Consider the following 72,089-nt stretch of genomic DNA (forward strand, 5'->3'; position numbering starts at 1 on the left):
GCAAACCAGTGAGCTAAAGCCTTATAGCGCAGGGATAACACCAGTGGAAATATACTGTATCCGATTTTAGCAAAACAGTGAGCTAAAGCCTTATAGCACATGTATTGTTGATTTCTTTGGAAAGTTGTAATATTTGAGCACTTAATGTGCAATTTGTGATATGTTGTAATATTTGAGCACTTGACGTGCAATTTATATGTTGTAATATTTGAACACTTGATGTGCAATTTATGATATGTTGTAATATTTGAGCACTTGATGAGCCATTTGTGATATGTGAGCACTTGTTGTGCAGTTGTTGAAATCATATTTACTTTGGGACTACTGAGCGGTATTCCGAGAGATCCCCCTGCATATTTACTTTGGGATTACGGAACGGTATTCCGGGAGATCCCCCTGCCCTGCATATTTACTTTGGGACTACGAAACGGTATTCTGGGAGATCCCCCTGCCCAACATATTTACTTTGGGACTACGGAACGGTATTCCGGGAGATCCCCCTGTCCTGCATATTTACTTTGGGACTACGGAATACTATTCCGGGAGATTCCCCTGTCTTGCATATTTACTTTTGGGACTACGAGGCGGTATCTTGGGAGATCTCCCCTATCTCGCATATTTACTTTTGGGACTACGAGGCGGTACCTCGGGAGTGCCCTTTTGTTGATATTTTTCTATGGATACACTTGCCTTTGGTTATTTTATTTTTTCGTGATATGTAAATTTTTGTCTTCTTCGGTGATGTACTATTTGACTTTATTATTATATGTTTTGTACTCCTTGTTGTATTGTGTCTGCTTTGTATTTTTAATACGAGACTCTGAAGATTTATATTTCTCGTTTTTACTGATTTTTGCTGACTGGATTATTTTAAATAAAAGAAATTTTCTATTATGTTTTAAATTAATAAGTATTACATCCAAATCGGTAGTTTATCTGATACTTTAATTTAAGTGCAAAAATGTCATTTTCTTCACTCAAACTATTTCTAAATAAATTGACCGTGCAGATTCTTTTATATATTGATATTTTTGACACGTGAGTTGTCCGTACAGTTGTGATAGAAACATGGGCACGAGGTGCCGTGGAAATATGAAAGTGGGTTGAGACCTATATTTTTATGAATATGAAATGAGGTGTCACAAGGTGACTTTTATCTGAAGGAATTATATTCCAAAATTTTATTTGAAAGAATTTATTATTTTTGAAAGATGTATAGTGAAATAATTATATTTGAAGGACTTGATTAATTGGTTATACTTGTATTCATTATTTGTTGAGCAATATTTATGATGTTCTTGATGCCCCGATGTGTATATCACTGGTTGATTAGTTTTGTCATCATTGTTATTTATTTCCTATTATTTTTGTATGCCATATTGCACAGGTTATTAGACTATTGAGTGTCTTGACTGTACTTCGTCACTACTCCATTGAGGTTAGTCTTGATACTTACTGGGTACCGACTGTGGTGTACTCATACTACAGTTCTGTATATTTTTGTGCAGAGCCAGGTATTGGAGCTATCGGACTTGGACAGAGTAAAGTGTGATCGCAAGGATTTAAGGTAGAGCTGCTTGGTCGTCACCGTTCCTTAAAGTCTTTCTATTTTATTGTACTGTTAATTATTAATCAAACAATATTGAGTATTCGATCCTTGAGATCATTTCATGTATTCAGTTAGAGTTCGTGACTCAGTATTACCAATCTTGGGAAGGTGTTATAATTATTTCCGTTGTCGGTTTCGATAAAAAATAAAATGGCTCGAAAATGTAATTATAATCAACTTACCTAGTCTTAGAGACTAAGTGCCATCACGACGCCTGTGGTGGGATTTTTGGGTCGTGACAATGAACCTCCTGATCCTCTCCCTATCTGTGGGAACCAACCAGATAGCATGATGGGCCAACTCTGAAATCCTCATCTCATACTATGTCACGGACATATCACCTCGACGAAGCTGCTCGAACTACCTGCGTAGCTCCTCTTTGCGGGACTATGGCACGAACTTCTCCAGGAATAGACCGGAGAACTGTTGCCATGTAAGGGGTGTTGCGCTGATCGGCCTATGCCTCTCGTAAGCCTCCCACCAACTGAAGGCAGCCCCAGAGAACTGAAAAGTAGTGAACGAGATCCCACTGGCCTCTAGAATACCTGTGGTATGGAGTATCCTATGGCACTATCCAAGAAACCATGTGCATCCTCTCCCTCGGCACCACTTAAAGATGGAGGCTGAAGTTTCCCAAACCTCTCCAATAGGCGCTGCTCATCATCAGGCATGACAGGAACCACATAGTCCTGAGCAGATGCAACCGGCTGGGCTGGTGGTACCCCCGGTGTTTGGAATCCATGTACCATCTGCTTTAGTGTGCGGGCGGCGGGAGTTTGAGCACCTCCCCCGGCCTGAGAAGTGGCTGTTGCGGCCGGAACAGAGACCACCTGAGCAAGACTGGTACACGCGGTCAGGATCTGAGCTAAGGCCTCCTAAAGGCCTGAAATCACAATAGGCACAGGTGGTGCCTGAGGTTGTCCCACAGGCTCGTCCACAACTGGATCCTGCTCCTGAATTGAGGCAACTGGTGGATCTATAGGTGCTGCCCTAGCTGCGGTGCGAGTTGCACCTCTGCCCCTACTACGGCCTCTACCACAGCCTCAGCCTTTTGCGACCCTGACTAGTGGTACTGGTGACTATCCATACTGCCCCGTAGTACGTGTCCTTACGATCTGTGAGAGAATTAGAACAACAAAAATTTAGTTACCAGAATCAAAAAATTCACACGACAAGAATTCAAGAATGTGAAGTTTCTTAAGGATTCGGCAGCCTCTCGAAGATAAGTACATACGTCTCCGTACCGATCCACAAGACTCTACTAAACCTGCTCATAACTCGTGAGACCTATGTAACCTAGGCTCTGATACCAACTTGTCACGACCCAAAACCTAACCTGTCGTGATGGCGCCTATTGTGATACTAGGCAAGCCAACATTTCCGAAACACTTTCAACATTTAACATAAATGACTTAAGACATTTTAAATCAACGGAGTTTTTTTTTCCTTCATAAAAACGGGGTAAAACCCAATAGCATAAGTGCGGAAAAAATTAGCCTGACATCGGGGTGTCACTGAGTACATGAGCATCTATACCAGGAGCAGTCTAATACAACATCTAAGGAATAAGAACTGAAATGCGATAAAGATAATGAAGGAGAGCCAAGACCTGCGAATGCCGTGCAGCTACCTCGATAGTCTCTAGTATCAGCTGCTCAATTATCAACACCCGATATGACAGGGAACACCTAGATCTGCACATGAAGTGCAGGGTATAGTGTGAGTACAACCAACTCAGTAAGTAACAAAAATAAATAAGGAACTGAGAAGGTAGTGATGAGCTATACAAATACAGTTCATTTTCAATAGTCCAGCAAAGAATAGACATGCTTTCAAATCCGGTAGTTTAAGTCAACTCAGTTTTATACAGTTCAAGTTCAGGTGATCCGGATATAACATCCTTCAGAAATTTTACAACAATGATAAATAGCAACTAAGTGCATCAACAAATGAAAATCAAGTACAGCCTCTCAGGGCAACAGTCAATAGATAGATGCGCTCACTGGGGGTGTGCAGGCTACGGAAGGGCTCCTTTCAGCCCAAGCGATATATCGATGCAGCTTGCAGCCCAACCCAATCATATAAATAGCCATAAGGCTCGTTGCGGCGTGCAACCCGATCCACAGTCCATAAATAGCCATAAGGCTCATTGCGACGTATAACCCGATCCATATACTCTCACATAGCTTACAGCTCGGCACTCAGGCCCTATCTCAGCCACTAACCTCTCCAGCCCTCTCGGGCTTTCAGAAATCATACAAATCAGCCAAAAGAGATAATATCAAGTATCAACAAGAAAACAATAAGAAATGGAGATATGACGTGCAAGTCAAACTGTGACTGAGTACAAGACAGCAAATAACGGCTAATTCAAAAACAACACTACCGCTGAGGGTCCCAACAGTGATATCATATGGCTTAAACATGGTTTCTAACATGAATGACAGTCAAATTTCTAGAAGATAGAGAGAACATGTATTAACAATAAGCTATTTAACTTAACAGTCTCGCAGGACGGACCAAGTCACAATTCTCCCACGGTGCACGCCCACACGCCTGTCACCTAGCATGTGCGTCACCTCCAAAATAATCACATCATACCAAAAATTCAGGGTTCCATACCCTTAGGACCAGATTTAAAACTGTTACTTACCTCAAGCCAAAGCGGCACAAAATCCTACTCCGAAATGCCTTTGCCCATCGAATCAGTCCCCAAACATCCTGAATCTAGTCGCAAGAAGTACGATACAATTAATATAGGCTAAAAGAATCAATTCCACAAGAAAATATGAAATTGTAAGCCAAAATCCAAAATAGGCTCAACCCGCCCCCGGACCCACGCCTCGAATTCCGACAAAAGTCATAAAATACGGATACCCATTCACTCACGAGTCTAACCATATAAGAATTACCTCAAATCACCTTCCAAAACTCGAAATTATAGCCTATGAAATTTCTACCATTTTCCCCCAATTTTCCAACTCAAATCCCTAATTAGAAGATGAAAATAGCAATAGATTCATGAAATATAGTCCAATCCGAGTTAGAACCACTTACCCCCAACAATCTCCTTGAAGAAATCTTAAAATATCGCCTCACACCGAGCTCTCCAACTCCTAAAATCAAAATGGGAAATCAATCCTCGAAATCTTGTTTTTCTGCCCAGTAAACTCGCTTCTGCGAGCGTTCAACCACACATGCGGTACCGCACCTTCGTAAATCCATCGCAGGTGTGAAAATGACTTAAATAGATGGGACCGCATCTGCGAGCTTTGGGCCGCACCTGCGAGCCTGCTCCTGCGGTTTGACTTCCGTATCTACGACCCTTGCCCAGGCTGCCCATACCGCTTCTGCGACCATCACTCCGCATATGCGGATGCGTAGATGTGTCTCCCTTCTCGCACATGCGCTGACAGACCTTCTTGATCAAAAGCGTGCATGCGCCCTTCACATCGAACGTGTGATCCCGCACCTGCAGTCTCCTTATCGCAGGTGCGAAACACCAGAAACCAGCAAAGCTTCAGCAATTGCATAAGTCCAATATTTCATCCGCTAAGCACCCGAATACACCCGGCCACCGGGACCTCAACCAAATATACCAACCAGTCCTAAAACACCATACGAACTTAGTCGAGCCCTAAAAACACGTCAGACAATGCTAAAAACACGAATCACCAACTTCAAATTTCTATAACCGATGCCGAAACCTACCAAATCACATCCGATTGACCCCAAATTTTGCACACAAGTTATATTCAACATTACAAACCTACTCCAACTTCCGTAATCGGAATCCGATCCCGATATCAAAAAGTCAACTTTCGGTCAAAATCTCCAAAAATTTGACTTTCGCCATTTCAAGCCTAAATTATCTACAGACCTCAAATTCACAGTCCGGATACGCTCCTAAGTTCAAAATCACCCAGCGGAGCTAATGGGACCAACAAAACCCCATTCCGGAGTCGTCTTCTCACAGTTCTGACTACGGTCAAAATCCTAAGATTTAAGCTTCTGTTTTAGGGACTAAGTATTCCAAAACACTCCGAAACCAAAAACAAAACTTTCCGGCAAGTCATATAAGTAGAAACAGACACGAGGAAAGCAGAAAATAGGGGATTGGGGCTAATACACTCAAAACGACCGGTCAGATCGTTACACCACCACACCTTCAGCAATAAGGTCGTGAAAAATAAGTTGAAGCTCTTGAACTTGGGTTCCAACTGTTTTGCTATCTATCATTTTATAGTCAAGAAACTTGGCAACCATAAAATATTTCAAGCACACATCTTCAGTCTTGTACTTCTTCTCAAGTGCATCCCACAATTCTTTCGAAATATTCATAGCATTGTATACATTGTACAAATCATCCTCCAAAGCACTTAGGATGTAGCCTTTGCAAAGAAAATCTGCTTGTTTCCATGCCTCAACAATCATAAACTTTCCATTGTCTGGCATGTCGGCGACATGCACTAGAGGGTCTTCACTGTTGAATTTCTACATACCAAGCGTGGTAAGCCAAAAGAACACCATTTGCTACCATCCTTTGAAGTTGGCTCCAGAAAATTTCCCTATTTTTTCGGCCGGTGGCACAACAGTTCGGCTTGACGAGGCTATCGTCATTGCACAACAGTCGCAGAAGGATTTTCATTTTCAATTGCCATTGCTCACTGTCAACAACAAAACAGTTTAATTAATGGTAGAAAATAAAATAGTAAACAGTACTGTAATTAATAATAAATATTACGTAAAACAAAAAACCGAAGTTTTTATATACTGTTTCACAAGAAAACGATGAAGTTTTTATGTTCTTCAAATCGTTTCTAAATTTTAACACTCTGATAAAGTTTTTATATTTTCAAATCAGAAATAGAAAAATTCAGGAGTAGAATACTACAAAGGTTTTAATCTCCAAAATAGAATACAGATTACAATATAAAGTAATTTCCTTAAGATTGTTAGCAATCTATATTACTATAATATAATATTACTAAATAGTAAATTTCTGTAACATAAAACAGAAACAAGAAAAACAGAAATAAGGCAGAAATTGGAGATTGTCAGAAACCAGAATTAGTAAATATATTTCGGAATAAAATTGAGCCCACTGAATGCACAGTGTGTCCTTAAAAAAATATTTTTCGAAGTACCCGAGGTGTTGGAATATTATCCTCCCAGGATATAATGATTTAACTCACCAGAGTATCGGTACCAAAAACGTCGGTGAACAGCGAACTACTTAATGGCTATAAATCACACTGGAATTTTAATTGTGCAGAAGAAGGAGAAGAAGTTCAGAAAATTTCGAAAGGAAATATTCTGGGATCAAGGCATATTTATAGTCATTTTCTGAAAAGTTTGCAACCTTTCAGAAACAGCCATGGCTGTTGGAACAAGTGGGAACGTTCAAAATATTCCGAAAAAGGAATTTAAAAATAATCCGGGAAAGAAACGGACTGGGTCGCATCGCGCGCGGGTCTTGGGTTGTTCCGGTTGACTTTTCGATAATTAATTAAATAATTAAAAGAAATTTTGTCCATAAAGATTAATCCATCGATCTGAAGTCGAGCCAAGCGAGCGAGTAACGACGGCGCGAGACTTACCTTCTTTCAAACCCATTTAACACCAAGGGAAGTGCTTTCTCAGTATAAGCACATTCTCTTTTATTTTCACCACCAATGAGGGACACTTGCTCTTTCCAAAGCATAAGAGAGCTTACTTTCCCTTCACATTTCTTCCCTCCATTTTCCATTCACCAACCTTCAATCCCAACATTTTCATATATAAATTTTTCTCAGTGTCAAAAATTATGGGTTCAATTGAACCGTCGCTGGAACACTACGCTCGTCCTTCGAACAAAAGATGCAGGTATATAAGTGTATTGAATAGAATGCAAGACCATACAATTTTTTTTGCATTGACAAAGTCATTTTAACCGGGGGCACATATAGAGTATGGTCACCGGGTTCATCTGAACCTACTACTTTCGTCATGGAACATAATTTTATATGTAAAAATTTATAAAAATTACAACAAATGGTAAATCTAAACCCGTAATTTTAAAAATACAACGAGTTCAATACTAAAAACCTTAAAGTTGAACCCACATAATCTAAATCCTGAATTCGCCTATGATAATTCAACTTACATTCTATGATTCTAAACAGAACTTAAGCAATACTGTCATTAAAAATTTATAATATATATCTCCTTTCCTTTTCATGCACGTGGCACTAAAGACTGTCAATTTAATTGGTTGGTGGATGAAAATTCACTAATTAAGAGTGTATTTGGTAGGAAGGAAGTTATTTTTTGTGAAAAATATTTTTCATGGATTGGTATTTAGTTGATGAGTAAAAAATATTTTTCGAAAAAAATATATATTAAAAATTAATAGTAATAATATTTGCATATCAGAGGGTGTTTGGTGAAATTTTTGATTATTAAAGCTTAATAATAATATCAAAAAATAATATGAAGTAAAAAGTCAAGATTGTTCCACTAAAAACCCCATTTTAATCTGATACCAACACAAACAAAAAGAAAGTCATGAAAATATTTTCTTGAAAAATGATTTCAGTTGTGTCAAACACACCCTAATATATACAACAATAATGGTAATTTGCTTTTTTTTTTTCTAGCTTTCTTTAAACCCCCCAAAAAAAAATAAACGGAAAAGGGTCAAAATTATCCTCGAACTATCAAAAATAGCTCAAATATACCTTCCGTTTGTTTTTGGCATCAAATTTGTCCTCACCATCTAAAAATTGGACCATTATTGCCTTAAAAACTAACGGCTGCCACATCAGCGTTTGAACATATTTAAATATTACGGAAAAATAGTCAAAATTGTCCTCGAACTATCAAAAATAGCTCAATTATATCCTCCGTTGGTGTTTGGTACCAAATATGTCCCTGACGTCTAAAAGTTGGACCATTACTGCCCTAAAAACTAACGGCCGTCACATGAGCTCATGTGAACAACAAAAGTCTATCTCCAATAGACGGTCCTCCATCTTGACAAAAGTCTCCACGGATAAAATTTCTTTCTCCATTTTCATTTGTTGACTCATCTAAGTGTTGATCCTTCCAAATAATTAAAGCCACACCAATCTTATTATGAGAAATTTAGTTGGGTTATTCTTAAAATTCACAAATCTGTAAAAAAATTCAATATACTATACAAAAAATAAAATACCAACTTTTATCACGTAAAATAAAAAATCTTATCAAAAAAATGGTGGAGAACAACAAAAGTTTCATATTGCGTACTCCCATGGCTAGCTATCCAAGCTCATAGCTCAAAAATGTCACAAATTAGTTATAAAAATATATCCTTTTAAAAACAACTCTTATAAAAAAACTCGAAAACCATTAGAATGAGACCATCCTCTAAAATACTATACCCTTCCACTTCCGGCCTTCATCAACAGAAAAAAAAAAAAAAAAAGATCGACGGCAAATAAGACCTAGACCCAAAACCTCATAAAAGATACACTTTTAGACACCACCTAATCATTTCCCTACTCACTGGCCTAGCTAGCAGGCCACCTGAAGTGCTTCACTGCGCCTTCACGGGAAATGCAGCAACCCCTCGCAGAAAATGGGTTCTTGTGGGTGGAGAAGGTTTTTTTTTGGTCATGTTGTACTGGCATGTCAACATGATTATAATATTTAAATAGGTCCAAAAGTTGATGTGGTAGCCGTTAGATTTTACGGCAAGGACATATTTGGTACCAAACACAAACGGAGGATATAATTGAGCTATTTTCGATAGTTTGAGGGTAATTTTGACCCTTTTTCCGTAATATTTAAGTATGTCCAAAAGTTAATGTGACAGCCGTTAATTTTGAGGGCAATAATGGTCTAATTTGTAGATGGCGAGGATAAATTTGGTACAAAAAATAAACGGAGGGTATATTTGAGTTTTTTTCGGACAGTTCGATAACAATTTTTACCCTTTTCCGAAAAAAAGAAATGTTAGAAGAAAGTAAGACCAAATAGTATGACGTCGTATCATCTCGTGTGCCGCTTTCTAATTCGATAAACTATTCAGTATTCGGTCCCATATATACAATTTCCTCTTGCCTTTCTTATAAAATCACCAATAAGCTCAAACTCAATCAAGTAGGAACATCAATTCAGTAGGAATAAAAAATGGCGTCTTTTCCACATTACCTTTCCATCTCTCTTCTTCTTCTTCATTCCATTCTCTTCTCCGTTGTCAAATGTGATGGTAACTTCTACGCCGTTTTATTTTTGCTAAATTCTTGATTTTGGTTCAAAGTTACTAACTTTATTATCATTTGTCCTTCATTTTATCTTAATTTGTTGTTATTTTCTGATTTGATTGCTAAAACGTTTCTTTTTTTTCTTGTGTATTTGAAGTGTTGAGCTTGTTCAGTTTTAGCTCTATTGTTTCATTTGGGTTAAAGATCTGGATTTTTATTGCTGTTTGATACTTAACTTGATTTTGATATTCTTTATCTTGCTTGCTAGTAGCAGTAGAGTTGTTGTGTCCTGATTGTGCATTTGAGTTTCATGTATTCCAATTTATTGATGGAAACTTCAAATATTTTGAGCTTTTCTTGAGCAAGAGTTAGAATTAAGTTATTGAAGTGTGTATATATATATTATCATTTAGGGTTAGATCTGCTTACCAAATTTGATGGATGAGACAGATCTCTGCTTTTATGCTGTCATTCTTTAAAATGGTTCTGGAAATTAGTTATTCTTTTCAGATCACTGGCTTTTTAGTGTACTACCAGATTGTTTTAGCTTAAATTTTTCGCCCTACATTAAGAGGGGCTTTAGGGATTAGTTCTCTGGCCTTGTTTAATTATCAATTTTGTTCTTGGTAAGTAATTTAGAATCATGATATTTTTACCTAGGTAAATGATCCTGATAAAAATAAGTTTATAACTGACTGAGCTCTCCCCTTTAGCATATCAGAATTGGAATGTGAAAGAACAGGTGGGAGTGGCTGATTTTTCCTGGTCTTATGGATTAGTGCTGGTAATATTGGGACTAACGGAAAAGTTTTCTGACTTGAATCCAAAGCTAATCTTACTTTAGGTTGATGGATTTTCATCTTCAGTGCAAGTGATTTTATTCTCGATGAGGATACTTCATTATTTTGGAAGTTGTAGAACTTAGGCTAGCAAAGTGAGCTTAATTCTATTGAGGGAACGATCCTTTGGGTTCAACTGAAATAGCTTAAACTCTTTATAAGTGATGAGATCTGATCTGTAGGATCTCGAACTTTAGCTATTGACAGGCCTTATATATGAGCCAATTTTTTTATTGGAATGGTTTTTAAGCCAGTTCTTCTTATCATCTTTATCAACCATATGCTTAGATCATTGTAGATCATTTATACCAATCTTTTGCCATTTTCCACTAAAGGAGGATCACTGGATCAGAGATATTTGAAAAATTCATTCGACAAATATGCGCTTTTACTAAACAGTATCTCAAGCAAGTCAACTCTGAACCTCTCTCGGGCTGAGGAGACCGGAGTGTGCTAATGTTCTTTGAGAAATGGATTGAAGAATTGAAATGTAGAAAGGAACTTCTAGCTGAAATTTCTTTTCAGTTTGGAATTCCTTCTTCTTTTTTTTTGGGTAAGGGAAAAAACTAGATGACATGCTCCACACTTTGTAACATTTCATGAATATAAGTTTCAATTTTTGATTTACGTCCCACACCATATTGTAAGTGAATTTTATTAAATTTATCCTTTCAAGCTTATGATTTATACCCGATTGGGAGTCTACTTAGTCTTTTATATGGTTATCATCTGCACTTGGGTGTTTCATGTTTGTTACTTTGATGCAGACGAGGAAGACAACCTTCTTCGAGGTATAAACAGCTACAGGGCATCCCTAAATTTGACAGCTCTACGCGAGAATGACAAAGCAAAATGCCTTGCTGATGAAATGGCTGACCAGTTTAAAGACCAACCATGTACAAACACAACAGGTGCCAATACTGTACCTGGCACCGAACCTCAGTTCTCTGACTATCCTAAACTCCTTTCTAAATGCGACTTGAACGCCACAACCACAAGGGACGGAATGATAATGCCAGCTTGCGTTCCCAACCTTGTCTCTGACCTCGTTCTTTCCAACTACACGAAGTCTCAGTACTCTAATTATCTCAATGATACCAAGTTTAGTGGTGTTGGAATTGGTTCCGATGATAACTGGATAGTTGTGGTTTTGACCACAAACAACCCAGAGGGAAGCTTTACGCCCGATACTAGTTCAGCAAACCTAGCCTTTGGCCTTGGTCTAATATCTCATGCAGTGTTTATACTTGTGGCATTTTTCCTCTTACTGTGAAAATGTTGAACCCTTAACACACTTTGTTTTTTTCCCTTTTTTCACATCTGAGTGTAGTTTCTTCCTGGGGCTGTTACTAGTACCTGATTTTGTTGTTTGTAAGTGATTTCTTAATTGTGATATTCTAATTGAAAGAGAGAGATTATCAGCTATTATTCATTTATTCCTATGAGAATGTACCTTAAAAGACTCCAAAAGGTGTGCCACAAACACATTCCCTTGTCTCAGTTATTTTCTTGTATTGTACTTTGAAATGTTGCAGCTTTCATTCTCCAGATATAATTTCATCGCAGGCATCAAATTTTTTTGGTTTAAAGCTTTCCTAATCCTTGTGAAAGATTTAAATCAAGCAGTCAGGGCATCTGTTTTGGGTACATAGGGCCATAGGTTCGCCACCCAAGATATTGGTTTTAAGCTCCTGCGGGTGACTTTTTTGTCTTGATTGATCAACGCTAGTGAACATAGACGGAATTGCTATTGAGTCTTCGGACTTATCTCAGATCTTTACCTTTCACATTTGAATTTCTCCTAATTTGAATTCCTCTCCTATGTTCTCAAAAACTTCGTAAAGCGTACTCTTAGCAGAATCTAAATAGCTAGCAGTTAGAAAAAATGACACTTACATTCATGGAATTTAACGCTCGTTTTTTCTGGTTTCTGTTGTGGTTACCGATCTATTGTCTCTGAGCCGAGGGTCTCCTGGAAATAGTCTTTCTATCCCTCCGGGGTAGGGTAAGGTCTGTGTACATTCTACCTTTTCTAGACCCTATTAGTGAGATTCTATCGGGTGGTTGTTGTTTGTTGTTGTTGCTTATAGTGCCTATGAAAATTCTCGAAGTACGTTGACTTTGAAAGTTACAACTCACATTGCCAATGTTTTACCTAGTTGCTTTCGGACTTGTTCTTTCCAAGGGAGATATTGGCTCTAGTAAATGTAGTAACGCGAAGTGAGACCTAACTTAGCTAGTGAAGATGAAAATATTGGTTAATGGTTAACTGATAAAGCAACCGTATTCGCAATAATTTTCAAGGAAACACTACTTTGATTATAAGTGGGCGTTTGGACATAAGAATTGTAAAATTCTAAAATAGGGGGGAAAGTTTTTCAAGTGAAAATGGTATATGAAATTTAGAGTTGTGTTTGAACATGAATATAATTTTGGGTTGTTTTTGAAGTTTTGTGGGTGATTTGAGTGAAAATTTTGAAAAATAACTTTTAGGAGTTTTTCAAATTTTTGAAGATTTTCAAAATATATCTTCAAGTGAAAATTGAAAATTTTATGAATAAACGTTGATTTCGAAAAAAAGTAAAAATATTTTTTAAAAAAAGGAAAAATTTCTTATTTCCAAACTGGCTCTAAGTACTATGTATTAAATGGAAGAAATGGGTTACAAAATTGTATAATTTGAACATAAGATTAAGCAGGTGGTATTGAACATAAGATCTTGTTCGTGTTGAGTACTTCAGTAAAGAAACCGTACTAAGAAAACCTACTATCTGGAGTTTTATTCATTTTGTATGTACATGTACTCGTCTACTTCTTCCACAGCATCTAATGAACAAAATAATCGAACTATGACAATGTACAAGATCAACTACTCGAACGCTGGAATTGTTAAGAAAAAAATAGAACAAAATTGAAAGGCTGACAGTTGTCCTTTAAGATATATATATATCTATCTATCTATATAATAAAAGAGGGTATGAGTTGGCATCTCTTTGGCCAGCATTTGTACTTATCTTTTTTGTCAATTTTTTGCCTTTTCTCAAGTCTTAAATGATAAGTTATCCCATTATTCCCATCCCAGAAATTCAACCATCTCTTTGTTTTTCATTCCGAAACGTCACCTTCTTTTTTAAGCCTCTTAATCACGGCTCTTTACCTTCCTCTTTTTCCATTCACATGTAAATTTCTTCTTTCTTATGTTTTACAACGCCTTTATCTCCTAATCTTCCTCCCACTCGCTAGACCTAGAATTCTTCTTCTTTTTTCTTGGAGAAGAAGAAGAACACGAAATCAATTAAGGGATAAGTCTAACTGCGGTCATTCAGAAAGGTCTATTACAGATGGAAACGGTAATCTACAAACTCATAAAAATGAGTAAGAAAAATATTTACTCTTTTTTTCTTCCAATTACAACTTATGTTATTCAATATAAAAGATTGTGTTTTCGAATGTTAAAGTGATGATATAAATGGGGGTTCTGCAATAGAAGTAGTCCATGTGATGTGTTTAATGTAAGGATTCGTTACTTCTTAATTTCTGTACTAAAGGGTGTAACTAATTTAGTGTGCATATTTGTAGACAATGATACTGTTTACTCGAAAAATCGGATAAAGTTAAATTTGAGTATGGTTCTAAAGATATATGATATAATTTGATACAAACTGTATAGAGAAATAATAATATCTATATTCTTGACTATGAGAATGAGAATAGTGAGCAAGAAGAATGAATAAAATAAAGTAAAACGAGCACAAGGGGATATCTTTCAATATGAGAAGTGATCTTTGTTACAGTGTGTCCGCTTTATGCTTACAAGGATTCCTCCTTTTATAGTAGATGGATCCTACTTTATTCATAATAATAAAAATATATAGTGGAGAACCCATGATGAATTGTCTCTTACTCGATTCCCGCCAAAATTCTCTCCCTTAGTGCGGTTGTAACGGCTCTTGTCTGCGAGCTCGATACTGGCTCGAACTCGTTATTGGGTCGAGCCTTCGGATTTGGCTTGAGTTCGACCTTCGGGGTGGATGTAACGCATTTCCGACCACCCTCACGTTGCCTTACGGATCGATTTGGTCATGGGATCGATAATAGTATCGAGCCGACTCCTCGATCAGTCTTTGGAACTCGAGGCTCGTTTGTACCGTCTTCGGAACTCATCCCAAAATCCCACTCCGGTTGCTTACCATTAGAACTCGATCGAACGTAGGAAGACCAAATCTATTTCGACCATATACAGATAGTTCCCTCGTTTCTCAGGAAGGATGTGGTGAGAATCGATATGATTTTCGACGGTTCGATCGGGTTATGAGCTGACGTTTTCACGGGGCTCAATCATGACGTATGTGATAGATGTCCCATCGATTTAGTCTTTCAAGGTATTTAATGCATGTCAGACGGTGGTCGTCCACTGTTGATACTGAACCGCCACGATGTAAGCCTATAAATAACCCCTCCATCTAACATTTACCACTTTTACGTCTTCACTCTTCCAAGTTTTCTTACCCTCTCTCTATATTTCGCCGCTTGCAGAGCAATCTACACCAGCGTTTGGCATCATCAAATTTTCATCTTTCTTTGTCTTTCTTTCTCTCATATCAATGGCCAAAATTTCGAAAACTGTACCTCAGAAGGAGAAAGCTTCTTCTTCACGGCCGTACGACGACAAGGCACCGGTGGAGCTACCTACCTATGAGTATGTTCCCGGCCCGTGTACTCTAAAGATCGATTTTAAGGTTGAGAATCCTTCATCTGTTCTGGGTCGATGTGAGCATGTGTCGATGTACATGTGCTCGATAACGGAGGGTCATCTCGAGGATGTGAGGAAAGACTGCAACTGGGGTTCCGAGGTTATGTTGCAAATTCCCTCTCCCGAAGAGAGCGTCATCACTCATGTGGAGAGGTTTTTAAGTGTTTACACTTAGTCCTTCATGTTGGGTCCCATCGATCCGGTGATCATTGATTTTTGCAAAAGATATCAGGTCACCCTTGGTCAAATTCATCCTTCTCTATGGCGTATAGTAACCTTACTTCGCTTATTCTCCAACAAGGCCGGGGGGCTAGATTTTTCCCTGAATCACCTCATACGATTGTATCGTCCTCAAATCTTTCGATGACTAATCAAGCTTCATCGTCGGCCATCGAAGGCTTTAATGTTGAGCATCGACGAAGACAAGGATCGGGGTTGGATGGGCCGTTATATCCGGGTGAGGACCCGTGACCTCATTCCGGAAGAGAAGATGTCGTTCCCCAAGGAATGGAATTTCGATAGTAAGTGGTTTTCATAAGACGTTGCTTTTCGTATCTTTTTTCGGTTTTATCTGATGTCTTTCTCCGATATACAGCTGCCCCTTGGATGCCACAAGCGGTACCCGACCTCGAGGATTGGGTTCGGAAGTTAGCCTCGACTTTCTCTTATGCCAAACACGCTTGGCGTGATTTGGAAAAAGGTAGATGGGAGGCCAAGAATCATGGTAAGGGTCACTTCTCGTTTCTTCGAAATATGTTTTTTATGCTCCATTCGTTACCGATTTCCTTTCATGCAGGTGTAACCAAGGATGCCGTTTTGAGGCCTTCGAGTGGTGAGGAAGGAACTAAGTCCCTGGCCCCGGAACCGGGGAGAGATAAGAAGCGAAAAGCTGTCTCTCGGTCAGAGGACCCCAAGCCCAAAACTCGAAGGGTGAGGAGGAAAGCAATCTCTCTTTCGATGGACTCAGTCCAACGACTGAGAGAAGAAGAAGAAGAAGAAGAAGAAGAAGAAGAAGAAGAAGAAGAAGAAGAAAAAGATGATGCCTCGGCTTTGGCGATCCGATCTGCGAAAGCTATCGAGGTCGCCAGACCTTCTGAGCCGATGGCGGTTGTACCGGTTGGGGTCAGTTCCGGTACCCCGAGTCTCGATCAGAGTGTCCCGAGCGATTTGCTTGGGACTATGATAGTAGGTCATTTCCCTTCTCTTCCAACCTTTTTCTGAGGAGCCGTTAAAGGAAGCTCGAGAATTGAAGACCCCCGATATGGGCGGAGGCTCTAGTGTATAGGGCCCTTTTCGGGATTGTTTTACTGGAGTCGATAATGCCTCCGACATTGGTGACGCTTCTCTTCTCCTAGAAGAGGCCCAACGTTTCATTTCTCGGGTAATGATTTTACTGTACTTGGTTTCTTCGTTCTTTTCCAAACTTTGACTTGTGTTTTTTCCCTACTGTGCAGGCCATTAGCAGGTTTTGAGTCTACCTCAGCCAGTGTGAGGTCGAGCTTCAGAAGGTCTCGTGGGAGAGAGATGCCCTGCGGCTTCTTTGCAGCCAAAAGGACGAGGCTATAAAGGACCTCCAAGCATATTTGGCTAAGGCTCGTGAAGAAGAGGCCGAACTAGATAAGCAGGTGAGCCTCGTTCTGTTAGACTATGGGTTTGACCCAACTGTGAAAGTTAACCCTTCGTTATCTCAGCTGTAGCAAAAGGTTGAAAAGATCGGGTTACTTCGGGAAAAAGTCGATCAAATCAAGGCTGAATGTAACCGGTGGAAGGAGACTATCGACCGCCTGGCTGCGGAAAAAGAAACCATCTTGGCCAAATTGTTATTGGCCGATGTTCAGCTTCGAAGCGTCAAGCAAAAGGGTTCGGCTCTGTCTAAGAGGATCGAAGAGCTTGAAACACGGCTTGCTGAGGCCAAGGTGGAGGTTGAGTCATCGAAAGTAATGGCGGATAACTCCATTGTCGTGTATCGGGGTGATGTCGAGGCTGCTCAGATGGAGGCACGAGAGGCGGCGGATACTGCTGACACTCGAGCATATTGGGTTGTCGAACTTGCTAAGTGTCGGTCTCAGAGGGAGACCCTCGAGGAGATACACGCTCGAGGTTTCGACCTTGCTGAAGAGATAAAAAAGGCTAAAGAGCTCGAAGCTGAAGCTGAAGCCTTGGCTTCTGATAGCGATGATGATGATGATAATGGTAGCAATAGCGGGTCCGAAGATGGGGGGAGCCCGGTGGAGAAGAGACCGCTCTCGATGATAATCCAGAAGCTTAGCCCTTAGCTTCTTCTATGTTGCATTTATTTATGTAAACCACCCTTGTATATATATCTATACAAATATCTTTTTCTTTTACTGCCTTGCTTTGTAAAGATTTTATTTATGCCTTGCAGATGTTTTTATGAGTATTTAGGTGATTTCATCGAATTCGATCTTCGTAGCCTTTAATTTGAGTAAGTGACTGTTTCGAACTCGAACTCAGAATAACTTAGCATGTAGGCCTTTTATGACCGAGTGATGATTACTCGAGCTCGAAGTAAGATAGCCTTTAGGCTTTAGTTTGATTGAGTGATTGTTTCGAACTCAAACTGAGAATATCTTAGCCCGTAGGCCTTTTATGACCGAGTGAGTGATTACTCGAACTCGAAGTAAGATAGCCCTTAGGCTTTAATTTGAGTGAGTGATTGTTTCGAACTCGAAGTAAGATAACCCTTAGGCTTTAATTTGAGTGAGTGATTGTTTCGAACTCGAACTCAGAATATCTCAGCCCGTAGGCTTTTTATGACCGAGTGAGTGATTTCTCGAACTCGAAGTAAGATAACCCTTAGGCTTTAATTTGAGTGAGTGATTGTTTCGAACTCAAACTCAGAATATCTCAGCCCGTAGGCTTTTTATGACCGAGTGAGTGATTGCTCGAACTCGAAGTAAGATAGCCCTTAAGCTTTAATTTGAGTGAGTGATTGTTTCGAACTTGAACTCAGAATATGTCAGCCCGTAGGCTTTTTATGACCGAGTGAGTGACTGCTCGAACTCGAAGTAAGATAGCCCTTAAGATTTTATTTAAGTGAGTGATTGTTTCAAATTCGAAATCAGAATATCTCAGCCCGTAGGCTTTTTATGACCGAGTGAGTGATTGCTCGAACTCGAAGTAAGGTAGCCCTTAGGCTTTAATTTGAGTGAGTGATTGTTTCGAACTCGAACTCAGAATATCTCAGCTCGTAGGATTTTTATGACCGAGGGGTGATTGCTCGAACTCGATCAAACGTGCGGAGGCTGAAATCTATTTCGACCGTATACAGATAGGATAATCCCGTTTGAATCATGAAGCAGAAAAATCTTTTCAAAGTGTGAGATATCTGAAAAAGAAGTTCTCCTTTATAAGTCATTACACATATGTTTGTATCTTGTGCCAGAGTTCGAGCGAAACTACGTGGGCATGGTTCATTTTGATCATTTGGCCCTTACACTTTTCTCTATTGAGCCCCTGTTTGTCATGAATTTGATATGGAACAACATTCTTGTGCCAAACTTTGATTTATTCTCTTGGTAGCCCCCAGTATTCGAGGTTGATTATGAAGGAGCCTCGGATACTATTGATTTGTCCCCGGGTAGCACATAGTTATTGTCTCGTTAAAAACCTCGTCGGAAAAACCCATTCGGGATAAAAGTCGAAATTGAAGGAAAAAGAGTACAATGCGTGCTTTGAAACCAGAGGTCTTGATGTTTTTCGTCGAATTCCTGCAATGAGTTAGTGTCGAATGTACGTATATAGACGATAGAGGAGGAAATCATACCTTAACAGTAATATCGTTTGAGAAGCGATATGTTCCAATTGTTTGGTAACAGTTTTCCATCCGTTGCTCCAAGTTTATAAGATCCTTTCCCGACTCTATCGAGGACTTGATAGGGTCCTTCCCAATTTTGGCCGAGCTTCCCTTCATTAGGATCTTGAGTGTTTACGGTGATCTTCCTTAGGACCAAGTCCCCGGCCTTGAAGTGGCGGAGGTTGGTTCTTCTGTTGTAGTACCTTTCGATTCATTGTTTTTGTGCAGCCATTCGAACCAGTGCCGCCTCTCATTTTTCATCTAATAGTTCGAGGCTAGTATTCATTGCCTCGTAGTTTGATTCTTCCGATGTATGTCGGAACCTTGCGCTTGGTTCCCCGACTTCGACCGGAATTAGGGCTTCAGATCCATACACTAGGGAAAATGGGGTTGCTCCTGTACTGGATTTAGATGTTGTCCGATATGTCCAAAGGACTTCCGGCAAAAATTTTCTCCACTTTCCTTTAGCTTCGTTCAATCTTTTCTTTATGTTTTGGATGATAATCTTGTTCGTTGATTCAGCCTGTCCGTTCCTGCTAGGATGATATGGTGTAGACAGTATTCTTTTTATTTTATGGTCATCGAGGAATTTCATCACTCTGCCGCCGATAAACTGTCTACCATTGTCGCATGTTATTTCTGTTGGTATCCCAAATCGACACACGATGTGGTCCCAGATGAAATCTATAACCTCTTTCTCTCTTACCTTTTCGAACGCATGTGCTTCAACCCATTTAGAGAAATAGTGAGTTATAAACAAAATGAATTTAGCTTTACCCGGGATCGATGGTAGAGGGCCGACGATATTCATTCCCCATTTCATCAATGGCCATGAAGAGATGACTGAATGAAGCTGCTCTCCCGGTTGATGGATGATTGGTCCAAACCTTTGACATTTATAGCATCTTCGAACGAACTCCTTAGTATCCTTTTCCATGCTATCCCAGTAGTATCCTGCTCTGATGATTTTACGAATTAGTGGTTCGGCGCCAGAGTGGTTTCCACAAGTGCCTTCATGGACCTCCCGTAAAACATAATCGGTGTCCCCTGGCCCTAAGCACACTGCCAGTGGTCCGTCGAACGTTCTTCTGTACAACGTTCCATCTTCAACCAATGTGAATCGAGCAACTTTAGTTTGTAGAACTCTAGATTCTTTAGAGCCCGATGGGAGTTTTCCATTTTTTAAGTATTCAACGTACTTTTTCCTCCAATCCCAGGTTAAGCTTGTGGAATTTATTTTGGCGTTCCCACCCTCGATTATAGATCTCCAGAGTTGAACGACAATCCCCGAGTCGATCTTATCCTCTTCGACCGATGACCCCAGATTTGCGAGTTCGTCGGCCTCACTGTTTTGTTCTCGAGGTACATGTTGTAGGGTCAATTCTTTGAAATGGTGTAGAGTTATCTGTAGTTTGTCCAAATACCTCTGCATCCTTTCTTCTCGAACCTCGAAAGTTTTGTTCACTTGGTTTACCGCTAACAAAGAGTCATATTTGGCTTCGATGACTTCTTCTCCCAAACTTTTAGCTAGCTCGAGACCTGCAATCATATCCTCGTACTCGGCCTCATTGTTAGTTAATCTAGTAGTTTTGATGGATTGCCTAATAACGCCACATGTGGGAGGATTTAGTATGATGCCAAGCCCGGAGCCCTTCACATTTGAAGCACCATATGTGTAGAGGGTCCAAACCCCCGTCGATGTACCCGATTTTAACAAGAGTTCCTTTTCAACTTTGGGTACAAGGGTTGGTGTGAAGTCGGCAAGAATTTGGGACTTGATGGCCGTCTGAGGCTGATATTCAATATCGTACCCACTGAGCTCGACGACCCATTTGGCCAGTCGGCCCGATGGCTCGGGCTTGTGCAAAATGTTTTGAAGTGGGTAAGTGGTTAAAATGCATACGGGGTGACATTGAAAGTATGATCTTAAATTTCTAGATGTGCTTATTAATGCAAGCGCCAGTTTCTCTAAGTGTGGGTATCTAATCTCTGTCTCTCCTAAGGTTCGACTTACATAATAAACAGGAAACTACGCACCTTGCTCTTCTCGAACTAGGACACCACTCACAGCGATTTTCGATACTGCCAAGTATAGGTAAAGCTTCTCATCTGCCTTCGGAGTGTGAAGTAATGGTGGGCTCGATAGGTAACGCTTCAGTTGTTCTAGTGCCTGTTGGCATTCCGAGGTCCAGGTGAAATCGTTCTTCTTTCTGAGTAGAGAGAAGAATCTGTAGCTTCGATCTGACGACCTTGAAATGAATCGGCCTAAGGCAGTTATCCGTTCGGTCAGCCTTTGCACTGCTTTCACATTATCCACGATGGTGATGTATTCGATGACTTTGATTTTGTCGGAGTTGATCTCGATCCCCCTATTCGACACCATGAAGCCGAGGAACATGCCCGATCCGACCCCGAAAGCACATTTTTCGAGGTTGAGCTTCATGTTGTATTTTCTTAGAATTTTGAACGTTTCCTGCAAATGAGCCAAATGGTCCTCTGCGCGGAGGGACTTAACTAGCATGTCATCAATGTAAACTTCCATTGATTTACCTATTTATTCTTTGAACATTTTATTCGCTAGGCGTTGGTACGTAGCCCCTGCATTTTTTAGCCCGAACGACATTACAATATAACAATAGGTTCCATACTTAGTGAAAAACGAAGTTTTTTCTTGGTCCTCCGGGTCCATGCTAATTTGATTGTACCCAGAGTAGGCGTCGAGAAAAGTGAGGATCTCGTGGCCGGCCGTGGCGTCGATCAAGCGATTCATGCTAGGCAGTAGAAAGGAATCTTTGGGGCATGCTTTGTTTAGATTTTTATAATCTACACACATTCTAAGTTTGTTCCCTTTCTTGGGGACTATAACCATATTGGCCAACCATTCGGGATATTTTCACTTCTCGAATTGACCCTATTTTGAGAAGTTTAGTTACCTCATCTCTTACAAATGAGTGTTTCACCTCGGATTGGGGTTTTCTTTTTTGCTTCACCGGTTTGAACCTAGGGTCCAACCTCTGCAGGTGCATTGTTATTGATGGTGGGATCCCCGCCATGTCTAAATGGGACCAAGCAAAACAATCTATGTTATTAATAAGAAATTGAATGAGTTTTTCTCTGAGTTCGGGGGTCAACCCCGTACCTAGGTATACCTTTTTCTCGGGTAGATGTTCGATTAATATAACCGGCTCCAGTTCTTCGATCGTCGACTTGGTGGCGTCAGAGTCGTCGGGGACGATGAGATCTCGAGGTGTCAGAAATTCTTCCTTGTTATCATCTATTTCCTGTTTCACCAATTCGGTCAAGACCGGTTGCTGTGATTGCTATTTGGTTCCTCGCATATTTTTTATGCTCGACCTTTCTGAGGCCGACGACGTTGGTATCGATGTTATCTTATCGATCGCAAATATTTCCTTCGCAGCATTTTGCTCCCCGTACACTGTCTTCACGCCGTCCGACGTATAAAATTTCATTACTTGGTGTAGAGTCGAATGTACTACCCTCATATTCTGGATCCATGGTCTTCGATCGTCGACTTGGTGGTGTCAGAGTCGTCGGGGACGATGAGATCTCGAGGTGTCAGAAATTCTTCCTTGTTATCATCTATTTCCTGTTTCACCAATTCGGTCAAGACCGGTTGCTGTGATTGCTATTTGGTTCCTCGCCTATTTTTTATGCTCGACCTTTCTGAGGCCGACGACGTTGGTATCGATGTTATCTTATCGACCGCAAATATTTCCTTCGCAGCATGTTGCTCCCCGTACACTGTCTTCACGCCGTCCGACGTATAAAATTTCATTACTTGGTGTAGAGTCGAAGGTACTACCCTCATATTGTGGATCCATGGTCTTCTGAGTAGGGAATTGTACCTCATATCGCCTTCGATTACGTTGGAACTTGGTCTTTGGACGGTTCCAGCCACATTTATTGGCAGGATAATTTCCCCTTTAGTTGTTTCACTGGCCATATTGAAGCAGTTTAAGACCCGAGCTGCGGGCACGACTTGATTTTGTAAATCGAGCTTCTCCACTGCCCAAGATCGGATGATATTTGCAGAGATACCTGGATCCACTAAGACGCGCTTAATTTGAATTTTATGTAATAGGATCGAAATTACCAGAGCGTCGCTGTGAGGGTGAGAGATGCTTTCGACTTCTTCGATTCCGAATGATAAAGTGCCCTCGGGTGCATAACCTCGGGTTTATTTTTCCCCTGTGGCCGGTATCTTGCCGTATTTGAGAACAGATTCCTGTGGAATATCGACCCCACCGACGATCATGTGAATGATATGCAAAGGTTCCTCCTGTTTATCTCCTTTGCCGGCATCCCTTTCTCTGAAGTGATTCTTAGCTCGGTCACTGAGCAACTCTCGAAGGTGGCCCTCATTGAATAAGTGGGCTACCTCTTCTCTCAACTGTCTGCATTCCTCAGTCCTGTGGCCATGCGTACCATGATATTTGCACATCGAATTCGGGTTCCTTTGGGAAGGGTCGGTTTGCATGGGTCTGGGCCACCTAGTATCTTTGATTCTTCCGATCGCCGATACAATGCCCGATGCGTCGACACTGAAATTATACTCAGATAGCCGAGGTGCCTCTATAGGATCGGCATATTTATCAAAGCCACTCTTGCTCATAAGCCCCCGAGAATTGTGCCCTCGATCACTCCTTCGATTGTTCCGAGCGGTATTGCGTGTTGAACTGTTGTTCATCCGATCTGCGACGTATGGTTGATATCGGTCTCTGTTCGACCTTTTCTCTCTGTCGATCTCCCTTTGGTTTTTAATAGCTGTCCTGTTCTGATGCATGGATCTAGACAGAGCTCCCAACTGGTCATCTTCGACCCTAATGTTCGACTGATATCGGTTGTGTATATCTGCCCAAGTTATTGCCGGATACTCGATCAAATTTTGCTTCAGTGGGCATGATGCTATTGAACTTTGCTCGTTCAACCCTTGGGTGAAAGCTTGGACGGCCCAATCGTCTGTGACCGGTGGCAACTCCATGCGTTACATTTGAAATCGGGATACGAATTCCCTCAACATTTTATTACCCCTTTGCTTTACTTTGAAGAGGTTTGATTTCCTTGTTACAACCTTTATGGCACCAGCATGTGTCTTTACGAACGAATCTGCTAACATAGCAAAACAATTGATGGAATTTGGTGGCAGATTGTGATACCAAATCATTGCTCCCTTCGAGAGGGTCTCCCCGAACTTTTTCAACAATACAGATTCGTTCTCATCGTCCTCCAAATCGTTACCCTTGATGGCATATGTGTAAGAGGTGACGTGTTCGTTGCGATCGGTCGTACCGTTATATTTGGGAATTTCGGGCATACGAAATTTTTTGGGGATTGGTTTTGGAGCCGCACTCGAGGGAAAAGGCTTTTGTATGAATTTTTTCGAATCCAGCCCTTTTATCATTGGTAGAGCTCCCGGGATCTGATCGACCCTGGCATTGTATGTTTTCACTCTCTTATTGTTGGCTTCGACTCGTTTTGTGAGTTTCTCGAGTAATTTAGTAATTTCGGGAGTGGTCCCCGATTCTTGCTCGTTTGACTTCACTATGCGGGCTCCGTTCTGGGGGTGATTTCTCGAAGCGGATTGGGATCTGGCCTACTTTGTATATGAGTTTGGCTCTGCAACTGATCTATCGCTACTTGTTGGGCTTGTAACATCTCGAAGATCATACGTAAGCTGACTCCGATTTCCTCCACGTTATGGGTGTCTCGAGCTACGGATCGAGTACCGCCCTAAATACTTTTTTCCGGTTCGGAATGTTGGTTCACCTCAAGAGTCACTTGCGAATTGATATCTAGTGGTACTTCGGCTCGAATTTCAGGTACTTCGATTCGAGCTTCAGTGCCATCGTCAAGTGGCCTTCCGGCCCCGAGTACCAAGTTATTGGTTTCATCTTGAAGGCTGGCTTCGTGGTCGATAGGTAAAGCCATTGCTGATTCGAAGTTGTAAACTGGTGTGTATTGCAGATTTATATTAAACAATCATTGTTATCCTTAGCCCCACGGTGGGCGCCAAACTATTTATCTAAAAAATCGGATAAAGTTAAATTTGAGTATAGTTCTAAAGATATGTGATATAATTTGATACAAACCGTATAGAGAAATAGTAATATCTATGTTCTTGACTATGAGAATGAGAATAATGAGCAAGAAGAATGAATAAGGTAAAGTAAAACGAGCACAAGGGGATATCTTTCAATATGAGAAGTGATCTTTGTTACAGTGTGTCTGCCTTATGCTTACAAGGATTCCCCCTTTTATAGTAGAGGGATCCTACTTTATTCACAATAAAAAAAATATATAGTGGAGAACCCATGATGAATTGTCTCTTCCTCGATTCCCGCCAAGATTCTCTCTCTTAGTGCGGTTGTAACAGCTCTTGTCTGCGAGCTCGATACTGGCTCGAACTCGTTATTGGGTCGAGCCTTCAGATTTGGCTTGAGTTCGACCTTCGGGGTGGATGTAGCGCATTTCTGACCACCCTCACGTTTCCTTACGGATCGATTTGGTCATGGGCTCGATAATAGTATCGAGCCGACTGCTCGATCAGTCTTTGGAACTCGAGGCTCGTTTGTACTGCCTTTGGAACTCATCCCAAAATCCCACTCCAGTTGCTTACCATTCGAACTTGATCGAACGTAGCAAGGCCGAAATCTATTTCGACCGTATACAGATACTATTTTTATCAGAGAACATGCCTTCACATAGTAACGAAGACTTGGATCAGTAATTGAAGAATGGTTTGCTGGTTGTTCAAACTATTCTAAGATGCATTTGAGCCCTAAGGATATCCTTCTCCTTTGTTTCTAAACTAGCAGAATCGTGGGAGTTGTCAACTAAGAAAGACCAGAAGTCCATGCGAGCCGATACTTTATCTGTTATCCTGACGTCCTGTATGTAGGGTTGTTCGGGAATCTTATTAAAAATGGGAGCGTATGGATTAATTCGAATCAATCAATTTTCAACGCCCTTACGAGGTAGTGATGAGTTAAACTACTTATGTTGGCATGGAAGTCAGTCCGATAAACTGATTCCATTCTGCTACTAAGGTTCCAAACCTTCCCCTAAAGAAGATAAATATTCTTTCTAAAGAAGATGAATAACCTAATGGAGAAAAACTAATAGAGGCGTAGATATCCTTAGGGCTCTATTAGTTTTTCTCCGTTAGGTTGTTCATCTTCTTTAGAGAGAATATTTATCTTCTTTAGAATTGAGGACCATTCTGACCAACTATTTAATTGAAAAACAGTAAATTATCTGAGTACTCTAACTAATATTCTGAGTTTCTTTATTATGTCAGGTAGCAAAACATAAATGCAAACCCCTCTAAAAATGGCCTACTTTGTTGTCTATCCATTTGCTTTTATTAAACCATGCGGTGCGATGTGACTCTTAAAGTCATTAATTAACAGATACACACTTCACAATCAAAGTCAAGGCAAAATAGTGTATATCCTTCTATTTTGTATATCTACATCAGCATTCTCTGGCAAGCCTGGCGTTGGGAAGGCCACAATACATACTGAAGGACGAAAAAGCAGTATTACTGCTATTATGAGAACAAAAGTTTACTTTGTTTATTATCGCCTCTTTGCTATGCTGCTCCATTTCTTTTGTGGGAATATTTTATGTTATTGCGACAGGTTATAAAAAGAGACGTGGACCGAGCATAACAGAAATGGAAATGGACTTTACTCCATTTGAATAGAGTTGATTTTGTTCCATCTAGATATGGAAATGTAAAGCATTGTCCCAATTTTTACTCTAAAGTATTTTACTCTTTGACTTGTCATATTGTAGTGATGAAGCTTGCTAATATAGTATTCATATATTTGCTTTCTTTTTCTTTTTTCCCTTTTTCAACTTTTTGTATCCCTACAAGTATATATAATTACTTCATATAAACTTAGCTTGTGATATTAAGTATTAGTGACGTGCATAAAGATTTTTACAGCTTCATCTTCTATTTTTTTAGATATAGGATATCTTTTTCTACATTATATTTTTTTCATTGTTCATAGAAGTTTGTTTCATTTATTGTTCATAGAATATTTTTTCATTTAAACAACGGTGCCTTCTGTAAAGGATTTAACCAAATCTCACAATGGTTTCTATGGAATTATATGCTTTGAGTTCATCTAAATACGAAAAGATTGTCATGTAATAAAAATGGCAATGAATTACAAGAGAGACCGAGAGATAGAAAGAGAGATTAATATTTTCTTGGAAAGTTTATAAAATGTGAAAGTAACAATTGAGTTTAGGACGGGATGTATTACTACTATCATACCTTTTTTTAGCGTAAAGCTTATCCTCTTTTAAGAAATGAACGTGCTTTGACACAGAAATTTTTTGTATTTGTATGTAATGCATGAAAATTGTATCTCTTCTATCTCAATTACAAGATTATATGATATATTTACTATTTTTCTATGACCGCGCAAAGACTTGCTAGTTGCTTGTATAATGTTTGGGAAAATACAGCCAAGTCCCTTCAGAATCCAACAAAACCCAAGTATACTACAAATTAACGTGCAAATCTAGTCAACAAGCTACTATTAGTTTTGGCTCAAGATGTGTTGAAAAATTTAATAAATAAGTAGAAACAATAATTTCGAATCCACTAAATTTACATAGAATGTTATGGAGTTCTTAATCTGAATCCATTAAGTTGAAATCTCGAATCCGCATTTGACTTAAGGAGAGTCCTTTTTATTTGAAAGCTTACCCGGCTCGAACTCTTGACGTAGTGGCATGAAAGTGAAGAAAAATGGCCGGTTGAGTTGACGAGTTTATAGAACATGAGAAATGTCAGAAAAATCATTCTCTTTCACGAATTGTCAATTATGATGATTCTGGTAACTCCTCTGAGGATTCATCTCTCTTCTATAAGCTTTAAAGAGATCAACTCCTAAGAAAGCATTAAGCAAGTTCATCCCAACCATACCAAAAAGTGCAAGGGGAAACTCCACACCACCCTTGTCAAACTTAGAAGCATCTCTAATCAACTTCACAGTGATGAGAACATGACATCCAACTCTTGCTACAACAAAACTCGTCAAATTAAGAACCCATTCTACCTTCACAAAATTACTATTCGAATCACGAAAACCAGCCATTCGCCGCACTTTACGCAAATGTAAAAACACAGAATGCAGCTCACAAATTAGAGTCAGAATAAGGTAATTAATCGTCACATTTTTATACAAGGCAAGTGTGAAGCAGACAAGTAGCAACAAATGATGCACTAAAATGGAAGGGCTAGTATATAGATTATAAATAAGCATATCTAATTGGTCATAAGCAAAATAACCACATGAAAAGCACAAAGCTGGATATGCATATGGCCAAGTGTGCTCAACAAGTTGTGAGTGCTCAAATATCTTACTAGTTACGTCACTTGATGACGTCATAATTATCCATTGATTGGCTAAAATGAAGAGTACCGAAACAGAGGTAGTGGAGGAGTGGAGGAGAGATACCGAGGTGTTAACGAAGAGTGGATTACTACGAGAGGATGGGAAATTGCGGACGACCCAATTGGCTGATTGGTAGAATATGAAACCCGCAACGATTGGAAGCAGTTCGGTGCGGTTGTTGAATACTATAAAGAATAACACTGAGACAACCCACATGAGAAGTGTGGCCATGAAAAATGCACCAATTCCCCTCACCATTTCTAGATCTCAAAATTTGTTTCTTCTCTCTATCTTTAAGTGGTATCTTTAGAATTACAGAGGCGTGGAGAGATGGGGACCATCAATTTCTTTCCATTTGGGAGTTGTAAGGCTTTTGGAACCCATATCTGTCTGTGGGTCTAGGAAGGTAAAGTTGGGTCTGAGCCTCCAATAGGCTTCTTTACCGTGGATCTTTTGCAAATACCCCCGCCACAAACTATTTAGGAAATTTTATTTACTATAACAAAGGTGGCACACATCCTTTTTTCCTTCTTTTTTTCCGAGGAGATAGGGAATAGAGAGTTTTTTCAATTTAAGTGACATTATTCGAAATGAAATTATTTATTTAATTCAGAGTCGCCACTTGAAATAATTTATGGTGTTCCAAGTCACCGGTTTATTTTAGAATCCCAAATCGAGGAAATTTGACTCTTATTTTTGGTCCGCGAACACAGAAGACCGGGTAAGGAATTCTGTTAACGTGGGAGAAAGTGTGAGGCACTCCCGAGTTCCGTGATTTTAGCACGGTCGCTTAACAATTAATACTTGGCGTAATTATCTTATTTATTACGTGTTTTAAACCTATTGTGCATTTTTGTCTTTTACCGCTTTTTAATATTTATGAAATTTATTTGAACAAGTCGCGATGTCGCACACTTGTTGTTTTGGTACACATTGCAAACCGCACCACGTGAAACGCACCCGCGATTTACAACATATTTATTTTTATTATTATTTGAAATTATGGTCAAGTCGCGTGAACCGCGCACTTGAATTGAGGTTTACATATCATGACTATGCCACATGAACCGTACTCATAGTCACGATGATTTATTATTAATCGCGCCTAAATCAAGCTACGGAGTTCCAATATTATTCAATTACTAATTTTGACATTATTGTAAGGTCATGAGGTATGTATATTGTTATGGAGGAAATGAAGTAAACTAATTATGGAAAAAGTTGGCTAGCTTGTGAATATTTATTTATTTTTGGTCATGTGCAACAATTAGCCCATAAATACGCTAGGGAAGTCCAATTAATGTCTTACACCGATCATGACCCAACCTAATCTCTTTAAATTTTACTGCTAACCAATATTTGAAATTAGACTAAATTTATGGCAGGAAAAGATAGTTAGTCACTAAGATAGGAGATCAAAATGAAACTAAAGCATGCTAAAATGAAAAGCCATTACTTCATTGAATAAACAAGAAAAGTAACGAATTGATACATATTCATCAATAAAATTAACCATATGAACTACTAAAAAGGACAATAAATTAATCTTAACAAATACTCATCATGAGAACAAATTAATCTTAGCACACTCAGATGCGAACTCGATCATATCATACTCAAAGTTAAATGAAAACAGAGTAACCCAAAACATTAATGAGAAAAACAAAATAGAAAGAGAAGTGAACCTTTGTATTGATGATTGTGGATTTAAATTACAACCACTCAATGATCAGATAGCTCTCAGCTGGACCCTTCGGACCACAGAAAACTCGAGCGGCAAATCTCAACTTGCAACCTTAATCGACTTTGCAAAACTGACGATTTAGTGCCTATTTTTGGAGGGTTTTTTTGGGGGGGAGGGGGGAGGGGTTAATGATGGCTCAAAAGTGGTCAAGGGCTGGTGGTTTTGGGGTGGTGAAGCTGCTGGAATTTTCGAAAGAAAGCCGAAGAAAGAATGACACGAATAGAAATTTCCTTATCCTAGAAGAAGAAAAATATTTTTTTTCTTAATTCCTTCCTCCTTATTTTTTCCTTTCTCTCTCTCCTTTTTTTTCATCACATTTCTCTTCTATTTATAGAAACTAATTTCGGAATTTTCAGATTTTTATTTTTATTTATTTTTTATTTTTAATTAAAAAGAATTTTCACTTCCCATTTTTCTTATTTTAAAAAACAAAATAATTCCCCACTTTCCTTTACTTTTACTTTTCAATTTTATATTTCTACTTTTTCTATTTTTTAATTCCCATCCGAAATTTGTTTTAAAATAATAATAATAATTAATTTTTATTTATTTTCGTTTTTTAATTCATTTTATTTAAAAATAAAGATAAAAATAATAATAATAGTAATAATTGTCCTTTTAAATTATTAATAATTTATATATATATATATATATATATATATATATATAAGTGTAACAAAGCTAAAAAATATATATTAAATTCTAAAAATATTTACATAGTAGAAGGTGATAAAAATTTAAATATAGTCAAAAATTAGGTACTCACAGCTGCCCCTCTTTGATTGGAAACATGAAGAGTTTTCAGGAAAAGATTAGGTGAGCCACGTGACTAATTTTGTGACCAAACCATTATTCAAAAGAAAAAGAAATAAAAGATAGGGTGCAACCGAGTCCTGGTTTTGGACAACCTACATATCCCAAGTTATAGGGGAATCAGGTCGCGTGTAGTTCAAGGAGAATGGTGGAATGATGAGTTGAGGAGTCGAGTTAGGTTTCGTCGAGGCTCCGGTCCGCGGTCCTGCCATTATATCAAAATAAAAAAAAGAAACTAAATAAGCCTATCAGTTATGAGTTACAAGATTCCTATCTATGAGTCTTCAGAAACTTGATCGTGAGTCTTGACTGATTCTTCATGCAGACTCTGATCTAAACCTTGATGCTCGCTAGTTGTAGGTTCTAGTTCATTGTTCTATAACTTCTTCTAATCAAAACGGGACTCCAATGCTCGTGGATTCAGTCATGTCTTAGCATTCCACATCTTTTCAATTGCTTTTGCATTTTGGATTCACTTATTTTTTTCTTTTCTTTTATTCTGAATTGAGACTTCTTCTTTTGGTCATCTCGAACCCTGTGCCTCGAGGTAAAACCAACTCAGACACCAAAACAAACAATCGAAGGAAATTTTTCTACCCCAGTTTGCACTAGAAAAATTTCGTGAGTTATTGTAACAAAATTCTAAACTACTTCTTTATTGAAAGCAATAAAAGGTCGGGAGTGGTGTACCCTAAAAATGTCATTTTTTTTGGATTGTGTTCTTTTATTGTCAAAAGGATATCTCAACTAAGGATTGGTGTACCTTATATTGGAAAAATGTGGCCGAATGAGATACCCTATATTGACAAAGATATCGGGAAATGGTGTACCCTGCATTTAAGATCAAATCAACTAGGGAGTGGAGACCCTATGTTGGAAAAAGCGACTAGGTAGTGGAGACCCTATGTCGAAAATAAAATCAACTAGGAAATGGAGACCCTATGTTGGAAAAGACGACTAGGGAGTGGAGACCCTATGTCTACAATAACATCAACTAGGGAGTGGAAACCCTATGTTACAAAAGCGAATAGGGAGTGGAGACCCTATGTCTAAAAACATCAACTAGGCAGTGGAGACCCCATGTTGGAAAAGAAACTAGGGAGTGGAGACCCTATGTCTAAAAATCATCAACTAGGGAGTGGGGACCCTATGTCTAAAATATCAATCAACTAGGGAGTGGATACCCTATGTTGGAAAAGCGACTAGAGAGTGGAAACCCTATGTCCAAAATAAAATTAACTAGGGAGTGGAAACCCTATGTTGGAAAAGGTGACTAGGGAGTGGAGACCCTATGTCTAAAAATAAAATCAACTAGGGAGTGAAGACCCTATGTTGGAAAAGAGACGAGGGAGTGGAGACCCTATGTCTAAAAATCATCAACTAGGGAGTGGAGACCCTATGTTGGAAAAGCATCAACTAGGGAGTGGAGACCCTATGTTGGAAAATAGACTAGGGAGTTGAGACCCTATGTATAAAATATCAATCAACTATGGAGTGGATACCCTATGTTGGAAAAGCAACTAGGGAGTGGATACCCTATGTCTAAAATAAAATCAACTAGGGAGTGGAGACCCTATGTTGGAAAAGGCGACTATGGAGTGGAGACCCTATGTCTAAAAATAAAATCAACTAGGGAGTGGAGACCCTATGTTGGAAAAGCGACTAGGGAGTGGAGACCCTATGTCTAAAAATCATCAACTAATGAGTGGAGACCCTATGTTGGAAAAGCGACTAGGGAGTGGAGACCCTATGTCTAAAAACATCAACTAGGGAGTGGAGACCCTATGTCGGAAAAGCAGACTAGGGAATGGAGACCCTATGTCTAAAAACATCAATTAGGGAGTGGAGACCCTATGTTGGAAAAAAGACTAGGGAGTGGAGACCCTATGTCTAAAAACTATCAACTAGGGAGTGGAGACCCTATGTTGGAAAATCATCAACTAGGGAGTGCATACCCTATGTTGGAAAAGAGACTAGGGAGTGGAAACCCTATATCTAAAAATATCAACTAGGGAGTGAAGATCCTATGTTAGAAAATCATCAACTAGGGAGTGGAGACCCATGTCTAAAAATATTAACTAGGGAGTGGAGACCCTATGTCTAAAAACATCAACTAGGGAGTGGAGACCCTATGTCGGAAATGCAGACTAGGGAATGGAGACCCTATGTCTAAAAACATCAACTAGGGAGTGGAGACCCTATGTTGGAAAAGAGACTAGGGAGTGGAGACCCTATGTCTAAAAATTATCAACTAGGGAGTGGAGACCCTATGTTGGAAAATCATCAACTAGGGAGTGCATACCCTATGTTGAAAAAGAGACTAGGGAGTGGAGACCCTATATCTAAAAATATCAACTAGGGAGTGAAGATCCTATGTTAGAAAATCATCAACTAGGGAGTGGAGACCCATGTCTAAAAACATCAACTAGGGAGTGGAGACCCTATGTCTAAAAACATCAACTAGGGAGTGGAGACTCTATGTTAGAAAAGAGACTAGGAAGTGGAGACTATATGTCTTAAATAAAATCAACTAGGGAGTGGAGACCCTATGTCTAAAGTAAAATCAACTAGGGAGTGGAGACCCTATGTTGGAAAACGACTATGGAGTGGAGACCCTATGTCTAATATAAAATCAACTAGGGAGTGGAGACCCTATATTGGAAAAGCGACTAGGGAGTGGAGACCCTATGTCTAAAAATCATCAACTAATGAGTGGAGACCCTATGTTGGAAAAGAGACTAGGGAATGGAGACCCTATGTCTAAAAACATCAACTAGGGAATGGAGACCCTATGTCGGAAAAGCAGACTAGGGAATGGAGACCCTATGTCTAAAAACATCAGCTAGGGAGTGGAGACTCTATGTTGGAAAAGAGACTAGGGAGTGGAGAACATATGTCTAAAAATTATCAACTAGGGAGTGGAGACCCTATGTTGGAAAATTATCAACTAGGGAGTGGAGACCCTATGTTGGAAAAGAGACTAGGGAGTGGAGACCCTATATCTAAAAATATCAACTAGGGAGTGGAGACCCTATGCTAGAAAATCATCAACTAGGGAGTGGAGACCCATGCCTAAAAACATCAACTAGGGAGTGAAGACCCTATGTCTAAAAATACCAACTAGGGAGTGGAGACCCTATGTTGGAAAAGAGACTAGGGAGTGGAGACCCTATGTCTAAAATAAAATCAACTAGGGAGTGGAGACCCTATGTTGGAAAACGACTATGGAGTGGAGACCCTATGTCTAAAATAAAATCAACTAGGGAGTGGAGACCCTATGTTGGAAAAGCGACTAGGGAGTGGAGACCCTATGTCTAAAAATCATCAACTAGGGAGTGGAGACCCTATGTTGGAAAACACAGCTAGGGATTGGAGACCCTATACTACCATGTTTTTTTTTCTTTCTTTTTAATTTAATATATATATTTTCTAAGATAATGAGTAAAATGCGGGAAAGAGTTTGGAGAAGACTTCCCTTTTGCAGTAGTTGCTGCAAAACTGTTTTTATCCTTTGCGTAATTTCGTTTTGGTTGCACCTGCTTCTTGCAAGGTTGCTTTTGGATTACACCTGTTTCCCTATTTTTTTTTCAAACAAAGAACAATTTGTCAGTTTGAAACGGTGGTTGGTTTTGTGGCCTTGATTGTTTCAGTCACTTGGTCTCGGTCCTTTCAGTTGCAACTGGTTATTTCCTGAATATCGATTGCATTTCTAACCTCGGAGAACCTCTGGCTTTTTCGGACTTTGCCATGATGGTTAGTCACGTGGGACTTAGCCTTTTCAACTTTTATTTTTCCCTTGTGGGCATTTGACTTTGAATTTCCTCTTTCAACAGTTTTTGATTTCGAAACATCGGCCAACATGGCCAGTTGGAGTCAACTTGATGCCCTTGCCGAGATTGGGTGCCTTTTATTTTGCATATTGTCTTGTATCAAGTGAGAATCCTATAAATCAGTCCTGCCTTCCCTTATTTGTCTTAGTTTCAGAATAGAGTTAAACCGAAAAGGATTCAAAGAAAAGCAAACAATGGAATGGATAAATGAATTTAGACAAAAGGTATCCCTTTCGGGGAAAATAAAGAAGGACTTATCTGGAGTGTATACATACTTCAATGAACATGACATGCCTCTTGGACTAGATGCCTGATCTGTCTAAACCGTCCAACTTTTAGAAATTCATCACAACTCTTGCTTGAGACTGAGAAACTTTGACCAGGATTGTGTCGATGCCAGTGACTGTGAGGATCCTCTTTTCGATCAGTGGCTCCCTTTGCGGGTTTTCACCAGCTGGCCTCTCTCATTTCACTTCTCATCATCGCCTTATAGTGCTCTTTGTGAGTTTTCACTAACAAGACTCTCTCATTTTTGAATTTCTCTGCTTACCATCGCCTTATGGTGCCCGTGAGGTTTTCACCAATAAGACTCTCTCATTTTATTTCTCTCATTTTGTTGTATCAGATCCGAGTAACTGTATCCTCCCATTTTGAATCTCTTTGCCGATTGATCGGAAGGACTTGAAAATGATTTAGGTAAAAAGGATTTGGATTGAATTACAACTGTGGAACCTTTCAGACAAAACCATCTCCAAACCATTATAACATCTGCCCCAGTTTTACTTTTGAGGGAATTTGGGCTTTTGTTTTGGTGTGACTGAACCCCAGAGAGAGGCTGCCTACGTATCCTTTCGGAATCAAGTCAAATGTAGTTCAAGGAACTTTTTTTTTTTAATCTTTTTTTTTCCTCCTTTTCCGTAGTAACTTCCATGTTCCAAAGAGGGTGATCAAAGAAACAAAAAAGGGTCAAACATAATACCTCTTGACCGCATCTTCATTGACATCTGTTTCGGGGTCATTTCCTTCAATGTCCACCAAGTACAACGCTCCTTTCGGCAATATTTTTCTTATAATGTACGGACCTTTCCAATTTGGAGCAAATTTTCCTTTTGTTTCCTCATGATGCGGGATAAAATGTCTCAGAACGAGTTGCCCCACTTCGAATTTCCTGGGTCACACTTTCTTGTTGTAGGTACGGGCCATTCTTTGTTGGTACAACTGCCCGTGGCAAACTACGACCATTCTCTTTTCATCAATCATAGTTAATTTTTCCAATCGGGCCTTGATCCATTCATCATCCTCGATCTCGGCTTCAACAATGATTCGAAGAGAGGGAATTTCAACTTCTGTAGGTATTACGGCTTTAGTTCCATAAACCAATAAGTAAGGCGTAGCCCCAACTGATGTGCGCACGGTTGTGCGATATCCCAATAATGCGAAATGCAGCTTTTCATGCCACTATCTAGAACTTTGAATCATTTTCTTGAATATATTCTTGATATTCTTGTTTGCAGCTTCAACATCGCCATTAGCTTTAGGCCGATAAGGGGTAGAATTACAATGCGTAATCTTAAATTGTTCGCATACCTCCCTCATCAAGTGGCTATTCAGATTTGCAGCATTGTCTGTAATGATAGTTTTAGGAATACCAAAACGACAAATAATGTTGGAATGCACGAAGTCCACTATCGCTTTCGTGGTGATGGCTTTGAAAGTGACTACTTCAACCCACTTTGTGAAATAATCAATGGCAACCAAGATGAATCTGTGCCCATTTGAAGCTTTCAGCTCGATTGGCCCAATGACATCCATACCCCAGGCAACGAACGACCAAGGTGCTGACATAGGATGTAACTTTGAAGGCGGTACATGAATCCGGTCACCGTGTATCTGACACTGATGACACTTCCGGACAAAACTGAAGCAATCTTTTTCCATGGTCATCCAGTAATAAACTGCCCGAAGGATTTTCTTTGCAAGGGCATATCCGTTCATGTGAGGTCCACATACTCCCGAATGCACTTCGTTCATGATCTTTTCAGCTTCTAGGGCATCTACACACCTCAAGAGATTCAGATCTGGAGTTCTTTTGTACAAGATTTCTCCGCTCAAGAAGAAACTGCTGGCAAGCCTTCTAATGGTTCTCTTTTGGTCTCCACTAGCTTGTTCAGGATATTTCTTTATTTTCATAGACCTTTTGATATCATGATACCACGGTTGAACATCTGGTTCTATTTCAATTGTATTACATTAACCATGCCTCTCTCGAATTTGGATTTCCAGCGGGTCAATATGGACATTGCCCGGATATGGCAGCATTGAGGCCAAAGTAGCTAATGCATCAGCTAACTCGTTGTGGAATCGAGGAATATACCTGAACTCGACGGACTTGAATCGGTTGCTAAGATCTTCCACATGTTGCCTATATGGGATAAGCTTGATATCTCGAGTTTCCCATTCATATTGGGCTTGCAGAATGATCAAATCTGAATCTCCCATGATTAAAAATTCTTCCACATCCAGATCAACTGCCATATTCATGCCCATAATGCAGGCTTCATACTCAGCGGTGTTGTTGGTACAGAAGAACCGAAGCCGGGCTGTGGACGAATAGTGCGGACCGGTGGGTGAAACCAAAATTGCCCCAATCCCGACACCTTTTGCATTTACAGCTCCATCAAAGAACATTTTCCAAGCATTGGTGTCTTCTGGAATTACTTCAACTGAATTTACTTCCTCGTCCGGAAAGTAAGTATTTAGGGGTTGGTATTCATCATCAACCGGGTTCTTATCTAGATGATCCGCCAAGGCTTGAGCTTTCATCGTTGTACGGATGACATAGACAATGTCGAACTCAGTGAGCAGGATTTGCCATTTTGCTAACCTTCCCGTGGGCATTGGTTTCTGGAATATGTACTTCAGAGGATCCATTCTAGTTATGAGATTTGTGGTGTAGGCCCAAAGATAATGTCTGAGCTTCTGGGTGACCTAAGTTAGGGCGCAACAAGTTCTTTCCAACAAAGTATACTTGGCTTCATAAATGGTAAACTTCTTGCTCAAGTAGTATATGGCCTTCTCTCTCTTCCCGGTCACATCATGTTGCCCCAGGACACAGCCAAAGGAATTTTCTAAGATTATCAGATACCAAAACAAAGGTCTTCCTGGCTCGGGTGGAACCAACACTAGCGGATTTGACAGATATTCTTTGATCTTATCAAAAGCCTCTTAACATTCATCTGTCCATTTGATCGCTGCATCTTTCTTCAACAACTTAAATATGGGCTCACACGTGGTAGTAAGCTGAGCAATGAACTTGCTGATGTAATTCAATCTCCCCAGTAGACTCATGACCTCTTTCTTGGTTCTCGGAGGTGGCAAATCCCGAATGGACTTTTATCTTTGTCGGATCTAACTCAATACCCCTCCGGCTGACTATAAACCCCAGAAGTTTCCCAGATGGAACTCTGAATGCACATTTGGTTGGATTCAATTTCAAATCATACCTGCACAGACGCTCAAAGAACTTTCTCAGATCTTGCACATGGCCTTCTTGTGTTCTGTATTTAATGATCACATCATCCACATACACCTCAATTTCCCTGTGCATCATGTCATGGAAGATGGCAGTCATGGCTCTCATGTAAGTTGCCCTGGCATTTTTCAAAACGAATGGCATGACTCTGTAACAATAAGTGCCCCACGGCGTGGTGAAAGTCGTCTTTTCTGCGTCGTCCTCATCCATCAGAACCTGGTGATACCCAGCATAACAATCCACGAAAGACTGTATCTCATGTTTGGCACAATTGTCAACAAGAATATGAATGTTTGGCAGTGGAAAGTTGTCCTTGGGACTTGCTTTGTTCAAATCCCGATAATCAACACACACTCGGGTTTTCCCATCTTTCTTCGGTACTGGGACCACATTAGCCAACCACGTGGTGTATCGGACCACCCGAATCACACCAGCTTTTAATTATTTGGAGACTTCTTCTTTGATCTTATCACTGATTTCCGTTTTAAACTTTCTTTGCTTTTGTTGTACGGGTGGGTAACCGGGATAAGTTGGCAATTTATGTACTACCAAAACAACGCTCAAACCTGGCATATCATCATAGGACCATGCAAACACATCCTTGAATTCAAACAAAAGTTGGATCAATGCATCCCTAGTTCTTTCATCGGCGTGAATGCTTAACATGGTTTCTCGGACCACTTCTGGACTGCCCAAATTAACTGGCTCGGTTTCATTTAAGTTTGGCTTAGGCTTATTCTCAAATTGTTCCAATTATCGATTTATTTCCCTAAAATCCTCATATTCATCATATTCTGGATCTTGATTCATTATTTCACAGTTAGACAACTTTTTAGGATCTGGGCATGAAGTCCGCAAGCATGTCATGTCATTTAAGTCTGCATTATTAGAACTGAAAAGGAAAAGATAAGAAAAATAGCAAAATTAGAATAAAGAAAAAGGGAACATCCATTGATGATGAAATATTGATTTCATTTCATTGAATTGAAGATAAACGGGTTTACATCGAAATCAAAAGACAATAAAATAAAAGCATTCGAGTTACACCCTGAAATAACTCGTAATGTAGAAAAGATGGCAAGACTGGACTACCGGGATTCCCTCCTGACAGGGAATGGGGTAGCTTTCCAATTCTGAAGCTTGGCATTTGGCCCCATGTATAACACCTCAGCAGTGCTCGTTCCTTCTCCCGGCTGGACCATGTGGGACTCATACAACATTAGTTTCATGGCTTCACAAATATCCTCAATCTCTTCAGCCGTGAAGGCCTCTTCTTCTTCTTATTCTACATATTTGGGATCAATAAATGACTTGGTGAGATGCGGGCTGAGGCAGGACCTACCCATTTTTCTTGCGCTCATCAGCCCATTTTCTATCGGCCTCTGTAGCTCGGAAACCTACGCCGAAGAACTTCTCATTGGCGGTTGACATAACGGGTTCTATGATGCCTTGTAGATATACCCCGAGCCCCTTTCCGGGCTTGTACCCATGTTTAATCATTTCAGTGGCGACCATGACCGAGGCATTAGATAAGCAAGGTTGAGGGAAGGGGGCCCCTTCTTCGCATTGATCAGCGATCACAATTTCGAAGGTTTGGTAGACAATGTGCTCACTTTCTTCTCTAGCTTCGAGACATGGGACTGAAGGGTCCCTGTAAATGGACTGTTCATCCTCCCCGTGGACAACAATTTCTTAGTTTTCATGTTCAAATTTGACCATTTGATGAAGAGTGGAGGGCACAACTCCTGCAGTGTGAATCCATGGTCTTCCTAGGAGAAAATTATATGAAGTATCCATGTCCAGAACATGGAAAGTTACTTCGAAATCCACAAGTCCAATGGTCAAAATCAAATCAATTTCCCCTATTGTGTCTTGCTTGACACCATCAAAAGTGCGCACACATACATTGTTTGGTCGGATTCTTTCTGTTCCATTTTTCATCCTCTGGAGCGTTGAGAGAGGGCAAATGTCGACCCCAGACCTACCATCTAGCACGACTCTCTTCATATAATTACCTTCGCATTTTACATTCAAGTGAAGGGCTTTGTTGTGGGTGGCTCCCTCTTGGGGCAAATCATTACGGCTGAAGAAAATCCTATTAACTTCAAAGAATTGTTCAGCCATTCTTTCCAGTTGTTCAACTGAAGTTTCAACCGGGACATATGCCTCGTTCATTTGAGCTAATAAAAATAGATAAAATTGAAACCTGGGAAGGAGTCTTCCCGAGCTGGTCAATTATTGCATATTTCGAAGTTTTTATTTTTTGAAAAAACTCTTCTGCTTCCTTAGAACTCACAGGCTTCTTAGGCAGAAACTGTTTATCCTTGCTCACTTTTAACATCTTTTGCTCTTCTGGGTTGTGGTACTTCCTAGGTTGGTTCATTTCGTTCACCTCTCCCATAATCTCTTTCCCCTTGTAAGTAACCACTATTTTGCTATAATTCTAGGGGACTACAGTGGGGTCTCTTATAGGGCTCTGTGGTGCGCGACTAATAACCACAGGCTCATTCAGCCTTGGTGAAATTACCGACCCCCGCGCCACATAAGTCCCTTTTGGCACATACAACTTTGGCACATTTAGCGTGACTTTCCTCTGCTCAAATCTTTTTGGAATGTTCAACATGAGTTGTTATTTCCTTGGGGCCCTAGGAACATAGAAAATTGCGTCCTTAGTAGGTGCTGCCCTAGTATTTATTTCTGTAACTTGAGGAGTTAGAGTGATTTTCTTCTCATTTCTGGCTTGTTTCACCGTCGTTTTAGGTCTTGCCTCTGAATCGACAATGGCGATGATAGCTTTTAAAGCTGGATAAAACTCTTTATCATCATAAATCATTCCAATGACCGGCCCATTGTTGTGAGTCGGTAATGGATTATTAGTCACATTGGGTACTTCCTCGCCCCTCAGCACCACTCATTTTTGTTCTATCAAATTCTCAACGGCTCTCTTGAGAGTCCAACAATCCTCTGTATCATGACCCTATGCCCATGAATGATAGGCACACCTAGTACTGGGTCGGTATGATGGAGATTTCGGATTTTACCGGTTTGGAGGCACAAGTTGCAATAGACCCATATGGACTAATTTTGGAAACAAGCTAGAGTAGGACTCACCAATAGGGGTGAAGTCGTTTCTCCTAGGGTGCTCACGAGGGCGTGTATTATGTTGGTAATTGTTTTGTGGGTGACAGGGGTTATATGGAGCTTGGTAAGGATGGTTATTTTTGGGAGGTGGAGCTCGGTTTTGGTTGTAGTGTTGTTGTGGCAGTGTATAAGGTTGGGCATTCATCACCGCATAGGGAGGTGGTGCCACGACATATGCTGCATCTTGATGGGGGTAGTAGTGTTGTGGGGTTCTGGAAAGCAGGTAAGAATGATAACGGGATCGATGGGGGCCTCTCAAACCTGAAGTCATCATGGCTCCTTCTTCCCTCTTCTTTCGATTTGCTAAACCTCCCGATCCGTTCTGGATGGCTTGGGAGGTGGCTCTTAAAGCAGATTGACTTATGATTCGGCTAGTTTTCAGGTCATTTACTACCATTTCTCCGATTTTTATGGCCTCTGCAAAAGGTTTGCCCATGGCCGACATCATGTTCTGAAAGTAATCGGCCTCTTGGGCTTGCAAGAAAACATTGACCATTTCTATCTCATCCATAGGCGGTTTCACTCTGGCTGCTTGCTCACGCCAATTGATAGCATATTCACGGAAGATTTCCATGTTTTTATTCTTGAAATTGGTAAGAGAATTCCTATATGGAGCTATATCAATATTGTATTGAAATTGCCTGACGAAATCTCAGGCCAAGTCATCCCATATATGCCAATGGGAGATGTCCTGATCTATGTACCATTCTGACGCAATTCCCGTCAAGCTCTCCCCGAAATAGGCCATCAAAAGTTCTTCTTTTCCACCTGCCCCTCTCAGCTGATTGCAATATCTTTTCAAATAAGATATCGGGTCTCCATTCCCGTCGTACTTTTCGAATTTTGGCGTTTTAAAACCAACGGGTAAATGAACATGAGGAAACATGCACAGATCGGAGTAAGAGACACTCTTTTGGCCATTTAGGCCTTGCATGTTCTTCAGACTTTGTTCGAGGCTTTTCATCTTCCGAACCATCTCTTCTTGCTCGGGGTTTCTCATAGCTCTTTCGTGTTCTATAAGAGACTCAAATTGCAGGTGCTGAGGGTAAGAGTTTGGGGTAACATGAGCGTTGTCTAGCTGAAATTGTGGGACTTGAAAAGTGAAAGCTGAAGGCTCGAAGCATGGCCTGGGAACTGTTGGTTGTGCCATAGTAGAGATTGGTGGTGCGGTGAATAATGTAGAAGGTACCCCTAAAAATGGTGCCTGGGGGCGAACCTCAGAAGGCATACTGTTGAAATTGGCCGATATAGTGGGGTACCCAAACGGGATGAATGGTTTAGTCACGGGGATGTGGACATTAGAGGTTCCACTCGTCCTGGGAAGCAGTTCAGGAAATCCGGGGATTATACGGGGTGGTTCTTTGCCATTAGACCAAGCGTCCCATATTTCTAACATGCGAACGCGCAACCTCTTATTTTCCTCAGCGGTTGCGTACTCTGAATGTGGAATAGCCGATACCGGACTATCCTCAGGCTCAATAATTGGTAGATGACTTTCGGAGGCCATTGGAACACTACCTTTAGATCTCGTGAAGTAAGGATGGGAAGCCAGATTACCACAAAACCAACCACCTAAACAGGACCTTTGTATTTGCACACACAACAACCTGGTTAGTTTGAGATATTTAACAGATAAGGAATCGCATATTAGGGATGCAATGCACTTAAACAGTTAAACGTTTCTAAATGTCTTTGCAATGGTTGTATGTTTCATCCCGTCTTTACTATCTCTTTTCTCAAATTTCGAATCCTGATTTCTTTTTCATTCCCTTATTGTTATTTTCGCTCTTTTATTTTTCACTTTTTTTCTTTCTTGTTCACTAAATTTTTCTTCTTTTACTCTCTTTTTCTTTATTTTTCAATGAGATTGTCTATAGCTATGATCGAATATGATGGGGATTGCCTACGTATCATGACGCCGCATGAATCAGATCATTACATAGTTCAAAAAATAAATGCAGAATAAAAGAAAAGAAAATTTTGGTTTTTGGTTTTTATTTTTTTCAATATTTCATTAAATAAAATCTTTTTGGGTTTTTCTATTACAAATTTTTTGGAAATACTGATGATTAAACATACATACTCAAAACAATAAAAACAAACTCGAAAAGGTAAAAAATACAGACTCAAAGCCAAAAATAAAATAAAAAAATAAAATCAGGAATACATAAGAGCTTCTAATACTACTCCGGGGCCCCGTGGTATATCAGTCGGTCTCGACGTGGGCGTGCGTGCAATATCTTCTTGAAGGTACTCTTAATCATCCATCACATGACATACAAAAGTCATCACAGAAGTAAAGAACATGGACCTGGTCATATCTCCGCATTTATGGCATTTCATTGCGACGTAATCAGCAATTTCTTTAATTCTCATTCTAATGACGCCCTTTTCTTGGAGCAAGCGTCCAATTTTCTGAGACCGGGCCTCCAACACTTGTGTGGCCGTATGGTTTTGGTCTTGCAATTGTTGTATGACTTCTTCCAATCGGGAAATCAATGTATAGCAATGCTCTCTTTCAGCTTTGAAATCCTTTGTCTGTTGGACCATTTTATTTTTGAGATTAGTCAGCTTTTCCCTTAAGATCGCGACCCCTCTATCATACTTTTGCTTTAAATGCTGAACACACCTTGCCCGTTCTTCTGCATTATTCGCCAATTTTGCTCGAGCTTTTGCTAATTCATCCTCGGCCTTTGTCAAATCAAACCCATAATCATGAACTTTCCGTCTCAGATTGCTTATGAGTCTTTCATTTTTTTCGCTTTTTACCGGGTTTTCAGCAACTATTTTTATTTTCTAAATCTGAGCTCGGAGGGCTTCATTTTCTTGGGTCAACCTTTTCTTTTCTCCTTCATCCTTAGCAGCCTGCAAACTACTGTTAAATTTGAGGTTTTTGATTTGATCCTCTAGCTTGCTTATGGTGGTCAGGTATTCCTTTTGTTTAGCTAACCAAACCCACTGTTCTCGCGCTCCATCAGTGAATTGTTTGACATGGGGTCTTTTGGCGGGCTGTTCTGTCTCTTGATCGACTCGAAATCTCTTACCATACTAGGCTGTGTAATTAGATTCTACTTCACCTAAAGAACAATCCCGCACTTGAGTCTGTGGCTCCAGAAACCTACATTGGTGCCAAATCTGGCGAACCTTTTCTTCTGGGAATGCGGCTTTTGGGCATAGTTCAATAACCCGTGGACTCAAATCTTCATCATATGGGACTGTTTGGTATCTTCCCAATTGGCGTAGGACTCGAGGCAGAGCATATGGCTGAATACTTCGAAGTGCCATCAACAAAAGAAAGTACACTCCGGCAGACATGTAAATAACCTCATTGACCGTGAGCCAACTGAAAGTACACTCAATTCGGTTTGCGGTCAAAACACCCAAATACGCGAACCAAGCCTCAGTACCCTCCGGTAACTCATGACCGTTTACCCGGTTTCCGAATTCTTCAATGCAATTGAGTCCGGTCAGACCGTAGTTCATGTACCTCGGGCGATGGCAAAGATGTTCCACCACCCACATTTGCAAAAGCAAGTTGCAACCCTCAAAGAACTTTGTCCCAGCTCGACAGGCAGTTAGAGCTTGATAGATTTCTGCGAGAATCATCAGTATAAGAGTGCCGTTGGCCTTTTTGACCATAAAGTCGGCCATTCCTGCAAGTCCTAGCTCTATATGTCTGTCACTCCTTGGGCATATCAGAGTGCCTAAAAAGGCAACTACGAAGGCTAAACCTCTGCGTGCTTCCCATTTGTTTTTATTTCCCTGATGACTCAAACCATTGTCCGGAGCCTCAAATCCTCACAGATCCCCATACCGGCAGTATAAGAAGTGGAATGTGCAAAATCCGTTGGCCAAATTTCCATCTTTAACCTGCCGGCTAATGCTCAGAAGGTCCAAAAACTTATGAGGAGTTACAGGTCTTGGTGCTACTAGATATCGGTGCCTGAAAATCCCGTCAAGACCATCATAACCTTCCATCTCTTCTAGCAAAGGGGTCAACTCAAAATCAGAGAAGTGGAAAACATTGTGCGTCGAGTCCCAAAACAGTATCAAAGCTTCAATTATATCAACCCTTGGTTTAATTTTCAGAAGCCCGGCGAGCCCACCTAAAGCCTTTGTCACATAAAGCTTGCTGACCTCCCCCAGGTCATTCCACCACATGTGGAGTCCCAGTGGAATCTCATCTACGACCCGAAAAGGTACATTCTCAACGGTGTTCATTTTGCACACAAATTGAGGACAAAAATCAAAACCGACACATTTTCCAAAAACACAAAGTGGTTAATTTTAAAAATCCAAATAAGTAAATTTCGTAACAAAAAGGTTTTTTTTTGTTGCAAATACGGCCCTTTCAGCACTTGAGGAAAGATTTTAGGGTTGTTTCTGCCAACTGAGGTTGGTTATAGGAGAAAAGACTTACTTGGGTTTACATTCTGGCTATTCTTGTGAAAACAGCTTTCCGGCGCTCCAGGAGAATGTTTTAAGGCTATTTTGTCAAGAACGACCCCGGGTGATGATCATGTTTCAAAAGGTTCTTATTTTGGTTAGTTTTGAAAAATGTGGTCGGACCTGATAGGGGTTGCCTACGTATCCCACATCCGGTGAGAATCAGACCCGCGTAGTTCGGTAGGTTTTGGAGCAATAGGAAAATACAACTTATTTTGAAAATGACTTTTTTTTCTAGAGTTTTAGTATTTATCAAATACCCGAATTTTCAAAACCGGGTAAACTTTTTTTTTTCTTGGTTCCCTTTCTCTATTCTATAAGCCGGTCAACATGCAAGCCGAAACAAACATATGCACAACTAGCACGTAAAATGCATCAAGATGGTCTAATATATTGGGTACACCTGTCCTAGACGGACCCAACCCCTATGTTGAGTCCCCAAAGTCGAATGCACGTGATGCAAATAAACGTTCTTACTAGGGATTCGGCATGAGGCTATGTTATTCTAGATTTAGATCCTAGGTGTGTTGTTCTAGACCTGGCTTACCCGAGCAGACAACTCGAGCAGAAGGGAGGGCAGCGTACCGGGAATACAGAAGCTTCACTGGCTTTGCAACTTGTCCGAACCTCGTTCTAAAATTAGGGTATGACACTAATAGAAAAGAAGCCACGCGAAGCGCACGCTTCCCAAAAGATTTAGAAGACTCAGAGAGAAGAGGGTTTCGTAACAGTTTATATACAGTTCAAGCAATATCAAAGCGGTAAAAAGCGGCATTTAGCACATTAGGTTCAAACACGTAAAATTAAGAGAAGTGAACCTTTGTATTTATGATTGTGGATTTAAATTACAACCACTCAATGATCGGATAGCTCTCAACTGGACCCTTCGGACCACGAAAAACTCGAGCGGCAAATCTCAACTTGCAACCTCAATCGACCTTGCAAAACTGACGATTTAGTGCCTATTTTTGGAGCTTATATTTTTTTTGGGGGGGGGGGGGGTTAATGATGGCTCAAAAGTGGTCAAGGGCTGGTGGTTTTGGGGTGGTGAAGCTGCTGGAATTTTCGAAAGAAGGCCAAAGAAAGAATCACACGAGTAGAAATTTCCTTATCCTAGAAGAAGAAAAATATTTTTTTCTCAATTCCTTCCTCCTTATTGTTCCCTTTCTCTCTCTCCTTTTTTTTCATCACATTTCTCATCTATTTATAGAATTGTTTTTCGGAATTTTCAGATTTTTATTTTTATTTATTTTTTATTTTTAATTAAAAAGAATTTTCACTTCCCATTTTTCTTATTTTTTTTTAAAAAAAATTCCCCACTTTCCTTTACTTTTATTTTTTAATTTCTCACTTTTTTTACTTTTAATATATTTAAAATCCCACTTTTTTACTTTTTTTATTACCACTTACTTTTACTTTGTTTTAAAAAAAATCAGATACCTTTACTTTTATTTTTTAATTCCAACTTTATTTTACTTTTCATTTTTTTAAATTTCCACGTTATTTTACTTTTATTTTTTTAATTTTCCACTTTTTTTACTTTTTTATTAAACAATTTCTACCTACTTTTACTTTTACTTTTCAATTTTATATTTTTAGTTTTTCTATTTTTTAATTCCCATCGAAAATTTATTTTTTTTAAAAAGAAAATAATAATAATAATTAATTTATATATATATATATATATATATATATATATATATAATATAAATATATTCACGATTCACGATTAGGTAGAATCAGCCAGAGAATGGTTGTATGTTTCGTCCCGTCTTTACTATCTCTTTTCTCAAATTTCGAATCCTGATTTCTTTTTCATTCCCTTATTGTTATTTTCGCTCTTTTATTTTTCACTTTTTTTCTTTCTTGTTCACTAAATTTTTCTTCTTTTACTCTCTTTTTCTTTATTTTTCAATGAGATTGTCTATAGCTATGATCGAATATGATGGGGATTGCCTACGTATCATGACGCCGCATGAATCAGATCATTACATAGTTCAAAAAATAAATGCAGAATAAAAGAAAAGAAAATTTTGGTTTTTGGTTTTTATTTTTTTCAATATTTCATTAAATAAAATCTTTTTGGGTTTTTCTATTACAAATTTTTTGGAAATACTGATGATTAAACATACATACTCAAAACAATAAAAACAAACTCGAAAAGGTAAAAAATACAGACTCAAAGCCAAAAATAAAATAAAAAAATAAAATCAGGAATACATAAGAGCTTCTAATACTACTCCGGGGCCCCGTGGTATATCAGTCGGTCTCGACGTGGGCGTGCGTGCAATATCTTCTTGAAGGTACTCTTAATCATCCATCACATGACATACAAAAGTCATCACAGAAGTAAAGAACATGGACCTGGTCATATCTCCGCATTTATGGCATTTCATTGCGACGTAATCAGCAATTTCTTTAATTCTCATTCTAATGACGCCCTTTTCTTGGAGCAAGCGTCCAATTTTCTGAGACCGGGCCTCCAACACTTGTGTGGCCGTATGGTTTTGGTCTTGCAATTGTTGTATGACTTCTTCCAATCGGGAAATCAATGTATAGCAATGCTCTCTTTCAGCTTTGAAATCCTTTGTCTGTTGGACCATTTTATTTTTGAGATTAGTCAGCTTTTCCCTTAAGATCGCGACCCCTCTATCATACTTTTGCTTTAAATGCTGAACACACCTTGCCCGTTCTTCTGCATTATTCGCCAATTTTGCTCGAGCTTTTGCTAATTCATCCTCGGCCTTTGTCAAATCAAACCCATAATCATGAACTTTCCGTCTCAGATTGCTTATGAGTCTTTCATTTTTTTCGCTTTTTACCGGGTTTTCAGCAACTATTTTTATTTTCTAAATCTGAGCTCGGAGGGCTTCATTTTCTTGGGTCAACCTTTTCTTTTCTCCTTCATCCTTAGCAGCCTGCAAACTACTGTTAAATTTGAGGTTTTTGATTTGATCCTCTAGCTTGCTTATGGTGGTCAGGTATTCCTTTTGTTTAGCTAACCAAACCCACTGTTCTCGCGCTCCATCAGTGAATTGTTTGACATGGGGTCTTTTGGCGGGCTGTTCTGTCTCTTGATCGACTCGAAATCTCTTACCATACTAGGCTGTGTAATTAGATTCTACTTCACCTAAAGAACAATCCCGCACTTGAGTCTGTGGCTCCAGAAACCTACATTGGTGCCAAATCTGGCGAACCTTTTCTTCTGGGAATGCGGCTTTTGGGCATAGTTCAATAACCCGTGGACTCAAATCTTCATCATATGGGACTGTTTGGTATCTTCCCAATTGGCGTAGGACTCGAGGCAGAGCATATGGCTGAATACTTCGAAGTGCCATCAACAAAAGAAAGTACACTCCGGCAGACATGTAAATAACCTCATTGACCGTGAGCCAACTGAAAGTACACTCAATTCGGTTTGCGGTCAAAACACCCAAATACGCGAACCAAGCCTCAGTACCCTCCGGTAACTCATGACCGTTTACCCGGTTTCCGAATTCTTCAATGCAATTGAGTCCGGTCAGACCGTAGTTCATGTACCTCGGGCGATGGCAAAGATGTTCCACCACCCACATTTGCAAAAGCAAGTTGCAACCCTCAAAGAACTTTGTCCCAGCTCGACAGGCAGTTAGAGCTTGATAGATTTCTGCGAGAATCATCAGTATAAGAGTGCCGTTGGCCTTTTTGACCATAAAGTCGGCCATTCCTGCAAGTCCTAGCTCTATATGTCTGTCACTCCTTGGGCATATCAGAGTGCCTAAAAAGGCAACTACGAAGGCTAAACCTCTGCGTGCTTCCCATTTGTTTTTATTTCCCTGACGACTCAAACCATTGTCCGGAGCCTCAAATCCTCACAGATCCCCATACCGGCAGTATAAGAAGTGGAATGTGCAAAATCCGTTGGCCAAATTTCCATCTTTAACCTGCCGGCTAATGCTCAGAAGGTCCAAAAACTTATGAGGAGTTACAGGTCTTGGTGCTACTAGATATCGGTGCCTGAAAATCCCGTCAAGACCATCATAACCTTCCATCTCTTCTAGCAAAGGGGTCAACTCAAAATCAGAGAAGTGGAAAACATTGTGCGTCGAGTCCCAAAACAGTATCAAAGCTTCAATTATATCAACCCTTGGTTTAATTTTCAGAAGCCCGGCGAGCCCACCTAAAGCCTTTGTCACATAAAGCTTGCTGACCTCCCCCAGGTCATTCCACCACATGTGGAGTCCCAGTGGAATCTCATCTACGACCCGAAAAGGTACATTCTCAACGGTGTTCATTTTGCACACAAATTGAGGACAAAAATCAAAACCGACACATTTTCCAAAAACACAAAGTGGTTAATTTTAAAAATCCAAATAAGTAAATTTCGTAACAAAAAGGTTTTTTTTTGTTGCAAATACGGCCCTTTCAGCACTTGAGGAAAGATTTTAGGGTTGTTTCTGCCAACTGAGGTTGGTTATAGGAGAAAAGACTTACTTGGGTTTACATTCTGGCTATTCTTGTGAAAACAGCTTTCCGGCGCTCCAGGAGAATGTTTTAAGGCTATTTTGTCAAGAACGACCCCGGGTGATGATCATGTTTCAAAAGGTTCTTATTTTGGTTAGTTTTGAAAAATGTGGTCGGACCTGATAGGGGTTGCCTACGTATCCCACATCCGGTGAGAATCAGACCCGCGTAGTTCGGTAGGTTTTGGAGCAATAGGAAAATACAACTTATTTTGAAAATGACTTTTTTTTCTAGAGTTTTAGTATTTATCAAATACCCGAATTTTCAAAACCGGGTAAACTTTTTTTTTTCTTGGTTCCCTTTCTCTATTCTATAAGCCGGTCAACATGCAAGCCGAAACAAACATATGCACAAATAGCACGTAAAATGCATCAAGATGGTCTAATATATTGGGTACACCTGTCCTAGACGGACCCAACCCCTATGTTGAGTCCCCAAAGTCGAATGCACGTGATGCAAATAAACGTTCTTACTAGGGATTCGGCATGAGGCTATGTTATTCTAGATTTAGATCCTAGGTGTGTTGTTCTAGACCTGGCTTACCCGAGCAGACAACTCGAGCAGAAGGGAGGGCAGCGTACCGGGAATACAGAAGCTTCACTGGCTTTGCAACTTGTCCGAACCTCGTTCTAAAATTAGGGTATGACTCTAATAGAAAAGAAGCCACGCGAAGCGCACGCTTCCCAAAAGATTTAGAAGACTCAGAGAGAAGAGGGTTTCGTAACAGTTTATATACAGTTCAAGCAATATCAAAGCGGTAAAAAGCGGCATTTAGCACATTAGGTTCAAACACGTAAAATTAAGAGAAGTGAACCTTTGTATTTATGATTGTGGATTTAAATTACAACCACTCAATGATCGGATAGCTCTCAACTGGACCCTTCGGACCACGAAAAACTCGAGCGGCAAATCTCAACTTGCAACCTCAATCGACCTTGCAAAACTGACGATTTAGTGCCTATTTTTGGAGCTTATATTTTTTTTGGGGGGGGGGGGTTAATGATGGCTCAAAAGTGGTCAAGGGCTGGTGGTTTTGGGGTGGTGAAGCTGCTGGAATTTTCGAAAGAAGGCCAAAGAAAGAATCACACGAGTAGAAATTTCCTTATCCTAGAAGAAGAAAAATATTTTTTTCTCAATTCCTTCCTCCTTATTGTTCCCTTTCTCTCTCTCCTTTTTTTTCATCACATTTCTCATCTATTTATAGAATTGTTTTTCGGAATTTTCAGATTTTTATTTTTATTTATTTTTTATTTTTAATTAAAAAGAATTTTCACTTCCCATTTTTCTTATTTTTTTTAAAAACAAATTCCCCACTTTCCTTTACTTTTATTTTTTAATTTCTCACTTTTTTTACTTTTAATATATTTAAAATCCCACTTTTTTACTTTTTTTATTACCACTTACTTTTACTTTGTTTTAAAAAAAATCAGATACCCTTACTTTTATTTTTTAATTCCAACTTTATTTTACTTTTCATTTTTTTTAACACACGATTCTCTTTCAGAATTTTTCTATTTTCTCTCTCTCTTCGAGCAAAATACATGCTTCTAATCGTGAATTCTCTAGCTGATTCCTCTAGGGTTACAACAATTCTTTGGCTGATTCCTCTAGTAAGAAAAATAATATATATATATATATATATATATACAAAAATAATATATATATATATATATATATATATAAGTGTAGGAAAGCTAAAAATATATATATTAAATTCAAAAAATATTTACATAGTAGAAGGTGATAAAAATTCAAATATAGTAAAAAATTAGGTACTCATAAAAGGTATACAACTATTTATTATAAACCAAAATTATTTTAAAATATTATTTTTTATAACTGCCTTTTATATTTTATAGCAAAATAGGTATTTATGGTATATACTACTATTGAGGCATGAAATATGCTATTTATGAAATATGGTATATATTTTCAATTAACACACGATTCTCTTTCAGAATTTTTCTTCTTTCTCTCTCTCTTCGAGCAAAATACATGCTTCTAATCGTGAATTCTCTGGCTGATTCCTCTAGGGTTACAACAATTGAATGTTTGGAGGTGTGGATGAGAAGGAAGACAACTGTCGCTCGCTGTTAGATCAAGTAGTTGGAATCTTCTCGTCTATAAACCGCTTCATGAAAGTGATTTCAAGATAGACTGTGCCTTCACCTTTTAACAGAGAGGCATAATGCTGAGCAATCGACTAATTGCAATACAGTCAACACAATGAGTCTTTTGCAATGCGTTCCGTCTATCGATGATCACATTTCTAGAATGGATTACCAGAGTATAGGTTAAACGAGCGAATTCAACTTTCATGATTAGAGAAATCCTGGTGAATTTCAAGGCATCGGAATAATCCGAGTAGAGCATGGGTACTGTAACATGAACGACGAATATTGTATTCTGTACGGATCCGACGAACTTTCTTCTCTTCTTTGCTATTTAGTCACATATAATGATACACGTACATTGTATTGTGTACAAATTCACTTAGACACATAGTATTTTTGTATAAATATAATTTTTTGCCTATACTTATGTATTTCGAAGGTCTGTATTTTTTTAATATAGTTGAATACACCTGTATTCATGAATACTGTACATAACAGTATACATGATATAAACATTGAAATACATGGAATACAAACATTAAAATAGAACATAATATAAATAGTGAATACATTTAATTTTAAAATATAGTAAAATACACTGAATACAAATAGAAATACAGAGAATACAACCAATGAAATATACTGAATACAATAGTAAGAACATGTATTAGGAATAACTAAAATACTGTTAATACAAATACATTTGAATACACTGAATATAATATAGCGAATACATTAAATACAAACATTGAATATAATGAATGCAACAGTAAAAAAAATATATTGAAACACACTAAATACAAAAGTTAAATACAACAGTTATATGCAACTGAAAAATTATTCTAATTAATTGGATTGAGTTCAACAAATGGGCGGGTCAATGACCAGCCCAACCTTGGAAGGGTTAAATGGGTTTGGGCTCAAATTACCACCCCTACATGTAACCTAAAATCTTTAAGAAAAGCTAGCATAAGATGAAAAGATAAATATTATGAGACATAGATTGTGAAAAAGTTATCCTTTACAACACTGGAAGCTAAACAAAGATACAAAGTAAGCTTACTGTGTGGAATTTTGATTAGCAAAAGAGTCGGGGCATTTGCATCTATATTCAGTTTTTGGGTTACCATTTAACTTATACCCACTTTGTAAAATAAAATTGCAGGCCTACTCACTTTTCGGGTAACTTGAGACATACGGGACCTGAAGTAACAAGAATTTATGTCTGAAGTTTGAACTTCAAAATTTTTTGCCTAAGTAAAACTTCAGATATTTTTGTCTGAAGTTTGGCCTGACTTGCAAAAAGCAATAAAAAAAACTTCAGTTCGTAGTGTAAACTTTAGACAAATTAGTCTAAAGTTCTTTAGTTTGTAGTGCAAACTTCAGACAAATTAGTCTGAAGTTCTTTTATTTGTAGTGCAAACTTCAGACAAAATTTAACCTGGTAATGTCTGAAGTTTGGCCCTGTAGTCTCAAACTTCAGTTGATGCTTCTTCAAGTTTTGACAATAAACTCTTGTTTTATTATTTACGTACTTTGTGTTGGGATGTATTAATGTTTGAGAGGCAGTGGCGAGTCTTTCTTTCTTCTTGATTTGTCACTTTGTCCAATTTCCAGAAATGATAATATGTGTAACTTACAGAATAACATGTTTGAGAGAGAAAAGAAGAAAAAGGGGAGGAAGAAAGGAGCGCATAGGTCGCAGGAGAAGAAGAGGAGGCAACGAGGGTCTGAAGTTGTCAAAATTAGGGTATAAGTTAAATAATTTTAAAAATATGGGTATATGTTAAATAATTTTAAAAATATAGGTATAAGTTAAATGAGGACGATCAAATAGGGCGCTCCATGTAAATTTTACAAAAGAATCAGCTGCTCATTAGCCTAAGGCAGAGACGAGTTGGTTGTATTATACTTTGCTGCTAATCTTGGTTCTTTTAGGAGACAAATGGTTAAAATTAGAGGCACCTATAGACAAGTGTCGAGTTGTCCCACATCTGTGGGATTTGAGGTCCTTGGTCTGCTTATATGGTCTTGTGTACTCCTCACATCATAAGCTAATTTTTGGGGTTGAGTTAGGCCCAAGGTCCATTTATCAACAAGCTCTAGGACCGGTATTGTTCTGAAACTTTATTTTTCTTTTTCTTCCAATTTGTTGATCAACTGTTTTGCACTAGCCAAACTCTAAAGCAAATATTAGGTTGCATAAAGTTTAGATACAAGCATCGAAAACCTTTTATGCATTTTCAAATCTCTAAGGCATATACCTAGACACTGTACGACATATATCAAACAAGCCATGTGAAGTTCAATGAGGTCATCTGTCCGCCTGCGGATATCTAGAAATCAAATGTAACAATTATTTACTAGAGGCTTTTCCATGGAAGTTTCTCAAACTATTGCTACAATTTTGACGTCAATAACAGTCAGCATTGATTATTTCACAGCATGGATACAACTCTAAACGTTAATAAAATTTAGCTTTAATGAAGCTAGCTCTTCAACAAGAATTACCTGCAAGTTCAAGGAGCTAAAAAGACCATACCATGTTTAGTAAAATGCTGAACGATACCACCTGAATTTCCATATCTATGGCAGCTATCTCTCCTCTGCTGCCGTTTCTTTCCTTTATCAGGTATTGCTGAATTACAAATCTTTATTTGCTTGTGAAAGGTTTAAGTCTGTACTTTGTAAAATGTACTTTAAATCTAGGCCACTGTGAAAGGAAAATTTGATCTTCTTCCCTTGAACACATAGTTTTCTCTACTGATGCATAAAGTTTTTCACATATTTTATTCTTTCATAGGACCAGACAACTCTAACATGGTTAACACTCACATGAAATAAGGCAGTCATAGACGCAGGAGAAGCCGCAGCAAAGGATCCTTGGATAGCTGTGAAAAGTATCTATAAAAAAAAGTTTATTCAAGATGCGGATAAGGCTAAAAGAACATGAAGAGGGCAATTTAATATGCTTCACGCATTTTTTAGATCATTAGTTATGTGTACGGTCAGAACCGATTAGGTCAGTCGTACGGACTGATCGAGACGGCAATACTTCGATCGAAAGGTATCTACGTAAGGTCAGGTCGAGGTCCGAAGAAAGGGGCTTCAGGATTCGAGCTTCAAGTCCGATCAAGGATCAGTTCGGTATCATTATCGGGCCCATGACCAAATCGAACCACAAGGAAAAAGGTTGTCGGAGATGCACAGACCGATCAACACTCACCCCGAATATCAAGACTCCGAGTCAGGATTGAGCTCGAGTCAAGGCCAATGGATCGACCCGATATCGAGTTCGAGTTAGTATCGAAGCTCACAGACAAGGCCGTTACAGCCGCACTAAGGGAAAGAATCCTGACGGGAAGTAGGGAAAAGACGATACATCATGGGCTCTCCACTACGTTTTTTTTATTGTTGTATATAAAGTAGGATCCCTCTACTATAAGGGGGGAGGAAGGAGGGGGGATGGATTGTAAGCAGAGACACATTGGAACAAAAGATTTCTTCTCATATTGAAAGATATCCCCTTGTGTTTATTTCCCTTTTTCTTATTCGTTTTTCTTCTCACTATTCTCATTCTCATAGTCAAGAATACACGTATTTCTATTTCTCTATACGATTCGTATCAAATTATATCACATATCCTTAGAACCATATACAAATTTAACTCTATCCAATTTTTTGGGTAAACAGTTTGGCGCCCACCGTGGGGCTAAGGATAACAGTGGTCACTCGACTGCTAAGCCTACGGGCTACTTTTATTTAGAGTTCGAGCAAGCACTTACTCGACCACTAAGCCTACGGGCTACTTTTATTTCGAGTTTGAGCAAGCACTCACTCGATTATTACTCCTACGAGCTATATTACATCGAGTTCAAATCATTCACTAGACTATTACGCCTACGGGCTATATTATTTCGAGTTCGAATCATTCACTCGACTACTAAGCCTACGGGATACTTTTATTTCGAGTTCGAGCAAGCACTCACTCGACCATTACGCCTACGGCTACATTATTTCGAGTTCGAATCATTCACTCGACTACTAAGCGTACATGCTACTTTTATTTTGAGTTCGAGCAAGCACTCACTCGACCATACGCCTACGGGCTACATTATTTCGAGCAAAACTACTCATTTCTTCGAATTCAAACGAACACTTGACTATTTATGCTGAAGGATGTTCGAGCCCGATAAAGCAAATGGGACTACCCACAAGGCCCGAAGGCAACAGATATTAAAATTCAAACTATCTATTTAGTTTGAAAGGCTATTTTACTTCAAAAGGAAGAAAGATTTATATTTACAAATTTTTTGTACAGAGGCGGCTACTGTGCCAAAAGGAAGTTCTTTATACAAAAACTAAAAGCGGTATCAAAAGAACGCAACAAACGACCTAAGGCCCTAAATGAATCAATCTTCATCGCCGGCCGTATTCTCGGCATCGTCCTCATCTTCAGACTCCCCCGAGTCATCGGAGTCCTCATTAGGAGAGGACAACCTCCGAGCTTTGTTCTCCTCCGCCCTAGCGACTTCAATCTCGGCCCTAGTATCGAAGCCCTGAGCTCTGACCTCCTCGAGAGCCTCTCTCTGAGCTTGCCATTTTGCATGTTCGACCATGCTCTCAGCTTTGGCTGGGTTAACCTCGACATCGATCCTGAACTGATCCACTTTGGCATCAACTCTTTTATTGGCCTCGATCACCTCAGATCTGGCCACTTCAAGTTCTTTGGCCAAATTTGCTTTATTTGAAGTTTCCAAATCCAACTGATGTTGAAGCTCTTTCATCTTTTCGATCAGCCCCAAAGCATTTTCTTTCGCAGATCGAAGTTGGGCATCAGACAACTCCAACTGAGCTTCGACGACTTCCTTTTTCGAGGCAAGGATATCCATACACTTTTTAAATTCTTTTGCCTCGGCAAGTAGCGCATCTACCTATGAGTTAAGCCATCCAATCTGCTCGATCCTCTGCCAAACTTGCAGAATCGGATCATTAGTGGTTATCTCTTTTTTATCTTCACTATCACGGAACATTCGAAATACCTGCTCGGCCATCTCCTCATGCTCTTCCCGAGCCACTGTTAAATCTGCTCAAAGGTTTTCACTAAGGAGCTTGTACGAGTCACTCTTCTCAGTGAGGCTCCAAACCTCGGCATCATGCTCCTCCCAGATTCGAAGAAAGGCCTCGTGATGCAACACTGAAGCCTGCAAACAAAAGAAGAAACATTAGAATTACCTACAACTCTATGTGTAAATGAAGCAACAAAAATGCCATTAGAGTTACCCGATTCAAAGCATGTTGGGCCTCGTTGAAGAGAGAGGTGGGCCCCACCGCATTCATCACTGATTCATCTTCTTCGGTCACCAATGACCGTAGGTAGCTGGCAATCCCCACAGGGTAAGAAACAATTCGGGTATCCGCAGATACGGAGAGCAATATCTTCCGCCTTCGGTCGGGATCGATGCTCGGGGCCAAAAATTGGTCCACCAGTTTATGAATTGATGAAGGCTCTGTAGAACCCAACCACGACGCTTTTTTGGGTACCGGCATTCCACCAAAACCGGTAACCTCCTTCGAGGCACCTGACTCGAGCCCCTCCAGAAAACCATGGATATCAGCTGACTCCTGAATACCCTCATAGGACCGATCCTCCAACATGACGGCCTCTCGAATCATGGCAATTGAAATATGAGGGGATCCGCCAATGTCAACTATCCCAAACTCATCCCTTGAAATATCTTCTACTGCCCGAGAAGATCCACCCTCTATGTCCCTTTCAATCATCTTAGTTCGAGAAGGGATAATCTCGGCTTCTTCTTGTTTTGGGATTATGGCCAAGGTACCTTGATTTGCTTCCACCAAATTAAAAGACTGTTGAATCACAACATTAGCCCGTACGCAGGCTAAATTCCCCTCTCCTTCTTCGGGCTCGTCCCTTAAATGGCAGGCCACTTCCGAAGTTATAACACTAGAGCCCCTATTTTGCTTTCGAGATCTCTTAGCCGGTTTCTTCTTCTCCGAGCTCGGGGAGCCTGATACGTCTTTTCTCTTCTTTCTTTTACCTGCTTCAGGACAAGAACTTCTTTGCCACCAGATGGGGGCCTCATGATTACATCTTTCCCGAGTCCTACAAAAGGGAAGAGGGAGATTTACCATACAAACCTATGAAGAGACAAATCGACAAAAAGATTTACCATGACTGCGGGCCTCCCATCGACCCTTTGATAATTCGACCCAAGCACGCTCGGAGTACGGTCTCTGCAACACCAAACTTTCGACCCATTGTCTAAGATCCGGGATCGATTTCGGCATTCGAGCTATGACTGTGATAAGGAAAGAAAAATGGATCAACAAAATAAAAGGAAATCACAAAATCAAAACGGGTAAAGAGAAACGTTCACTCACGGCTCATATTCCATTTCTCGGGAAATGGCAAGTCATCGGCAGGGATCAGGTCCGAGGTTTTGATTCGAACAAAACGGCCCATCCAACCCCGATCCCGGGTCTCGTCTATGCTCGAGAATGACGCTTTGGTTGCTCAGCGAGCAAGCTTGATCAACCCTCCTCAATAAGTCGGGGGACTGTAAAGGCACATAAGATAATCGAGGGTGAAGATACGCCCCTCGACCTTGCTCGAGAAAAATCGAAGAAGAATCACTATCCTCCAAAAGAAAGGGTGAATTTGGCCGAGAGTCACATCGTACCTCTTACAAAAGGCAACGATGACAGGGTCTAAAGTCCCAACGTGAAAATATAAGTGTAAACACTTAAGAACCCTTCGACATGGGTAGCAATTGATTCATCCGGCGATGGGATTACTACGAGTTTATTATCCCAGTTGCATTCTTGTATGACTTTATCGAGATCTTTTTCGATAATTGAACATTGATACCTCGACATCGGCTCACACCGACCCGGTATCGGAGAAGGCTTTTCAATTTTAAAATTGCCTACAGTCAAACACCCTACCGGAACGAATTCCTCAGGACGGGGCTCTTCCACATCATCACCACCAGCATATCGAGATGAAGAAGCGGTCTCGTTTTGCGGAACAGTTTTAGATGTTTTTGCCATTTAAAATTTCGTGAACAAAGAACGGAAGTATTTGGTGTTTTAAGAAAGAGTTTGTAGTAAAACTCAGAGATTTATAGGCAGAAAACTCAGAAGAGACGAAAAGGAACTTAGAAAAATTGGAAGATTGAAGACGTAAAGTATGAATGATGGAAGGAAAGGCTATTTATAGATTGAAGCAATGATGGTTCAATATCAGAGGTAGCCGACCATCGTCTGACACATTAAATGCCTTGGTAAAACCGAATTGATGGGACAACTATCACATACGTCATGGTCTAGATCGATGTAAACGTCAGTATATATCTGATCGAGCTGTTGGGAAATCATATCGTTTCTCGCCACATCCTTTGCCGAGAAATGAGGGAACTATCTATGTACGGTCAGAACCGATTGAGTCAGTCGTACGGACTGATCGAGACGGCAATACTTTTATCAAAAGGTATCTACGTAAGGTCAGGCCGAGGTCTGATGAAAGGGGCTTTAGGATTCGAGCTCCAAGTCCGATCAAGGATCAATTCGGTATCATTATCGAGCCCATGACCAAATCGAACCACAAGGCAAAAAGTTGTCAGAGATGCACATACCGACCAACACCCACCCTGAATATCAAGACTCCGAGTCAGGATCGAGATCGAGTCAAGGCCAATGGCTTGACCCGATATCGAGTTCGAGTCAGTATCGAAGCTCACAGACAAGGCCGTTACAGCCGCACTAAGGAAGATAATCCTGGCGTAAAGTAGGGAAAAAGCAATATATCATAGGCTCTCCACTATGTATTTTTTATTGTTGTATATAAAGTAGGATCCCTCTACTATAAATGGGTGATGGATTGTAAGCAGGGACACATTGGAATAAAAGATTTCTTCTCATATTGAAAGATTTCTCCTTGTGTTTATTTTCCTTTATCTTATTCGTTCTTCTTCTCACTATTCTCATAGTCTAGAATACACGTATTTCTATTTCTCTATATGATTCATATTTAATTATATCACATATCCTTAGAACCATACACAAATTTAAATCTATCCAATTTTTCGGGTAAACAAGTTAATAGCTCTCCGGACAGCGAAATAGGGGTGACTTCTGGCGCGCTTGCAATGCTGAGCTGTGCTGAGCTACTATGTTGTTGCTCATTGGGTCGTAGAATATTGTATTCTGTGTAAATGTGTTCATTCTAATTAATTAAACTCGAGAGTTGTGGTCTTGGTCATGCAGCAGATACTTTTATGATTTTTTGGTATTGAAATTGAAACATGAGCAATTATTACTAATGATGTTGCGGAAGATAGTGGGTTAACTAGCACACAATCACACACAAAGAAAATAGAGAAGAAAAATCAACACAAGGTTTTAACGAGGTTCAACTAAGCCTAATCCTCGGGGCAAAAGTAGAGAGAGTTTTCCGCTATGAATGAGACGAAAAGCACAATACAATCTATAGAATCCTCAATTACAACCTTTATATATAGATCCCAAATAGTCACAAACCTATAGGAGAAAAGTTTCCCAATTTGACAAGGACTATAGGTTTTCCTTTCCCAAATCTATTAGGACAATGAGTTTTCCTAAACCTATAGGGATTATGGGTTTCCTAAAAATATAAGAAAATAATAAATAGCATATTATGGACTTGGTTAAGACACCTACACAAAAACTTGAGCTGAAAAGTTCAGCGTTCAGCTTAAGCTCGACTTGCAACTTCCTGAAACCCCACTTGTTTTGGTTCGAATGCACTAAACCGTGTTTTTCAGCTGCAATCCGCATACGGTCACGTACGTAAATAGCTTATACAAGGATCATGTGATGTGGCAGCTCTTTACTATAAATCTAAGATAACCGCAGAAGTTCAACCCTTACAAGGATTGTTGAGAAAAATAGTATAATAGGATTTCACAAGGGCAGGTTGGGTCAGATTTGGGCTTTGTGAAATAACCTATGCATCTACTATTTGCACCAGAAGAGACCCTTTCTAAAGAAAATTTTGCAGTATTTCCAAATGAAATGGGATACAAGATGAAATGTCTCAAAGAGCATAAAGCAGACACGATTTGGAGAAAAAAATAATCATAAGTGAAGTGAACATGGAAATGCAGTTTAAGGAAAAAAATTAGTAATCACACCTTCATAAGAATATATTCATTAAAGCGCAGATGCTGGGTACATGAAGTATTTACATAGTCCCCCCATCCAACTTATGTGATAGGATGCGTATGAAAGGTGGATGAGAAGTTTAGACATATAAACCTCAATAAATCTACTATATACCTAGTGGATACAGTGGCCAACGTACAAAACTTGGCAGAAATTGTAGGAAATAACACAGGAATGCTGCCTACCACATATTTAGGGCTTCCGTTGTGTTCTAAGTACAAAAATACACAAGTATAGCAGGGAGTTATAGAAAAATTTGAGAAGAAGCTTGCAGCATGAAAATCAAAATACTACACCATGTGGGAGAGTAACTTCGATAAATAGAATATTGGATAGTATCCCAACCTGTTTGATGTCTTTTCCCAATTCCAGGAAAAGTTCCAAGTCAGCTGGAAGAAATGAGAAGACTTTTATTGGAAGGCAGCAACACTCTACATAAGTTTCCTGTGGTGAAACAAGAAACAATTATATAACCCAAGCGCTTTAATTGTTCAAGTTACCCTCTCATGGTTTAATGTGAAAAAGAATTGTTTTTGTGTAGCAACCGTCTTTATAATGGTGATGCCTTCTCCAATACCTTATCAATAATTAATAAGGAAGGTCGAGCTAAAGGTAACTACTTTTTGTTGCTCACCCAGTGAATAAAGGAGGTATAAGGATTAGATATCTGACAACGCATAACAAAAACCTACTCATGAAATTGTAATGAAGATATAACAAAAGCCTACTCATGAGACTTCACTTTAACTTGAGGATCCCCACCGAAAGCACCACATATCCAACTTCCATCACAAACACCAACTTTGTGCTTGATGGCTTGAAGGCTGACAATTGTGTGCCTCGTGGTTTCTGAGTAACCGGATAGCCAAGGTTTCCGAATTGTTTGAGATGATGTTGTAGTACTTTCAAGAAACTATTTGTGACGACATTATGGATGGCCAGAAACACAAGTAATTTAAGGCAGCAAGTGCACTAAGCTCATGCGCGGGCCGCGGGTACGGGAAATGGTCGGACCACAAGGGTATATTGTACGCAGTCTTATCCTGTATTTTTACAACAGACTGTTTCCACGGCTTGAACTCGTGACCTCCCGGTCACATGACAACAACTTTACTAGTTATGCCAAGGCTCTCCTTCTAAAACAGGTATATTTAAGGGTTTAACAAAAGAAGTATTAACACCGATGGATAACTGGAGATTTTCCAGAAAAGAAGGGTAAAGGGATGAGAAAAAACAAGAAAAGTAGGAAGAATAGTACGAGAATGATAAACTGCAGAACTATCGAAGCATAAACTTCAGAACTTCCACCAGGTGCTTTAACTTTCTAATCACGCTGACATCCCGTAAAGTCATCATCTTGACAAAACTATTGATACTGATGACACTTCAAATGATGAAAAAGCCACAAAAAGCCATGTTAATTTCCCTACATGACAGGCTAAACACGCCTTAACTATATATTGGTAATAGTTTCAACTTAGGCGGGACAGAAGCCATCACAAACCAGCAGCTCAGCCAAGTCATTCACAAGTGAATTTGCCATATAAATTCCCCTGGCCAACTTAATCTTATTTCCAGAAGTGCTCTTCATAAATAGATTCCATAGTAAGCAAGCACAGTCTGGCTCGAACATTTTGATTCCCACCCATCCCTTCATCCCCCCCCCCCTTTTATTTTGGAGAGGGGAGGGGGGCTGAGCAGCTCAAGAAATGAGGCGGGGTGTATTATCAAGCCCACGCTATGATTTAACTTCTCATTATATTAAGATAATAACCTAAGGTTTTCTTCCACCTCTACCTTCTTTCCGACAAAAAAAACATTCATCCTTGTGTAACGTCGAAACTAGTTATGTATGTAAAAATAATGAAGAAGAGAAAATCAGACGCATCAGCTTTACATGAATTGGGAAAAAACCGACATGGACACAGAAGGATAAATAGCAACAAAAAGCAGTAAAAGGGTAAGTTTTAAATGAATGTCATCCAAGTTCACCTAGAACCATAAAACACCAATGAAATCAAGACAACTCAAGAGGCAACTCGAGAGAAAGTGAGTAGAAATCCATCTTTTAGAATTTAGATCTTATAAAATTCCACATTCAGTTGGCATGTTGATACGAATTGAAGGTGTGGGATCATAGATGAGCCTGGAGTTCAGAATTAGATTTGGGATTTTTAAGAGGAAATGGCAATTTCTCTGCAGAGAATAGCAAAGTAGAGAGACTGTAAGAACAGGAAGGTTAGACAGAAAGGGAGAGCTGAAGCAGAGGATGGACAAAGACAGAACAAGATGGAAAGACATGAGTGGAATATAATGCGGCTGAGCAAACGTGGAGCACAAATAGGATGGAAAGGCAATTAAAATTAAAGTAGAGGTGCTTTGACAAATTAACTTAGAATGTCCAGCTATTACATGTCAATGTACAATCCATAGCACCAACATAAAACACGAAATGACTAAGGAATGCGTAACTTTAGGTGCAAAAGTCAGATAAATTGAATGATAAAAGTTTCCCCAGCATTGATATCTATGTTGTTAATAGAATGCCATGATAAAATTTCTGAAAGAATACCTCTCCATGTCCATGGCTGATGACTTGAGAAGAGAAGTGAAACCAGGTGCACTTCCCTTAGAAATGAAGGCAACATCTTCAATTGGATGCCTTCAACATTTACTCAAAATTTTCATTTCAAAAAAGAGATTCAGTCAACGTATACAGCTGATCATAATCTTTCATATTAGAGAAAATTTAGAAAGCTAATTAGAATCAACACTACATAAACAATCAAAGTCAAACCTTTTCTTGGTGTTCTGTTAAGACCAAACAGAAAACGTAATATTTATGATAACTGTAGATTATTTTTTCATATAATATTTAGAGAAGAATAGCTAGCTGCAGGTTATCATGTAACAACTGTACACTGACATCTTTTTTTGGTGTTCTGTCAATTGGAAACTAACATCTTTTTTTTTCTTCGTAGCTCTAAATCACTTTTGTACATTGTTCATAGTTAGATATACAGGTTATCATGTAACAACTTAGAACTCGATGGTTAATAAAGTTACTGAATCTAAAATTTATTAAGCAAAAATTTTACAAGCAGAAAAAGAATATTTTTCTACAGAAACAGAAGCCACCATACCAGTCAAAGATTGTCTTCCAACTTCTTACAGAGGAGGTGAGCATTAAAAACAAAGAGTAAAACAATAAAAAAAATAAAAACCCAAGAAAGAAAGAATGAAAAGTAGAAATGGCAACAAGAAAGAAAAATAATATTGAAATGACCGCTAATATCAGGAAATTGCTCTGTGCTGCACCACTGGACATATTTCATGCAGCCAAAACTGAGTGCAATATCATGTAAGCGACTTAGGCACACAAGGGACATTTTAGTACCTTTGGAGGAGATATTGAATTTCTTTTTTTAAGTGAAAATTTGAGATTTTTCCCAAGCAGCAAAATTCTTGAAATAGGAAAAAGAAAACAAATCTAAATTTTTTTCTGGTCTCACCTAGTCTATCGCTACATATTCCTCAAACAATAGTCATGATGCCGGTGTTGCGGAAGCCAAATGTATATAGTGTGAATGAATCACAACTACTATACCAAAAATTATGACAACCACTAAATATAAACAAGATAATAAGACAACAATAAAAGAACACCAGAATTTACGAGGTTCGGCCAATTTTGCCTACTTCCTCGGACACAATCAATATTTTATTCCACTCCAAAATTACAAATAAAATAATACTAAAGAGAGAAGATACAAATGCCTTAAGAAGATAAAAAAGGAAAATGAGAGGTGTACCTAAATCCTAAACATTAGACCTCCTTTTATAGGGTGAAATTCACATTCAAAATTGTCATTCACCGATGTGGGACTTTTGACAATTTCAACAAATCTCCACCTTGGAAAAATTCCACATCTTCAATTTTCTCTCAATAACAAATTTTGGTTGTGTCTTCATCTTCAATCTTTAGTGTTCAACAATGTTGATCAAATCCAAACAACGTTGAAACTTGACCGCAGTCACCACTTTTGTCAGCATATCAGCAGGGTTCTCTGTAGTATGAATTTTCTTCATCGTGACTCCACCTTCTTATATGATTTCTCGTACGAAATGATACCCAACATCAATGCGCTTTGTCCTTGCATGATAAACTTGGTTCTTCGCTAATTGAATAGCACTTTGACTATTACAAAAAATTGTAATATTTTTTTATTCAATACCAAGCTCCTTTAGCAACCCCTGAAGCCAAATTTCCTCCTTCACAACCTCTGTAATAGCCATGTACTCTGCCTCTGTTGTAGACAAAGCAACTGTTGACTGCAAAGTAGACTTCCAACTAACTGGTGCCTTTGCAAAAGTAAATACATAACCAGTAGTTGACCTTCGTTTGTCCAGATCACGCGCAAAATCTGAGTCACAATATCCAACTACAGACCGATTGCCTTCCTGCTCAAAAACTAACTCAACATCTACAGTAATATGAATATACCTTAGAATCCATTTCACAGCTTGCCAATGCTCCTTTCCTGGATTATGCATATATCTGCTAATAACTCCAACGACTTGTGAAATGTCAGGTCTCGCACAAACCATTGCATACATCAAGCTACCAACAACATTTGCGTATGGTACCCTTGACATATACTCATGTTCAGTTTCATCTTTTGGCGACATAGTAGTACTTAGCTTAAAATAGGGAGCAAGTGGCGTACTAATTGGCTTAGTCTTCTTATCTATGCCAAAACGTTGTAGTACTCTATTCAAATATTCTTTCTGAGATAAACAGAGTTTCTTTGAACGTCTATCTCTTATTATCTCCATGCCAAGAATTTTCTTTGCCTCACCCAGATCCTTCATCTCGAACTCCTCCTTCAGTTAAATCTTCAACTTATCAATTTCTTCCGAATTCTTGGAAGTTATCAATATATCATCAACATATAGGAGAAGATATACAAAGGAACCATCATTAAGTTTGCGCAAATACACACAATGATCGTATATGCTTCTCTTGTACCCTTGCCGCAACATAAACTTGTCAAATCGCTTGCACCATTGTCTAGAAGATTGTTTCAATCCGTACAATGAATTTTCAAGTTTGCATAACATATTTTCTTTTCCAGCAACTTTGAATCCTTCTGGCTGAGTCATGTAGATTTCCTCCTCCAAGTTTCCATGTAAAAACGCAGTTTTTACATCCATCTGAACTAGTTCCAAATCCAACTGTGCTACCAAAGATAACATAATTCTAATGGAGGAATGTTTTACAACTGGAGAAAATACTTCATTGTAATCAATTCCCTCCTTTTGAGCATATCCTTTGGCCACCAATCTTGCTTTGTAGCGAACATCTTCTTGGTTAGGAAATCCTTCTTTCTTTGCAAATACCTATTTGCACCCAATTGCTTTCTTTCCCTTCGGGAGATTGGCCAATTTCCATGTATGATTCTGATGAAGGGACTGCATTTCTTCATTCATGGCAATCTTCCACTTATCTTCTTCTGAACTTTGGATTGCGTCTTTATAAGTGGTAGGAACACCATCAGCTACAATTGAGGTTGCACAAGCAACCGTCTCTATGAGACGAACATGTTTCGTTATTGTCCTTTTTGGCCTGCTGGTTGCTATTGATTCAAGTTATTGTCGAGGTTCCTGAGTTGGAATCCCCCTGTCTACTGGCTCTTCTTCCAGAGGGTAATCTTCATGAGTTTCCTCCTCTGCTTCTTGTGTAGGAAAAATAAATTTTCCCTCAAACTTCACCTGCTTTGATGCACCACTAGTTTGTTTGATATCTTCAACTATCACCTTATCTGTTATGGCAGATTCATCAAAGGTAACATCTCTGCTGAATATAATATTCCTTGTCTCTGGACACCATAAGCGGTATCCTTTGACTCCAGAAGTAATCCCCATAAATATAGCCTTCTTTGCTCTCAGATCCAATTTTGACTCATTCACCTGATAGTATGCAATTGAGCCAAACACGTGCAAATAGTCATAATCTACAACAGGTTTTCCATACCATTTTTCAAATGGTGTCTTGCCATCAATAGCAACAGATGGTAGACGATTAATGAGGTGGCATGCATATGTAATTGCCTCAGCCCAAAATTCTTTGCCCAAGCCAGCATTGGACAACATACACCGTACCTTCTCCAGTAAAGTCTGATTCATACGTTCTGCCACTCCATTCTGTTGTGGTGTATGTTTGACAGTGAAGTGTCGGACGATGCCATCATTTTCACAGACCTTATTGAAATGATCATTTTTGTATTCACCTCCATTGTCTGTGCGAATACACTTGATCCTCCTGCCTGTTTGATTCTCCACCATCGTCTTCTATTTGAGAAAAATTTCCAACACTTCATCTTTCCTCTTCATTGTATACACCCACACTCTTCGGGAAAAATCATCAACAAAGGTTCCAAAATAGTGCTTCCCACTCAATGAAGGTGTTTTGGAAGAACCTCAAATATCAAAGTGTACATAATCCAAAATGCCTTTAGTATTATGGATCGCTGTACCAAATTTAACCCTTGTTTGTTTCCCTTTGACACAATGCTCGCAAAACTCCAAGTTGTAAGTCTTTACGCCTTTTAACAATCCTTGATTAGATAGAGCTTTCAAGGATTTCCCTCCAGCATGTCCCAAGCGCATGTGCCATAGTTTGGTTGCTTCTGCCTCTTTGTCATCATTGGATGTCACTGTTTCTGTCCCAATAACTGTACTACCACGATAGCGGTACATGTTATTGTTCTTCCGATTGGCCTTCATTACCACTAGTGCACCAGAGCATATTCTCATCACTCCATTTTTTGCAATAATTTTGAACCCTTTTGATTCTAGGGCTCCCACAGAGATGAGATTCTTCTTCAAACCCGGTACATATCGAACATCTATTAATGTTCTGATCATTCCATCATGGCTCCTTAATCTTATTAAACCAATGCCATATAAGGTAAGAGAGCTGTTATCCGCTGTGTGGATGACTCCATATTCTCCTTCTTGAAAATTCACGAACCAGTCCTTGTTGGGACACATATGATAGCTACAAGCCGAGTCCATCAACCATATGTCTGATGATGTTGATAACTCTGTTGTAACTAATGAGAAGTCTGAATCATCACAATCAGCTACATTTGAATCCATAATGGCCTTTCCATTGTTATGTCTGGCCTTATTCTTCAACTTCGGACAGTCTTTCTTCCACTGCCCCTTTTCTTGACAAAAGGCACATTCATCTTTGCTGTGTCTAGATCTCGACTTGGATCCTCCCTTTTTAGTCCTCATTTGATTTTGAGGACGACCCGTCACAATTAGTGCTTCTCCTTCTCCGCCCTTCTGTTTTTCTCCCTTTCTTTATTCATAGCTGTACAAAGCCGAACAAACTTCTCTCAGAGAAATTTCATCATTTCCATGGAGTAGAGTAGTTTCAAGGTGTTCGTACTCATTAGGAAGTGACCCCAACAACATCAAGGCCAAGTCACCATCATCAAAAGTTGCATCCATATTTTGCAAATCTGTGACCAACTTATTGAAACTTGTGATATGTTCATTCATTGTGGTACCAGGAACATAGGTGAAGCGAAACAGTCTCTTCTTCATGTATAATTTATTTTGACTGTTTTTCTTCAAAAATTTATCCTCCAGTGCTTTCCATAATTTACTTGCAGAAGTTTCCTTTGTGTATGGATATTTTTGCTCTCTAGCAAGGTAGGATCGAATGGTACCGCAAGCAACACGATTGATAATTTTCCAATCTTCTTCTCCAATAACATCTGGCTTCTTTTCTTCAATGGTAAGATCTAGCCCTTGTTGAAAAAGAACATCTAGAACCTCACCTTGCCACATCCCAAAATGTCCTAACCCATCAAAAATTTTTACCGCAAATTTCGCATTTGACACAATTCTTGTCATAAGCGAAGATGCCAACAATGACGTATTATTGACACTTGATGTAGATTCTTCTTGTTTATTGTCTTCCATTTTGACACAAATATTATTTAGTAGCTGACGACACAAATCAAGATTATTTCCTTTCTGGTGTGGAAGATCAGACTAAGCTGCAACCACAGAGCATACTCAGACAGAACCTTGACTCAGTTACCAAGATAGATCTTTTCTGATGTGGAAGATCAGACTATGCTGCAACCACAAAGCATACTTAGACAGTATCTTGGCTCTGATACCAATTGTTGCGGAAGCTAAATTTATATAGTGTGAATGAGTCACAACTACTATACCAAAAATTATGACAACCACTAAATAATAAACAAGACAATAAGACAACAATAAAAGAATACCAGAATTTACGAGGTTCGGCCAATTTTGCCTACTTCCTCGGACACAATCAATATTTTATTCCACTCCAAAATTACAAGTGAAATAATACTAAAGAAAGAAGATACAAATGCCTTAAGAAGATAAAAAAGGCAAATGAGAGGTGTACCTAAATCCTAAACATTAGGCCTCCTTTTATAGGGTGAAATTCCCATTCAAAATTGTCATCTACCGACGTGAGACTTTTGACAATTTCAATAGCCGGTAGTGTCATAGACCCAAACATCCAGATTTGACCTTTCAAATAATGCACATTCTTATTTGGAAAAGCAAAAGCACAGATTAATCATTTACATGCTCAAGATACAGTATAAGGCATCACATAGCAATTCTATCACTGAATAAGGAAAATGTTTTGACATTTCCCAGCAGAATCACAAGCTATACAACCTCCAACATTCTCTGCCTCAAATACTGAAATTACTCATACGCAAGCGGCAAGCATAAATCCTCTCAGCAGGAACATATAAAGCAACTTGTGTGGCTTTGTGTGTATTAGACTAACCAGCATGTGCTTTTATAGTTCTGGTGTTGCAGGGGGCTTAAGTCTGGCTCCTTTAGACTTTAGAATGGTTAATCCGCTGTAAAAAACTAAAGGGATTGCTTTACAAAATCAATAGCAAATGAAGCTCCAAACCTCTTATTTTGTTATTCAAGAAATTGCATATTTCAAAAGGAATAAAAGTTCGGTAAGCTTCTCCTGCAAGAGAATAGAGATAGCTCCCTCTTTCCAATAGATGTGAAGGAGAAAACATATCTTATCATTTAGTTGAGCCAAATAAATGCAAGATGTCCCAAGCACACTTCCTACAAGGACAACAAATGCTGACCACAATTTATTTGGTTTACCAGCATATGCTACTTATTTGGTTCTCAAATCATACATCAGGACATGGCTTGATCCAGCTTTATTAACCTAGAAAATGAAAGAGCTCCAAAGCTTTGATCTCTTCGATTAGCAGCATGCAGAGCTTCTCACAAATAAAATAGAACATTGTGAAGTTCACATCAAAGTGCTCCCCCAAAGTAACCTGATTTGGGTGGATAGCTGCAAATGGTGCCTGTTTAGCTCAAGATAATTTGATTAGTTTTTTTTCAATTTGTACGAGATGCTACCAATGTTAAGAACAAGGTGCAAAAGTCACATGAGGATTGATTCATTGCATCAGATTAAGTTAATGTAGGACAATCAATCAAGAAGAGGAGAAAGAAGTAAGATAGACTGGAAAAGTAACTGGCTAGACATCAAATTGCTTAGGACATGACCTTGGCAGTAGATGTTGGAGCTACATAAACAGAAAGCTAGAGTTAATTAAAACAAAAAATAATGATAAGTCAACACCAGGCTGCATACAATGCTACATAAGTAAACCTAAAGGGTTAGACCTAGAGCGGAGGCCAAGGATGTTGCATCAACTTCAGGGGTAAACCAAATAGGAGCTGGTAGAATCTTCTGTATCTTGTCGACATCAACGGGGTAGTAACAGCTTAAAAAGTTTTTTTCTTTAGAGTCATAAATCCCCAAATCATGACCTCCATAATTATGCTTCTCCCTATACGTGTAAACCCAAGTCAGATCATCTGTAAAGTAAATAGAATTGGGCCTCAATTCCGGGAATGTGGTGGTCGAGAGAGCAAAGCCGGGATTGGTGCCAATGAAGAATGCATGATCGCCAAGGCTATCCGGCAAGTATTCAAGGTCCACA

At 39.3% G+C, this 72,089-nt stretch overlaps 4 protein-coding genes and 2 long non-coding RNA genes across 8 annotated transcripts in view; 2 read left to right on the forward strand and 4 right to left on the reverse strand.

The window, feature by feature from the left end:
* The first annotated feature begins 9,628 nt into the window (after positions 1-9,628).
* LOC104098267 (uncharacterized GPI-anchored protein At5g19250-like) lies at positions 9,629-12,146 on the forward strand. The gene is made up of 2 exons (XM_009604957.4): positions 9,629-9,842; positions 11,444-12,146. Exons 1-2 carry the CDS (start codon positions 9,764-9,766, stop codon positions 11,947-11,949), a joined length of 585 nt encoding a protein of 194 aa, XP_009603252.1. The 5' UTR covers positions 9,629-9,763; the 3' UTR covers positions 11,950-12,146.
* A 1,527-nt stretch (positions 12,147-13,673) lies between these two features.
* LOC117277233 (uncharacterized) lies at positions 13,674-27,104 on the forward strand. Of its 3 annotated transcripts, XR_011411322.1 has the most exons (3): positions 13,674-14,026; positions 16,884-17,054; positions 17,121-27,104. It is a non-coding gene; the product is annotated as an uncharacterized lncRNA (long non-coding RNA). The 3 variants fall into 3 exon arrangements; XR_011411320.1 differs by having other exon boundaries at positions 16,884-27,104; XR_011411321.1 differs by lacking the exon at positions 16,884-17,054 and having other exon boundaries at positions 26,565-27,104.
* A 639-nt stretch (positions 27,105-27,743) lies between these two features.
* On the reverse strand, positions 27,744-29,155 carry LOC104098266 (uncharacterized). The gene has a single exon (XM_009604956.4). The coding sequence runs from the start codon at positions 28,939-28,941 to the stop codon at positions 28,105-28,107; it is 837 nt and encodes a 278-aa protein (XP_009603251.1). The 5' UTR covers positions 28,942-29,155; the 3' UTR covers positions 27,744-28,104.
* Positions 29,156-37,320: 8,165 nt separating this feature from the next.
* LOC138898640 (uncharacterized) lies at positions 37,321-38,001 on the reverse strand. Its single transcript, XM_070184720.1, has one exon. The coding sequence runs from the start codon at positions 37,999-38,001 to the stop codon at positions 37,321-37,323; it is 681 nt and encodes a 226-aa protein (XP_070040821.1).
* A 4,394-nt stretch (positions 38,002-42,395) lies between these two features.
* Positions 42,396-43,250, reverse strand: LOC138898641 (uncharacterized). The gene has a single exon (XM_070184721.1). The coding sequence runs from the start codon at positions 43,248-43,250 to the stop codon at positions 42,396-42,398; it is 855 nt and encodes a 284-aa protein (XP_070040822.1).
* Positions 43,251-71,529: 28,279 nt separating this feature from the next.
* Positions 71,530-72,089, reverse strand: part of LOC138899587 (uncharacterized) — a 1,519-nt gene continuing 959 nt past the window's right edge. Inside the window, exon 2 of the long non-coding RNA XR_011411323.1 lies at positions 71,530-72,089. This exon is cut by the window's right edge and continues 438 nt beyond it. This is a non-coding gene — a long non-coding RNA (uncharacterized lncRNA).

This window comes from Nicotiana tomentosiformis, chromosome 9 (assembly GCF_000390325.3).
Source record: "Nicotiana tomentosiformis chromosome 9, ASM39032v3, whole genome shotgun sequence".
Taxonomy (NCBI): Eukaryota; Viridiplantae; Streptophyta; class Magnoliopsida; order Solanales; family Solanaceae; genus Nicotiana; species Nicotiana tomentosiformis.

What these genes read in the sequence shown, in the direction of transcription:
- LOC104098267 (XM_009604957.4), top strand. Translation starts at nt 9,764, where the DNA reads ATGGCGTCTTTTCCACATTACCTTTCCATCTCTCTTCTTCTTCTTCAT. An exon ending in CTCCGTTGTCAAATGTGATG is followed by an intron (nt 9,843 to 11,443) that starts GTAACTTCTACG and finishes ACTTTGATGCAG; the next exon opens with ACGAGGAAGACAACCTTCTT.
- LOC104098266 (XM_009604956.4), bottom strand. Translation starts at nt 28,941, where the DNA reads ATGGTGAGGGGAATTGGTGCATTTTTCATGGCCACACTTCTCATGTGG.
- LOC138898640 (XM_070184720.1), bottom strand. Translation starts at nt 38,001, where the DNA reads ATGGATCCTCTGAAGTACATATTCCAGAAACCAATGCCCACGGGAAGG.
- LOC138898641 (XM_070184721.1), bottom strand. Translation starts at nt 43,250, where the DNA reads ATGGCCTCCGAAAGTCATCTACCAATTATTGAGCCTGAGGATAGTCCG.